This window comes from Apodemus sylvaticus, chromosome 18 (genome assembly GCF_947179515.1).
Source record: "Apodemus sylvaticus chromosome 18, mApoSyl1.1, whole genome shotgun sequence".
Classification (NCBI taxonomy): Eukaryota; Metazoa; Chordata; class Mammalia; order Rodentia; family Muridae; genus Apodemus; species Apodemus sylvaticus.
This window is the reverse complement of record NC_067489.1, coordinates 56,535,195-56,607,283: the sequence shown is the minus strand read 5'-3', so window position 1 is coordinate 56,607,283 and position 72,089 is coordinate 56,535,195.

Sequence of the window (72,089 nt, the reverse complement as noted above, 5' to 3'; positions counted from 1 at the left end):
AGCATAAGTATTCAGAATTGTGAGTTCTTCTTGGTAAATTTTTCCTTTGATGAGTATAAAGTGTCCTTTGTGTCTTTTTTGATGACTTTTGGTTGAAAGTCTGTTTTATTGGATATTCGAATGGCGACTCCAGCTTGTTTCCTGGGACCATTTGCTTGGAAAAATTTTTCCAGCCTTTTACTCTGAGGTAGTGTTTGTCTCTGACACTGAGATGCATTTCCTGTATGCAGCAAAATGTTGGGCCCTGTTTACATGTCCAGTCTGTTAATCTATGTCTTTTTATTATAGAATTGAGTCCATTGATGTTAAGAGATATTAAGGAATAGTGACTGTTGCTTCCTGCTATTTTGATGTTATTTTATGTTTGTGCGTTTATCTTCTTTTGGGTTTTTGAAAGAAGATTAATTTCTTGCTTTTTCTAATATGTAGTTTCCTTTCTTTCATTGGTGTTTTGCATTCATTATTCTTTGAAGGGCTGGATTTGTGGAAAGATATTGTGTGTATATATATATATATATATATATATATATATATAGTCATGGAATACCTTGGTTTCTCCATCTATGGTAATTGAGAGATTTGCTGGGTATAACAGCCTGGGTTGGCATTTGTGCTCCCTTAGTGTCTGTCTGTCATCTACCCAGGCTCTTATGGCTTTCATAGTCTCTGGTAAGAAGTCTGGTGTAATTCTGATAGGTCCAACTTTATATGTTACTTACCATTTTTCTCTTACTGCTTTTAATATTCTGTCTTTGTTTAGTGCATTTGATGTTTTAATTATTATGTGACAAGAGGAATTTCTTTTCTGGTCAAACTATTTGGAGTTCTGTAGGCTTCATGTATGTTCATGGTCATCTCTTTCTTAAGATTAGGGAAGTTTTCTTCTATAATTTTGTTGAAGACATTTATTGGCCTTTTAAGTTAGAAATCTTCACTCTCTTTTATACCGACAATCCTTAGGTTTTATCTTCTCATTTTGTCCTGTATTTCCTGGATATTTTGGGTTAGGAGCTTTTTGCATTTTGCATTTTCTTTGACTGTTGTATCAATGCTTTATATGGTATCTTCTGCATCTCATATTCTCTCTTCTATTTCTTGTATTATGTTGTTGATGACTCCTGACTTCTTTCCTAGGTTTTCAATGCCCAGAGTTGTTTTCCTTTGTGATTTCTTTATTGTTTCTACCTCCATTTTTCAATCCTGGATGGTTTTATTCAATTCCTTCACCTATTTTGCTGTGTTTTCCTGTATCTCTTTAAGGGAGTTATTTATGCCCTTCTTGAAGCCCTCTATTGGCATCATGAGCTGTGATTTTAAATTCAAGTCTTGCTTTCCTGGTGTGTTGGGGTATCCAGGACTTGCTGTTGTGAGAGAACTGGGCTCAGATGGTGCCATGTTGCCTTGATTTCTGTTAGTAATGTTCCTACATTTGCCTTTTGCTATCTAGTTATCTCTGGTGTTAATTGGTCCTGTTGTCTCTGGCTGGTGATTGTCCCACATGTGTGCCTGCAAGCCTGTCTCAGCACCCATGGGTGACCAACTCTCCCCTGTCCCAGAGTGCTGTGGAGCTGCCCAGATCCTGGGTACAGGTGGGGCCCTGGCAGACTGAGTCCTGAGAGAAAATGCTATCTTCTTTTAAATGGATGTTTTCAGCTCCTTTGTCAAATATCAAGTGACCACATTTATGAGGGGTCATTTCTATGTCTTCAATTATTTTCCATTTATCTACCAGCCTGTCACTGTACCAATACCATGCAGTTTTTATCACTATTGCTTTATAGTAGAGCTTGAGGTCAGGGATGGTGATTCCACCAGAAGTTCTTTTATTGTTGAGAATACCTTTTGCTATCCTTGGTTTTTTTGTTATTTTAGATGAATTTTTAAATTGCTCTTTCTAGCTCTATGAAGAATTGAGTTGGAATTAAATGGAAATTCCATTGAATCTGTAGATTGCTTAGGCAAGATGGCCATTAAATAACCCTATTTAAAAATGGGGCACAGAGCTAAACAAAGAATTCTCAACCGAGGAATACTGGATGGTTGAGAAACAACTAAAGAAATATTCAACACCCTTAATCATCTGGGAAATGCAAATCAAAACAAGCCTCAGATTCCACCTCACACTAGTCAGAGTAGCCAAGTTAAAAAACTCAGGACACAGCAAATGCTGGAGAGGATGTGGAGAAAGAGGAATGGTCCTCCATTGCTGGTGGCATTGCAAGTTGGTAAAAGCACCCTGGAAGTCAGTTTGCTGGTTCTTCAGCAAACATGTCATAGCACTACCAGAGAACCCAGCTATACTACTCTTTGGCATATACCAAGAAGATGCTCCAACATGTAATAAGGACACACGCTCCACTATGTTCATAGCAGCCTTATTTATAATAGCAAGAAGCTAGGAAAAAACCCAGATGTCCCTCAACATAGAAATTGATAGAGAAAATGTGGTACATTTACACAATGGAGTACTACTTAGCTATTAAAAACAATGAAATCATGAAATTCTTAGGCAAATGGATAGAGCTAGAAAATATCATCTGGAGTGAGATAACTCAATCACAAAAGAACACATAAGGTATGAACTTGCTGATAAGTGGATATGAGCCCATAAACTTGAAATACCCAGATACAACTAAGAGACCACATGAAGCTCAAGAAGTAGGAAGACCAAAATGTGGACACTTTGATCCTTATTGGAAGGTGGATCAAAATACCCAAGGCTCACAGCCAACCAATCAATTGAGCATAGGGTTCCCAATGGAGGAGCTAGGGAAAAGACCCAAAGAGTTAAAGAGGTCTGCAGCCTTGCAGGAGGAATAATAATATGTACCAAGCAGTACCTGCAGGGACTAAACCACCACCAACCAAAGAGTACACAAGGAGGGACCCTTGACTCCAGTTACATATGTAACAGAAGATGGCTATTTCAGACATCAATAGAGGAAAGAACATTGGTCCTATGAAGGCTTAATTCCCCACAATAGGGGAATGAAAGTCAGGAAATACTGGTGGGGGAGTGATCAGGGGAGCGGGTATGGAATGGGGTTTTCAGAGAGGTAACAAGGAAAGAGGACACTATTTGAAATGTAAAAAAAGCAAATATCTAATAAAAAATGGGAAAATGAGAAAAAAAGATAATGCAGATGCCTGAGAAATATGTGAACTAACAATAAAACTAGTCTTACAAAAATGAAACCTTACCAAAAATGAGAGGAATTAATCTATGTGTGAAGTTTTCTCCTCCATAATTCAAACATTTCCACTAAGTTACATTTCTACTAGGCTTCTACTATGACATTTTAAGGAGAAACATTTACACCATAGCATATCCTATGTACAACCACAATGCAGTTTCTAGATAGCCTGTATAGAGATTCTGCAAGTGAACAGGCTCCATTCCAAGTATACCTGATAGCAAGGCAGACTTTTTCCTTTCAAAAAGTTCATTTTAACTGGAGAAGATACCATATCACTGCAAAGATATATCATGGCCCATCTCAGGGACATAGTCACATGCCAGTTATCACAAATAAAATCATGTGATCTTAACTCCAAACTAAAAGGCATCTGATATATTAAGGAATAATTCAAATGAAAATTACCTGTCATATACCATTTATAGAGGGGTGTCTTAGGCACAAAGAAGCATGGGACTCTCCTTTTTACTTAAAATACTAGACTGAATCGCAGTGAACCTCCACTTCTGCCAATAGCAAACTTCATTGGAAATGTATTTGTAGTCAAGGATATTGAATGTATTTAATACTGCAGAATGAAAGAATGAGTACAAGACATATAGATTTCTGCTTCTATTCACTTCCATTAGTCCTAATTCCTCTCATTGTAGAATTAAAGTCTTACCAAGAATTTACAATGCATGTTCCTCTTCCTGCCAACAGAGTTTTTCTTCTTTTTCTATGAAATTATTTTGTTTTTAGATTGAAAAATATTATATAGTATAAAAATGATGAAAAATATTTCTACTGCTCCCCTACAAAAGTATATATATATGTGTGTGTGTGTGTGTGTGTGTGTGTGTGTGTGTGTGTGTGTGTGTGTACTCAGGTATATTAATACATACGTGACAGGCACATTACTATAGCTGCCCCTTCCATGAACATTGATTCCATTTGTTCATAAATGTAGGCTTAAATAGTTTTTATAACATGGGGGTGCTAAGGGCATTTCAACAGAAATATTAAAAAAATAAATGAAAGACTGTAACAATACCTTGATCCACAATCATTGGCAGTGTGTGTCCAAAACACTTTCTCATATGGTAGCCCAGGAAACCAGAGAGAACTTTTATTCTAGCTTTGGGGAAGACAGATTTCATCAGTGATTCAGAGAACCAAATATATACTCTGTAGCAATCAGACCCAAATGAGGACTTGTTACTAACTATCTTGGAATTTAACTCCCCTACTTGACACGTATGCTTTCAACTTTGGATCAGTCTGAGAGAGTAGATTTATTTTTCAAGAACAAGAGTATATCTAAGATTGAAGGTGTTAAAGAATATAGGTTCCTTTTGGCTCACTCTAAGGTCTTGAAAGTTCATTATTGGAATCTCATGTGCTGCCTTCACACAAGGCAGGAAGTAAAAGGATAAAGGAGTTTATAAAAGAAAATTGCAAACAACCACATTTTTTGAAATATCCAGCCCTGTAAGATTAAAATTGATTTCACTCATAGGAGAAAAATCAATCCATGTAAGAAAATTTTATTTTCAGGATTCAAACTCATCCCACTAGGTCCCAACTTCAATTTGTGTTATGCTAGGGAAAGAAGTTTCTACTTATGACATTTTAGGAGACATGGACACATTAAATAAAGCTCCATTCAGAGTATGTGTGAAACTCTCTATTATTTTGCCTAGTTGGCAAATAAATAGAAATTATATTATCTAAAAAGGAACATGTCAATTGTTTCAGTGATTTTACTATGGATATTGATATAGTGTAGCTTTTCATGAAGAGACATAAAAGTAAACCTGTTCAACTCAGAGGTGTCACCAACAGTAAATCATTCCGTTCAGTTCACATTAATGAGCCATGGGCTTACTGAGAATAGTTGTAAGGACATACCTGAGGCACAACAACTGCATGAATTACTCAAGCTAGCTTGATTAGTAAATGTCCCATGGCAGGACTGTGATTAATGCTACCCAAAGACAATATCACAGGAAGTATTTCATACTCAACCTGAAAGCTCCAATGTTCTGTATCAGCCCTAAGACCAGCTGCACATAGGACAGAAATGTATGTAGTCAAGTAGGTGGTATGGGAAGAAATCCTGATTCTGAGATAAGTCTGAATTTGAGGACTCCTGCAAGTGTTCACAATTGCCCTGGTTTTAAAATACCAGCAGCCATATTACAATACAGCTGCCTTATTTCTATTTCAATGTATCACAGTTACGAAGTGGCCCTGTCTACTTTCAAAGTCCAAGGAAATAACTGGTGTACAATAAAATATTAAAGATACATTCTGAGAGGAAAAACAGATGTCTATAGCAACAAGAACTTGTTACCTGCCAGGCTATGTCCTAGTTATTAGAGAAATCGTTTGCCCACTCTAAGATAGATGGTTATGGACTAGCTCTGACCCTAAAAGCACTCTCAATTAAATGTGTAGATTTTCGTTTAGTTTCAGTATCTAAGCAAGTATCTTTGAAATAAGAAATAGCTTGAGGTAGATGAAATATCTTTTTATCTTCTCTCCTAGGCTTCAAATCCTTGCTTCTAAACATTTATTGCAGAAAAACTGGTACCACAACTGAGTGTAATAATAGCCAAAGAAATTAGGTGGCTACATTTAAACTTTCATTATTCAAGACAGGCCCATTCGTACTTTAGAAATGTGACTTCTTTTTGGCTAAATATAGAAAATTAAACCTAGAATTGTTTTCTAGCTGTTCATGAGTTTTCATCTTTCCCACTTCTCCTTTCAATTTCCGTCAGTCTATGTCTCCTTGCTCCATACTAATTTGGTTCTAATTTTAATGATGACTCACAGGGGACTAATATAAGATGCTATTTTAAGACTGAATTCTACATTCCATTTTACCCTCAAGCTTTCAAGTGGTATTGATAGTTAATAGCTATTTGAAGATGGGTAAGCACACCAGGGAATAATAAAGAAGCTGATTGGATGTAACAATTAAACTTCTTCTTCTAAAGAAGAACCAAATACAAATAATAAAAATGATTTAAAAGAGGAGGAAGTGAAGATGAAGATAAGAACAGACATTAAATGTCTTTTGACTTTAATTCTTGTATGGAAGCCCTTTCCAGGTCTTTTAGATTTCTCTGTGGATCACTCATTTCTTTGTTGAGTACCTCAGTTTTTGTGAGGGTTCATCAGCAGTAGTAAGGGTAGAAGGCTTTAAGAAGAAAAGATACTCTACGTATTCAATACAAAGTCATGACACTTAGAAACTAGATCCTTTAATGAGGAGATAAATGATCTTTTAAATTGACAAATGGCCCCTACCTTGAGACTTTACCCTTTGCTTTCACCAGTAGGTAAAACATCCCATGAAGGCAAGTCAAATTCATTCGTAATTTTCCCTTCCTCAGAGATGAGGGTCATTTGAGGAGTAGCGTCCAAGGAAACTGATGTCAAGTAAAAGGAATGTCAGTGAGACAAAAACAAGTGACTAGAAAGTACACCGAGCTGAATGACAGCCAACTTCCAGAAAGTGTTTCATAGAAACCTGGAAAAATACATTCCATCCTCACTTACCACTTATCCCAAACCAAATTTACAAATAGAATCAAATGAAATTAGATATCTTTAATGCTTCTATGTGAACACCATTATATAAAGGTCATTTAGATTGATCCTGCCCTTTTCCAGAATGGATAGAATACCAGTGTTGTCTGTCACCCGTGTCTTTCAATTTGTTCATTCCATGTGTGTGTTTTCTGTCCTTATTCTTTGAAATGACTTGGTTGCTACACAGCAGTTCTCTGTGGTTATAAATCAATTCCTTAAAGCAATTAATTAAGAAATTTAAGGCAGTTAATCCAGCCGAAGGCTTCCAAACTCATGGATCGCCAGCTGGGTTTATGAAAACCATCTGGCACACAGTGATTTTTCTGTTTTTTCCCATTTTCAATTTCTAAGATAGATTGTTCAATCAAAGTCTTCCCCAAAATGATTCAATGCAGAGAATTTCTTCAAAATCTATGGCAGGTAAGTGTAGACATGTATACAAATTGAGAGTGAATCTTATTATATATTACACTAGGAAAAATACATTATTTAAGGAGTATATTTGAAGAAACATTTTGTTTGTTCTTACTCACTTTTATAACTTTGAAGGGAAAAAAGCACATTTTAATGTAAAAAGTCTCAACATATTCTTAATTAAGAATCCAATATATGTTTCATGAAATATTTCATAACATGTATTTGATATTGAAGTGAAAGTCATATATTGTACATCTTATCTATGTAAGCCACTTAGATGAATATAATCACATAAATATAGGGGCATAGTGAAGTCATAATGCTTGTCCACACATGGGGAGTGATTATATTAAGAAGTGTAATGAATAGTGAGATACTTTTCATTTAACATGCAAACATAATAAATGACAGTCAGTATAAAACAATTCAAAAAAACAAACAAAAAGTCTCTACTCTTGCATACTCAATAGAAAAATTTCAAACTTCCACCCCCTCTTTTCAGATTAGAATAATCTAATTTTAAATAAATAAATTAATAATAATAATAGTAATAATAATAATGTTCTATGTCATGGTTCAAATCTAAATCTGACAACGCAATGGCTCAATCGTCCTCAGGGCTCAATCCTCTAATAATAAAAAGTTGAAGATAAATGTATCCTTCTCCACTTGCGATTGTTTCCCTTCAGCTAGAATGTGCGTTTTCACTGGGGAACCCATTTAGCTTACTTTATATTTCTCATTCATTGCTATTCGTGTGCTACTGAACTAACCACACTTCTACAGTGGTGGAGGGGACACATTCTATACACTGCTTAGCATGTAAATTACCCAAATCTTAAAAAGAAAAAGCAAAACAAAAGCAGTTATATAGTGCATTGCTGGTGATTTAAGTGCTTAAAGAAGCCATTTTATTACAATTACTATTGCTTAAGTAAGGTTAAATAATTTTAAAAAATGATCTCTCAATTATATTATTCTTTTCTAATTGCAAAATATTAACAGGCATACACAAACACACACAAAAAATACACACACACATACACACACATTAAAACATACAGCTGTGTAATGTCTGTCAAGTGCCATTTGAGGATTTTTTGTTTTGTTTTGTTTTCTTGTGACAGTTCAGTGCCACTGTTATCACAACTTTGCAAGTAGAAAAGCCAAATCCCAGAGAGGCTAGAAAACTTGCTCAAGACCACAGACCGAGTGGCAGATATGGAACTTGATTTTCTGGGCATATAATTCTGAAATCTCTTCTGTCAAACAGAATCCTAACACTCTCCTTAGGTTCTCACTATTAGTGCACAAAAATATTCAATGCTCCTTTGTAGTCATTGGTATAACAACTTTCTTAGCCACTCAGCCCTGTTTGTGTGACACTGATACAGTGCTATGCATGTGTGTGCTCTGACGTATGTGGGTGCACATGTCTGTTGGTGCATATGAGCATATGTGCATCTGGAGGGCAGAAGTTGTCACCACATATCTTCCTCAATTGATCTTCACATATTGCCTAAGAGAGTGGTGGTCTGTCACTAAACCTAGAAATCTTTGGTTTGGCAAGTTTGTTTTGAGCCAGTATGTCCCTTGTCATCTTCTTTTCACCTCCTGAGAACTGGCATGACAGGTGGACTCCCTATGCCTTTATTGTGGCCATTAATGGTTAGAAGTCTGGTCCTCATGCTTGTGGGTCAAATACTCTCTCCTCTAAGCCATCTCTCTGGGCTCTGCCACCTTATGTCAGGATATTCAACAGGTGTTTAGGATATATGTCTACTCACAGTGGAAGACAGAGACTAGAGAACTTCACATCTGGCCTCACACATTTGACACATTTTCTTCTGATGAAACCTAAAGAATTGACAAACTTCATAAAAGTGAGAGGAAATATCAGATAGTTATGTCCACATGAATAGTAAAACTGTAGTGGTGTAACAGAATATTCCAAATTGTCTATTTATCTGATTTAATATCAACACTATATAACTAGAGATAGCTACCAGTTTTTTCTCCTAAATAGGTAATATAGATTTTTTGTTACTATTCAAGAAAAGGTTATATATTTTAGTGCTTAATTTTTAACTCTGATTGTATTTTACTGTTCAATAATTAATTAGGAAACAACAATCAGTGCCTCATTTGAGTTCCGTTTATTTCTATGTGAATGTATTGCCTTGTATGATACAGATTTTTATGAAATGAGAGTAATGTTCACAATTGATTATTTCATTATTCAAAGTAAATATTATATACATATCAGCTTTTAACTTTTTAATTTATGTTAGTGAAAGAATTAAGTTTTCTTCCAAAGTTATTCCCTAATGTTGATGTCTTAGCATTTCTCCTCCTTTAATAAGACACTCTAATCAAATCCAACTTGAGGAAAATAGGGTTTACTTCAGCCTATAAGCCCCAATCAGCTAATAATGAAGGGAAGTCAGGACAGAAACTCATGGTAGGAACCAGGATACAGAGTCAAACCAGAAGCCAGGCTTGCTGGTGTGCTCCTCATGGTATCCTCAACCTGCTTTCATAAACACCCTAAACACTTGCCCAAGGAAGGGTAACCCCGCCTCTGGGAAGTTAGTGCCTTCAACATCAATCATCTGTCAAGAAAAAGAAACTAAACAAAACACAAAACAAAACCCTACAGATTTGCCTAAGAGCCAATCTCATGGAGACATTTTCTCAATTACAATTCCTTTTATCAGAGTTTGCTACAAATGTACAAAACCAAACCAGCACAAATGTTATGCATTTGTGTGTGTGTATGTGTTCATGTGTGTGTGTGTGTGTGTGTGTATATGTGTCTGAGTGTGTGTGTCTGTGTGTGTTTGGTAGCAAGCAACATCTTTTTCCCAAAGGCATGATCATTTCCACAAACTTCAAGACAGCTTGTAGAAATAATAAAGTTGTTTCTCCGCCATCCGAAATTCTTCAGGTGAGAATTCTTTGTTTAACTCTGTACCCCATTTTTAATAGGGTTATTTGGTTTTCTGGAGTCTAACTTCTTGAGTTCTTTATATATATTGGATATTAGCCTTCTATCTGGTGTAGGATTGGTGAAGATCTTTTCCCAATTTGTTGGTTGCTGATTTGTCCTCTTGATGGTGTCCTTTGCCTTACAGAAACTTTGCAATTTTATGAGGTCCCATTTGTCAATTCTTGATCTTAGAGCATATGCTATTGGTGTTCTGTTCAGAAACTTTCTCCCTGTACCGATGTCCTCAAGGGTCTTCCCCAGTTTCTTTTCTATTAGCTTCAGAGTATGTGGCTTTATGTGGAGATCCTTGATCCATTTGGATTTGAGCTTAGTACAAGGAGACAAGGATGGATCAATTCGCATTCTTCTGCATGCTGACCTCCAGTTGAACCAGCACCATTTGTTGAAAAGGCTATCTTTTTTCCATTGGATGTTTTTAGTCATTAGGGAAATGCAAATCAAAACAACCCCGAGATTTCACCTTACACCAGTCAGAATGGCTAAGATTAAAAATTCAGGAGACAGCAGGTGTTGGCCAGGATGTGGAGAAAGAGGAACACTCCTCCACTGCTGGTGGGGTTGCAAATTGGTACAACCACTCTGGAAATTAGCCTGGCAGTTCCTCTGAAAACTGGGCACCTCACTTCCAGAAGATCCTGCTATACCACTCCTGGGCATATACCCAAAAGATTCCCCAGCATGTAATAAGGATACATGTTCCACTATGTTCATAGCAGCCCTATTTATAATTGCCAGAAGTTGGAAAGAACACAGGTATCCCTCAACAGAAGAGTGGATGCAAAAAAATGTGGTATATATACACAATGGAGTACTATTCAGCCATTAGAAACAATGAATTCATGAAATTCTTAGGCAAATGGATGGAGCTAGAGAATATCATACTAAGTGAGGTAACCCAGACTCAAAAGATGAATCATGGTATGCACTCACTAATAAGTGGATATTAACCTAGAAAACTGGAATACCCAAAACATAATCCACACATCAAACGAGGTACAAGAAGAACAGAGGAGTGGCCTCTTGTTCTGGAAAGACTCAGTGAAACAGTATAGAACAAAATCAGAACAGGGAAGTGGCAAGGGTTGGGTGGGAAAACAGGGTGAGGGAAGGGGACTGATGGTACTTTCGGGGAGTGTGGGTCCAGAAAAAGGGAAATCATTTGAAATGTAAATAAATATATCAATAAATTAAAAAAAAAAGAAGTAATAAAGTTCTAAAGTTCTAATGCACTTTCTGATGAAGTTGTAGACCTGAGCTTCTATTTGGGTTACAAGGTAAATTGCAAGCACACACACTCATACACATGCATACACACTGACAGTCCTCTGCTGTCAATGCTTGGGTCCCATGAATTCTGACTATGATATGCTTTCCTTTATTTTGGGAGCTTTAAGTGCTTTTTATGTTTGGATGTTAACTTCACAATTTCCTATAATTATTGAATTAACTTATCTGTTTAAATCTTTTCACTTTCACCTCAGTTCTTTTTTCTACCCCATGAATATTTTTAGTTTGCTTTCTTAAATCTTTATCAGACTTATCTACTGGAAGTAAAGTTCAAAGTAACCTAAATCTTTGTACCCAGATCATGCACATTCAATTTTTTCTCTAGAAAAAACTACATCTAATAAGAAGAAAAATTATCACTGGAAAGTAAAAGGTAAGAATGGCCCTAGATGGTGACTCTTACCAAACATGTGAAAGATCTGTATGACAAGAACTTCAAGACTCTGAAGAAGGAAATGGAAGAAGACCTCAAAAAATGGGAAAACCTCCCATGCTCGTGGATCGGTAGAATCAATATTGTTAAAATGGCCATTTTGCCTAAAGCACTATACAGATTCAATGCAATACCCATCAAAATCCCAACTCAATTCTTCACAGAGTTAGAAAGAGCAATTATCAAATTCATCTGGAACAACAAAAAACCCAGGATAGCTAAAACTATTCTCAGCAACAAAAGGAAATCTGGGGGAATCAGTATCCCTGACCTCAAGCAATACTACAGAGCAATAGTGTTAAAAACTGCATGGTATTGGTACAGTGACAGGCAGGAGGATCAATGGAACAGGATTGAAGATCCAGAAATGAACCCACACACCTATGGCCACTTGATCCTCGACAAAGAGGCTGAAAACATCCAATGGAAAAAAGATAGCCTTTTCAACAAATGGTGCTGGTTCAACTGGAGGTCAGCATGCAGAAGAATGCGAATTGATCCATCCTTGTCTCCTTGTACTAAGCTCAAATCCAAATGGATCAAGGACCTCCACATAAAGCCAGACACTCTGAAGCTAATAGAAAAGAAATTGGGGAAAACCCTTGAGGACATCAGTACAGGGAGAAAGTTTCTGAACAGAACACCAATAGTGTATGCTCTAAGAGCAAGAATTGACAAATGGGACCTCATAAAATTACAAAGTTTCTGTAAGGCAAAGGACACCATCAAGAGGACAAATCGGCAACCAACAAATTGGGAAAAGATCTTCACCAATCCTACATCAGATAGAGGGCTAATATCCAATATATATAAAGAACTCAAGAAGTTAGACTCCAGAAAACCAAACAACCCTATTAAAAAATGGGGTACAGAGTTAAACAAAGAATTCTCACCTGAAGAACTTCGGATGGCGGAGAAACATCTTAAAAAATGCTCAACTTCATTAGTCATTAGGGAAATGCAAATCAAAACAACCCTAAGATTTCATCTTACACCAGTCAGAATGGCTAAGATTAAAAATTCAGGAGACAGCAGGTGTTGGAGAGGGTGTGGAGAAAGAGGAACACTCCTCCACTGCTGGTGGGGTTGCAAATTGGTACAACCACTCTGGAAATCAGTCTGGCGGTTCCTCCGAAAACTGGGCACCTTACTTCCAGAAGATCCTGCTATACCACTCCTGGGCATATACCCAGAAGACTCCCCACCATGTAATAAGGATACATGTTCTACTATGTTCATAGCAGCCCTATTTGTAATTGCCAGATGCTGGAAAGAACCCAGGTATCCCTCAACAGAAGAGTGGATGCAAAAAATGTGGTATATCTACACAATGGAGTACTATTCAGCCATTAGAAACAATGAATTCATGAAATTCTTAGGCAAATGGATGGAGCTAGAGAATATCATACTAAGTGAGGTAACCCAGACTCAAAAGGTGAATCATGGTATGCACTCACTAATAAGTGGATATTAACCTAGAAAACTGGAATACCCAAAACATAATCCACACATCAAATGAGGTACAAGAAGAAAGGAGGAGTGGCCCCTGGTTCTGGAAAGTCTCAGTGAAACAGTATTCAGCAAAACCAGAACGGGGAAGTGGGAAGGGATGGGTGGGAGGACAGGGGAAGAGAAGGGGGTTTGCGGGACTTTCGGGGAGTGGGGGGCCTAGAAAAGGGGAAATCATTTGAAATGTAAATAAATTATATCGAATAAAAAAAAATGTTTCTTGAAAAAAAAAAAAAGAATGGCCCTAGATGCCTGGCAATGGTGGTGTACGCCTTTAATCCCAGCACTTGAGAGGCAGAGGCAGGAGCATCTCTTGAATTCGAGGCCAGCCTGCTCTACAGTGTGAGTTCAAGGACAGCCAGGGCTAAACAGAGAAACTCTGTCTCAAAAAACCAAAAACCAAAAACAAACAAACAAACAAACAAACAAACAAACAAACAAAAGCCCTAGACAAGTTACCTAAGCATACAGGTAAGTGAGTTTGAATTGCTAGTTTACACATTTAGGTGTTTACCTGAAGAGAAATCTGATAGGTAAATCCTAGAGTACAGGCTTTTCTGATAGTTATCTTTTAAGCCCACAGCATCCCTATCATTTAATTCAGGAATATGGATATGGCTTACAGAATTAATTTTAATCTAAGTTCATTTTTTATCCTCATGGTTCTATTATTTTATGCATGAAAGTTCTACATTGAATGCACCAGAGAATGACATTGCAACTTAATATTCTTTATTTTACATTTACTTAAGATAATGGTCAAAGCATTTATCTTTAAAACTTCTGAAGAATAGTCTCAAGTGGTCTCAGTATTTTTTCCTCAGGGTAGTCCCATGATTACTTTTGTCTAAAGGCATGGAAATGTAATTTCATAAAAACACATTTTTACAGAACATTCATGCAAAAGACTCATGCAATATGAGTCACTCATTTGTGTGTGGTGACACACACTTATAAGAAAAACATTTAGGTATTGAGCCACAAATATCAGGATTTTATGTAATCTTCAACTGTATAGCAAATTCAAGGCCAGCACACTGTACCTAAGAATTACTTTTAAAATTTGTAATTGACTATGACTGATGAAATGTAATCTTAGTTTATAAAATACTTAATTCATGATAGAAGTGCAATGTTGACTTTGTAATGATTTTCTTGAGGAATTTTAAAATTAATACCAATATTTTCTTATTAATCTTCCATTCATAGCTTTTTTCTTTCTACTCAAAGAAGAGTGTTATTTGTGCATTTATATATGTCACTAAATTCAACATGAAGTAATCCAAATTGTTCTTAAGCCTCAGTTTTGAAAGTCTTGCCATAACACACTCCCATTTCAGTGTTTGACCTTTAAAGAAATAGCACTTTTCTTTGGCATTCGAATTACTTTGAGATGGGTTTCTGTAACGTAATACAATGAATATGTCTCAGCAGAGATATCAAAGGAACCAAAGGATGCATCAAAAATTATTTACAAGCAATTCTAACTCTTATATACACAGTCACAGAGTTTGTAGAAATGCATGTAGTATTTATTAGTAAAATTTTCATTCCAGTGTGAGAGAAATCTTGGCATTAAATCTCGCTGCAAACATCGGTTCTCCAAAGTCATATGGAAGATGCTGGGCACCTCATCCAGAAGGAATCATCAATTTTAACCAAATCAGGATCAACTTGTCATCAGAAGATACGATTAACAAACCAGGGCAAGAAGGATAATCTCTTCTCTATGGAAAAATGCCCACATAGTGAACCTAGCATCTGGCAAACATTAACTCAGTAATATTTTATTGTAAAATAAGAATGTAATGGAATATACAAATTGAAAACTTCGGTGGTGTAAATAATTACTTATCCAAATCATTTCTTTTCCATTTTAAATAATTGTTGTCTTAAGCCAATTTGTTTTTACTGACTGTATAACTATGAGGCAAATAATTTGAAGGTTTCTCAGAAAGATACAGAGCAAGAACTTATGTACATTGGGCTACTTCATTTTCAGATCCTTTAAGTTCTTTAATAGCTACTCTACTGTTGTGTGTCTCTTTGAATATGCTTATGTGAGACTGTAAGCCAGGTAGGTATTTTTATCTCTGATTCATAGAGAACACTGAATGTCATGGTTCAGAATTTACAATTCTACCTGTGATATGTGTATTCATCACTTTTTGATGTTTGACTATGTTACAAAATTAAATTTGAAAAAAATATTGGAAATCTGTTTTCCTTTTACAAAATAGCTTCAGAATAATATTTCACCATGTATGCCTATACATAAGAGCAACTTTGTCTATTAGCACGAGTATGTAACATTATGTGGTTGTGTGCACATGAATGGTAATTATAGGCTCATATAATTGAATACTTGGTCCACAATTGTTGTAAGTATTAGGATGTAGAGGGATTAAAATCCAGCAACATGGCTGGCCTGGCAAGGCATCACATCCAAAGATATTTTAGGTCTATATGATTTGGCCAGAATATAGATATTCCCTGGATTACAGTATGATCTGCCTAAAATACAGACATACCATTACCAAACACACCTTTCATCACTAACAATGAAGGCAAGCAAGCAAGAAAGAAGCAGCCATGTTTGGAAGTAACATTTAATTAAGGGGCAGACAAAGTGATGAATCAGAGAAAGATTTGAAAGAATGAGTCAGAGATAGGATATTCAACTCACAGAAGAACAGCAAATGAAGAAAAGGTTACATGGCAGCATCAAGAGAGAAGATTGGTGGATGGTATATGTATTGCTGTTTTACCAGGACAGTTTACAAAGATGGGTGTCAGCGAGAACAAGCTAGATACAGGTGAAGACAGCATGAGCCAGAAAATGAAAGGAAGAGAAAAGGGAACCAGAAGATAAAACCTATTGTCAAAGTTAGTATGAAGACAAGCAGAGCATTTCAGTCAGAAGCCAAGTGAAGCCAGATTGAATCAGTCAGCTTGGGAGTTTAGATTGTATAGACCCCAGAAGCTTTTAAGTTTGGGCCTAGGGATAGTTTGAACAGAGAAGGAAAGACTCTGGGCTTGGTCGAAGCAGTATATTTTCACAGTTTGGTAATGGCTCTCATCTCATCTTATAATCTGCTGAAATAAAAGCAACATTTACAGTTATGAGGCATGGCCTTAGGGGGAAGGTACAACACAGAGCTTTGAGAGTCTAAAAATCACTTGCCATTTGCAGTGAACTCTCTTTGCCTTCTTGTGCATCAAGATATGAGCTCCCCATTTTATCTTTTTTTTAAATTTTTTTTAGTTTTTATTTTATTTTATTTTATTTTATTTTATTTTATTTTATTTTATTTTACAGCCATCATGACTTTGCTCTGACAACATAGGCTTTAACTCTCTGAAAGAGTAAGCCCAATTAACTACTATCTTAGGTAGGCTTTCATTGTTGTGAAGCAACAACATGATCATGGTAATTCATATAAAGGAGAACATTTCATTGGGATTGATATATAGTTTCAAAGGTTGAGTCTATTATCATAACGACAGGACCATGGCAGCTTCCAGGCAGACATGGTACCAGAGGAGTTGAGAGTTCTCCATCCTGACCCACAGACTACAGAGGTGAAAATGCCCTGCAGGCGGCCAAGAGGAGAATGTCTCTGCGATGGGGGGAGCCTGAGTATAGAAGACCTCAAAGTCCATGTACACACTAATACACTGCCTGTAGCAAAAACACACTCCTCCATCCAATAAGAGGACACCTCCTAAAAGTGCCACTTCCTCTGGTCAAGCACTCAAACACATGAATCTATGAGGGTCAAAACTACTGAAACAACCACAAATACATTTTTATAAGTTGATTCATCAAGGTACTTTATCACAACAAAAGAAAAGTGGCTTACATAGAATATAAGAAAGTACTAGAAGAAATATAGAGTGACTACAATAAAGACGATTCTTAAAGTTCATTTGGCATTAGTGAAGAAGATCATATATATAACAATCTGAAACCATAAGACACTATGGGGATTGTTATTCTTCAATACAAATAAACTCTCGAATTTAATATTTATGGATGTATATGTAATTGTATTCTGTGAATATTTCCCTTTATGACTGCTCATAGTCATTAAGCATATGCTGAAAATATTATATGCACAATTGAAAGGTAGACATTAAGCAAAACCCAACTTGGTCATGGTAGTGCTTATCTAGAATCCCAATAATACTGTTACACAGACAGGCAGAAGCCTGGGATTTGGAAGCCAGATAGTGTTACCCAATCAATATGTTTCTGCACAGTGAAAATCCTGGAGAAAACAAAAGATAAAAATGAGAAATGTCAATCAAGACTGCCCTCTCTATGTAGATCTACATATAACAGGACACATTAAAAGAGATGGAAAAGAGGAGGAAGGAGAGAAAGAGAAGGGAAAACATTTGTGTAATTAAAACTATATTGAAATTTGGCAATAATATAAGAAATAGTGATTGACCAATACTGGAAAAAAAACATTCAAGTTTTTCAATAGAAAGTTAATGCATAAGAAAGATAATGAAAGCAAAGGATAAAATTAAAGTTTCTGGGAAATAAGATGGAACTCAAATTATCACTTCCAGTAGCCCTTTCCTTCAGCTCCTCTGTAAATCTGCTAACTGCAGACTCGAGATTTTAAGCTTTTATTCTCACCAATTACTGAACAGAGATTGAACTGAAGACTGAGGAGAAAGGCCATGCTTATGAATAAAAGATTTTTAAATATATTCTCTTGAATATATTTTTTTTAGACTAAAATTTCAAAACCTCCCCATACTCAGCAAATTCCCAATATACACAAACTTGAGGATTCTGCATGTGGCAAGAATTTAATTTTCCCAAGGGTTCAAATGAAATTAACTGTTCTTAATATGTGAAGTAAAGATATAAAAAGTGTACCTTCTTTTGGAGATATATAAAAAGTGTTTTATACCCTAAATAAAATGTATTTTCTTAAGAAATAGTATATAGCTCCTCCTCTGGGTTCCATACCCAAGAACAGAACCCCAGAAAAGAATCCTGCTCTATTGGAGCCCAACCCTGTGCTAGGAACCCCAGACAAATAGAAGTCAGCATAAGGACAAACACAACAACATCTAGGGCAACATGGCCCTACCACAGCCCAGCTGTCCTAATTCAAAAAACACTGCATATTCAAATGCAGCTAAAGCCCAAGAAACTGACCAAAAATCTAATGTAGTGAAAATGATAGAGGCACTTAGAGAGGAAATGAATAACCCCTTGAAGAAATCCAGGAAAATATAAACAAACAAAGAAACAAACAAAAAGCAGGTGAAAGAAATGAATAAAATTGTTCAACACCCAAAAAATGAAAATAAAATCAATAAGGAAAACACAAACTGAGGGAACCCTGGGGATGGAAAAATTTAGGTAAGCAAACAGGAGCTACAGGTGCAAGCATCACCAACAGAATAAAAGACATGGAAGAAAGAGTTTTAGGCATAAATCATACTTTAGAAGAAATTGATACAATAGTCAAAATGTTAATTGTAAACATTTTCTGACATGAAACATCAAGGGAATTTGAAACATTAGAAGTAAACACAACCAAAAGGATTAGAGAAAATAATCAAACTCAGGGCTAAAATCAATAAAATAGAAACAAAAAGAACATTAAAAGAAATCAATAGAACAAAGAGTTGGTTCTTTGAGAAAGTCAAAACATACATCAATTCTTATGCAAACTAACTAAAAGTCTAAGTAAAATGTTCAAATTAAAAAAAATTAGACAAATTTTTGGATGGGGCATAACAACAAACTTGGAAAAGATCCTAAGAATTATCAGATCATAATTCAAAAACTTGTACTTCAAAAAATTGGAGAATTTAAAATAAATGGACAAATTTCTTTATGGATACCACTTGGCAAAATTAAAACAAAATTAAATAAAAACTTTAAATAGACCTATAAATGCTAAGAAAATAGCAGTCATTAAAAGTCTCCAAACCAAAATAAAATTCAGGCCAGAAAATTTTAGAGCAGAAATCTACCAGATGTTCAAAGAAGAGCCAATGCCAATAATTCTCAAATAATTCATCAAAATAGAAACAGAAGGACCATAGCCAAATTTATTTTGAGGCAACAGTAGCCCTGAAACCCAAACCACAGAAAGACTTAACCTAGAAAGAGAACAGACCAATTTTCGTCATGAACACTGAGGCAAAATACTTAATAACATACTTGGAAACTAAAGTCAAGAACACATCAAGAAGCTCATCCAACATGATCAAGTTGACTCCATTCCAGAAATTATGGCATTGTTTAACATAATAAAAAAAATTGTAAGCGCGGTTCAACATATAAACAAATGAAAAGAAAAAGAATAACTACAGGAACATCTCATTGGATCCTGAAAAAAGCCTTTGACAAAATGCAACACCCCATCTTAAAAATCTTAGAGAGATCACAGATGCAAGGGACATACATAAACATAATGAAGACAATATAGAGCCAACACCAAATTAAAGAACCTAAAAAACAGTTCCATTGAAATCAGGAACGTAGAAAAGCTGTCCACTCTCTCAACTATTCAGTATAGTACTTGAAGTTCTAGTTAGAGCAATAAGACAATTCAAACAGATCCAAAGGATAGAAATTGAAAAGGAAGATAAAGTATCCAAATTAGCAGATGATATGATAGTACATATAATCAAACTCACAGTTCTGCCAGAGAACTCCTCTAGCTGTTAGTCACTTTCAGTGAAGTCTCTGGATGCAAGATCAACTTAAATAAATTTATCAGTGGCCCTCCTATACACAGAAATGGACTGAGAAAGAATTTGGGAAAACAATATGCTTCACAATAGCCACCAATTCGACAAAATAACAGTATAACTCTCAACAAGCAAGAACATCAATTGTTTAAAAAAAGAAATTAGAGAGGATATCCAAAGAAGGAAAGATCTCCTTTGCTCATAGATTGGTAGGATTCATATAATAATAATGCCTATCTTTCCAAAAGCAACACACAGATTCAATGAAATCCCCAATTAAATTCCCAAAACAATTCTTTACAGACTTTGAAAGAACAATATTCAACTTTATATAAGAAAAAAATATCCCTCAGGATAGATAAAACAGTTCTGAATTCTCTAGCATTCCAGAATTCTTTGGGAGATATCGCCATCCCTTATTCCAAGCTCTACTATAAAGCTATAATTATAAAACCACATGTATTTGTTGTGTTCTTAAGAGAGCCAAGGATATGTTTTATAGAGCGAGGTGAGGTGAGGTGGGAAGGGTCCCTTCCCCCTTAGGATGGATATAGTGTAGAATAGAGTTTATGTAGGACATGGCAGGGGGCATGGAGAAGGAAGTAGAGACTGAGAAAGACAGATAAGACACACACTCAGAGGGAGGGAAGAAGAGAGAGAGAGGAGAGAGAGAGAGAGAGAGAGAGAGAGAGAGAGAGAGAGAGAGAGAGAGAGAGAGAAGGAGAGAAAGAGAGAGAAAGAGCAGTCAGGAATATGTGGAGAGAGAGAGGTGGGAGGAAAAGGGGAGAGAGGAAAAAAGGGGTTAGGGAGAGAGAGGGGTCAGAGAGTCAGAGAGGGGCAAACAGTCCCTTTTATATCAACCCAGGCTTACCTGGCTGTTGCCAGGTAATTGATGGGCAGAGCCTAGAAGGAATGCTAACAGTGTTGGCATAAAACCAGACAGGAGGATCAATGAAATTAAACTGAAGACCCAGAAGTAAAATCGCATATGTATGGACAGCTGATTTTTGACAAATTATTCAAAATTATACAATGCAAAAAAAAGAGAAGCATCTTCAGTAAATTGTTCTGGTATAACAGGATGTTGGTATGTTGAATAATGCAAATTAATTCATATATACAACACTGCACATAGCACAAGTTCAGGTTTATCAAATATTCAATGTAGAACCAGAAGCACTGATCCTGAGAGAAGAGAAAACAGGAAATAGCTTTCAACTCATTGGCACATGAGACAACTTCCTGATAAAGATAGCAGTAGCACAGGTGCTAAGATCAATAGCTAATAAATGGGACCCTTTGAAATTGTAAAGATTGTATAAGGCCAACAACCCTCCATCATATCACAAGAAAACATGCTCGATTATGTTCACAACAGACTTTATTAATAACAGCCAGAAACTGAAAACAACCTAGATGTTCCTCATCAGAGAAAACATGGATTAAAACGTAGTATTTTTTTGGGTATTCCAGTTTTCTAGGTTAACACCCACTTATTAGTGAGTACATACCATGATTCATCTTTTGAGTCTGGGTTACCTCACTTAGTATGATGTTCTCCAGCTCCATCCATTTGCCTAAGAATTTCATGAATTCATTGTTTCTAATGGCTGAATAGTACTCCATTGTGTACATATACCACATTTTTTGCATCCACTCTTCTGTTGAGGGATGGGTGGGAAAACAGGGGGAGGGAAGGGGGCTGATGGGACTTTCAGGGAGTGGGGGGTCTAGAAAAGGGGAAATCATTTGAAATGAAAATAAAAATATATCGAATAAAAAAATTAATAAAAATAAACATAGTATATTTACAAAATGGTGTATTCCTCAGCTGTGATAAATAATGACATCATGAAATTTTCAGCCAAATAGTCATAACTAGAAAAAATCATTCTGAGTAATGTAACCCCGACCTAGAAAACAACCATGGCATCTACTTACTTATAACTGGACATTACCTATAAATTACCGGATCAGTACTCTAAAGTACTACAGATCAGAGATCCGGCGATACTAAGCAACAAGGAGGGCTCAAGAGGGGATACATTCATCTCATCTTAAATCTAGCTTGTCTCCCTAAGAACTTTTGTTGACACTGTAGCAGAGGCAGAGCTGAGAAAATGGTCACTAACCAGAACACAGATTGACCAAGACTGCTAATTAGGCCTACTTTTTGTCTCATGGCCCCGTTTGTCTTCTCTTTAACCCTAAAGCTGATATCAGTAGTCTAAAATGAATATAGAGATACCTTGCATTTATCTGATCCTCTTGCCAATGTGTTCCTTGACTTCATCTACTTTCTCTGTGTTTCATCATTTCTCTGACTTTGAATCATACACCAGACACTGTTACTGTGAAAGTGCCACTTTTTATGAAACCAGAATTGTTCCTTATCTTATGGGATTTTTTTTAGGACATAGTTACAGGATAGCCTAATGAATTACTTGCCCTACCTGAAAATAACACTCACCAATATGACACATATCTAATTATTTCAAACCAAACATCACTCTGAAATTTACTCATAATTATTGTTTATTGAACATACTGAGTGTACACAATTTCAAAGAAGATTAATATTCATTTTAAAATCAAACAGAGATTTGATTTCATAAATTAATACAAATCATGGAAAATAACAACTAACATGTAAAGAAGTAAAATCCCTGTTAAAGCACTAAAACCTTTTTGAAAGGTGTTTTAGTTTTATTTATTATAATAGTTCTCTCAAAAGGACTAACATGCATTTACATCTCTGGTTGCTTTAGTAATTATTTGTAATATCATTTTATCTTACATGTTTGCTTCTAATAATTATCATAATAATAATCTCCCCTTTCTGATTAGTTGCCATTTTTATTGATCCTCACATTTATTCATTTTGTCCTTTCTTTCTACAAGGACATGTTCTTACTCAGAAACCAATCATGCATAAAAGTTTCTGTACCATTCTTCAGTTTCCTCTAGGCATCTTACTACTTGCATTTAGTATGGAATTTATGGTATTATAAAGTATTTTTCTCTATATTTCTAAATTATTTCTGAATTGCAGATGTCATGTTTTATTTATAAACCTATTTCAGTGATTATTAATATCTTGTTCATTAAAATTATTTGTCAAAATAATGCTACAGTAGTTATTGAGGTCAGAAGAAAACATAAATAATTCTAGATCAACCAATCATAAAAGTCTGTTAATTAAAAAAATGATTAATTGAAAAGAATACTGATTTTGGAATTTTACCTAACTGCAGCTGTAAAAAGATTTAGTAGAATTGAGTGAGTTTGAAAGTAAGGTCTTACTGTGCATGTACAACCACTAAGCAGCAAAACAAGGGATTTATTTAAGAACACATCTGGTGTTTGCGAGTTAGATATGAATACAAAATAAATAAAAATGATAAATGAGTGGTCAGTAAGAAGGAGGGGAAATGAGGTTGTGCATTATAGCTCATTGGACTTAAAAATTTTATTAAAAGTGATCATGCTTTAAAAACCATCAAACCTTTCTTTAGCTGTATATTGTTACTAAGGGCACAGTAGCTTTCAATACCACTCCATCTTCCAAAATCATTTTGCTGTACACTTCTAATTGTGAGGCATTTTAATCTCTTCTTAGCCGTTATTCATTTTGCCATTAATGCAAAACAAACAAACAGACAAAAAACAAAAAAAAAGCAAAAAAAAAAAAAACCCAATCAGTGTGAAAGTATATAAACCTATGGAACTATAGAACTACCAAATCAATTAATTTATTGGTTGGGGATTCATCTGATATAGAATTATAAGAATCATGACAACAGCATATTACCCATGGTAATTGGTTAATACAATATGGAAGCTTGTTCCAAAGTTTAGGAAACTGAAAATCCCCATGGAACCACCAATACATGTCTCCTTGTTGGAACAATTTTATGGGTTTGCTTTTCAAATTTCCATGTATTTTAACTAATACTAGCCAAACATGAAATGTGATTGCTTTTTAAACTGAAAAGAGACAGTACCAGGAAAACTAAGCCTCATATTCAAAATTAGAGATCAACCATAGACATAAATTGATGACAGATAACACTAAAAATTCTATGAGCAAACACTTCTTATACTATTTGGATTAGAAAAAATATCCTCATAGCATTTAGGAATCACTAAATAGAACAATCAACTATTTTAAACAAAATAAGATGGGAAAAACAGAGGAAGGGAACAAATTAGGCATAAATGACACAATGAGTATTTGACAAGAACCATTGCAAAACATGGTTTATGTTTATTTAGTCATTATATACATATATATATGTGTACATGTGTTTAGAGAAGCAGAAGATAGATAAATGATAGATAGATAGATAGATAGATAGATAGATAGATAGATAGATAGATAGATAGATTAGATAGATAAAATGGAAGATGCCACTTGGAAACAATACTCCATGCAATACACACTAATTTATAAAATTCATTGTGCCATGCATGAGACATTTCATTTCTTTGCTTAAACAGAAGATTCCAGGAAATTCATAAAGCAGCACAGGTGGTGACAACCATTGCCTTTGGTTGCCTCCAAGAACTTGAAGGTTTCTGAAGATAATACATATTTACTATATTTGAGTAATTTGAGTGGAAACTGACCTGATAGCCAAATCACCAACTACTGTGTCTCATGGTATCTGAAGATGTGATGGAAAACAAGAAAAGGCAATAGTTTTTCCCATCTGTAAGGGCTGTGGACCAAACTATGATGAATTCAGTGAGATAGAAATTGTAATACTGTAGTGGAACTAATAACTGTTTGGGTAACTTGCAACTGCCTAAGTGGACTTAAGGCTAGCACAATAGGTGAATCCTGTTCCCTGGTATCATAAACATATGAACAATCTCTGTGTGATGAAGTCATGAACTCTGTAGGAGAATCCACTAATGTCAGTTTTTTAAACCAGTATAATTTCTATATGCATTTTAAATATTTAACCTTATATCCACAGATAAGTATAATTTTCACCTGTCAGTAGAGAACCTTCCTTCTACAGCAGATAGAAACTATTACAGAAATCCTCAATTGGAAAACTTGCAGAAACTAACAATTCTGGGTTCTATAACATCTATTGGTATATCATTAACCAACGCTTATACCTAAGGCTCAAAGAACATTGGAAGAGAGGACAAAAAGAGTATAACATCTATAGATCTAGAGCATTTGCTTTAAAAAAGGAGCTTTTATTTGTAATAAGGAAGCTTTCCCCTTGAAATATCTACTATTTTGTTGTACAAACAAGACCATGACAATGACAAAAATCAATAAACAAGACAACACATATGGAGGTATTCTCATAAGGCCCCATCCTTGGATAAAAAGCTACAGAAAATTAATAATGTTAGAGAAGTATAATCTGTTTTCTCCAGGAACAAGCCATCTGATATGTTATCTAATCTCATGTTCTTGATGCTAAAATAGAGACAGACATGAAAAAATGTGTGTGTGTGTATGTCTGTGTGTGTGTGTGAGTGCGTGCGTGCAGCAGGAACTCTGGAGCCACCTCTATGTAAATACTGGGGTCCATGATGCTGCAAAAGCATTTCTTGCAGGAGGACCTAGTTGAGGACTGCCACAGAAACCAAGAATTGCTGACAGAGACAATGCCAGCCAATTGGGAATGGCTGTTTAGAATAGATACTTTCTTAAGACCAGTGGGGCGTGGGTGGAGGGTATTAAAGGAGCTTACAGCAGCGCTCAGGTGAGCTTGCAGCAGCATTTCTCACCTGCTCCTTGAGTCCATGTCATTGACTCTGCACCACCTCACATCCAACCTCCAAGGGCAGGTAGGGTCAAGCGGCATGTAGTCCACCTAGGCAACATATGTGTACATGTTTGTATCCAACAAAAATCATTAAAGAAGAAAATTTATGAATTTGAGAAGAATCTATGGGTATAGACAGTGCTGGCGGGGGGGGGGAGAGAGAGGGTTAAAATGACATAAATAAAATATTCATGATGAAATTCTCAAAATAAATTTTAAAATTGAATTAAAAAGCATAGGCTCCATTATCCTAACTCAAAAAGAACATAAGTGACTCAGTACTAAGTAGATAAAGATGTGAACAAATACTCTACTAAAGTAGACAAATGGATTGTTAATAAGCTTGTGGAAATATGATCAACATAATTAGTCATAATTAAATACAAATCAAAGTTACAGTTTAATGCCACCATCCATCTATTAGAGTGCTAAATTGAAGAGTATGGTTATAGCCAGCAATGTACACTACCATATATCACTGTGAAGGTAAAACCAGGGTACAATGATTCATAGCAGAAATTCATTAAACAGTTAAAACAATGTGTGTACATAGGCACATACACTGTGCAATGTATATCTAGAAGTCAGAAGACAACATGGAGGCAGTGCTTATCTCCTTCTACCATGTCGATCCTGGGTATTGAACTCAAGTCTTCAGGCTTGGTTTTTTTTTCCTTTATCTCCATGGCCATCTTGCAAACCCCAATAACTTTTTTCTCTAACCCTAACCCTACACAAGGATCTTTATAGCATTCTATTTATAATCACTGTCCATATGCTATTCCTATTGAATTTATTAACTCGTCACAGGGTGCAAAAATGTGGCATAGTCACCTAATTGAAGATTTTCATCAATAATATAGGAAAGCAACTGCTTCAGGAAAAACATATGGACAAACCTCAAGGCCATTTTGTTGAGGAAGCAAAACAGAATGTAGATGTGTATTTCACAAGTTTGTTCGTATGGAAAGTGATATAGTTACAACCACCATGACAAGAGCCATATTGGGGATGTCCAGTGGACCTGGTTATAGGATTATGCTCAAAGGGTCACCAGGAATAGAAACTGACACTTGCACCACTAGGACTTGGGAAGCCGAGAGAAGATGGTCTCAGTTTACAGGTCAGTCAGACTACATGTAAAAATCTGCCACAGAGGCTAGTGAGGTGAGTCAGCAAGGAAAGATACTTGTCGATGCTTATGGAGACATTTATTTGTGGATTGATAAAGAGGAAGTGAAAGATAACAAGAGATCAATTTTATAGCAACAAGCCTTTCTTCAATTGCTATTAATCCCTTTACCTGTGTAGAACCTCAAGAACAAAGGATGTCCCATTTAGCCCTGCTTTCCAGCACCATTATATTGAGGATACCGTCTGCCATGCAGAATTTTCAGAAATCTGAGAACCCATGGCCTTGTCAGATACTAAATGTGTTCATTCCTTTCTCTAGTGCCGAACATCTTACATTGATCTGCTCATATGTGCTGAGTCTAGAATCCACTGACATAAAATACAGATGAATCTATTGTTGCAGAATAATTTATTATACTGTGAACCTTGAGATTGTGTTATTTGCTATAAATAACTGTTTCTGGTTATTGTGTGACTCAGTCCTTAGCCCATACCTTTAATTGCCCTGGCTAGAATACACATACATTCTCAGTACACACATTTAATAAAAAAGAATGAAGGTAAAGTCAGTTTGTAGAAGGAAGCACCCATGTTTAAATGTAATGTCTAATTGAGTGACTAAGTGATGAATTGGAGAAAGATTAAAAATAATAGGATAGGCCCAACTCTCCCAAGAAAACGGAGGAAAGAGAAGCTAGTGACGAGAAAGCAGTGCAGAAAAGGAAGGAAGCAGGTTTATCAGGACAGTTTTACAGACACCGGTTGTAGAGAGAACAAGTTAGACACAGGTGAATCAAACAGCCAGAAGATTAGAATAGATTGAATAGTTAGTTTCAGGCGCAGCTGAAAGATTCAGAAGAGGCTATGAGAAGCCAAACAGAAACTGTCAGCTTGGTGATAAGTTTGATACAGGACAGCCAAGTTTAAGCAGTCATCCAGAACTCAGAAAGAACTAGAAAGGGTGAGCTGAGTCAACAATAAGTTTCATAGGCTAAAAGCATTCTAAGCCTAGATAAGATTGTAGGAAGACTAGAAACTTCTAGGACTAGATCTAGGTTAGCAGACTGAGGCTAAAAACCTCAAATTCAATGATGAAATCAGGCAAATAAAAGGTACTTTTGCAGGTTACTTCTGTAGATATACATGCAGATTCAGCATAAGACATATTCTTTTCTAATTTAAGCTTGTCAGATCTACTCCTAAGTATAATCACAGATTGTCATAAGGCTAGAAACAGCCACTCTACAAGGTAAAACTATCTTCTTCTTTTCTTTCCTGCTTTTTATTTTCTTTTACCATTTCTTTATCTTTTGTTATTTTGTTTTCTTTTTCTTCTTTTCCCTTTTTTTGAGGATTGTTTCATTTGTTTTCACCACATATTCAAGTCAAATTCTCCTAGAATTACTGGGTTAGAGGTGTAATACAAAACTATGCCTTTCTTGGGTTGTCTTTTGTAGCCACACAGCCTGGTTACAAAATGGAAAGGGACAAATTCCCAAACCCTTACAATGCTTTGTTATGTGAATTTCTCAGGCTTATTCTTCTCTGGAGATCTTCTTAATAACAATTCACTAGGCTAGAGTTGGAAGGCAAACACCTTTTGTTGTTACTGTTTTTTGTTAATCTACAGTATCCTAAGAAGTCTCCATCCATTATCACATGTGAGGTTGTCTGTGGTGGCCACACTCTACAATAATACATATCAGTGACTACTTTTAAAATCTAGGTGGAAGTCCATATGGGCAAAATACTCCAGTATTATGCAAAATTGTCAGAAATTTATGCAATATGTTTAAAGTTATGACTATCCGAGCAAAGAGGGTGGATGTTCACCTGAGCCTACTTGAATCATGTTAGCAATGAATAAAGGAAATTACTATACCATGGGAAAATATCAGTACAGCATAAGGCAAGGAATGATACTGCTTGGCTATTATCCTGAAGAAAATATCGCCTCTATACCACAGCGTTTCCTGTACAGGTAGGATGGTTGCACTTAGAAGCTTTCATTAGTTGAGACATAATGCATGAGATCGCTAGAAGCTTGGGTTAGACAAACTTCAGCATGGAGAGAAGAGGCATACATGAAGAATCACCACTAGCTTAGGAACTATTGGTAATTGATAGATGCTAGAAGATAGCCATTTTTCTTTTTTTTTATTCGATATATTTTTTATTTACACTTCAAATCATTTCCCCTTTTCTAGCCCCCCACTCCTTGAAAGTCCCATAAGCCCCCTTCTCTCCCCCTGTCCTCCCACCCACCCCTTCCCACTTCCCCGTTCTGGTTTTGCCCTATACTTCTTCACTGAGTCTTTCCAGAACAAGGGGCCACTCCTCCTTTCTTCTTGTACCTCATTTGATGTATGGATTATGTTTGGGGTATTCCAGTTTTCTAGGTTAATATCCACTTATTAGTGAGTGCATACCATGAGTCACCTTTTGAGTCTGGGTTACCTCACTTAGTATGATGTTTTCTAGCTCCATCCATTTGCCTAAGAATTTCATGAATTCATTGTTTCTAATGGCTGAATAGTACTCCATTGTGTAGATATACCACATTTTTTGCATCCACTCTTCTGTTGAGGGATACCTGGGTTCTTTCCAGCATCTGGCAATTATAAATAGGGCTGCTATGAACATGTATCCTTATTACATGGTGGGGAATCCTCTGGGTATATGCCCAGGAGTGGTATAGCAGGATCTTCTGGAAGTGAGGTGCCCAGTTTTCGGAGGAACCGCCAGACTGATTTCCAGAGTGGTTGTACCAATTTGCAACCCCACCAGCAGTGGAGGAGTGTTCCTCTTTCTCCACATCCTCTCCAACACCTGCTGTCTCCTGAATTTTTAATCTTAGCCATTCTGACTGGTGTAAGGTGAAATCTCAGGGTTGTTTTGATTTGCATTTCCCTAATGACTAATGAAGTTGAGCATTTTTTAAGATGCTTCTCCGCCATCCGAAGTTCTTCAGGTGAGAATTCCCTGTTTAACTCTGTACCCCATTTTTAATTGGGTTGTTTGGTTTTCTGGAGTCTAACTTCTTGAGTTCTTTATATATATATATTGGATATTAGCCCTCTATCTGATGTAGGATTGGTGAAGATCTTTTCCCAATTTGTTGGTTGCCGATTTGTCCTTTTGATGGTGTCCTTTGCTGTACAGAAACTTTGTAATTTTATGAGGTCCCATTTGTCAATTCTTGATCTTAGAGTATACGCTATTGGTGTTCTGTTCAGAAATTTTCTCCCTGTACCAATGTCCTCAAGGGTCTTCCCCAGTTTTTTTTCTATTAGCTTCAGAGTGTCTGGCTTTATGTGGAGGTCCTTGATCCATTTGGATTTGAGCTTAGTACAAGGAGACAAAGATGGATCAATTCCCCTTCTTCTGCATGCTGACCTCCAGTTGAACCAGCACCATTTGTTGAAAAGGCTAGAAGATAGCCATTTTTCTTAAAGTTGTGACACCTTGTTGGTTGATCATTTCTTCAACTACACATCCAAGACTATATAGGCACCCTGAACTGCAGTCAGTGTAGTGAAGGAGGTGATGGATCTGAAAGGAGTCAGCAGAATGGTGACTATGATTACAATAAAGTCTATGAAATTATTAAGTATGTTGTAAGTGTAGGAAAAAAATCTTACTGTGTTGGCAATATAAAGAAAAAATAATACAAATAAAATTAATAGTAAGCAATAACAAAAAGTAAGGATGTAGTTAAAGAAATGGACAAAACCAAAAGCTGACCATTGTATATAAGTTGGTAAAACCATATTCTGTTCATACAGTCAATAAAGTAAGAAAGTTGGGGAAGTAGCACAGTTTGTAAAGTGCTTTTCTATCATGTACAAGGTACAGGGTCCAACTAAATATAATGATTCATGCCTATGTTCCCAGAATTCAGGGGACAGATGAGGCAGGGAGCAGAATATAAATTTTACCCTCAGTTTTATTGTGAGGTTCAGGATATATTATATAAAGCTTAGATGAACAAGACAAAATCTTTTGAAATAGAGTCAAATGGATTTTTAAGGCTAGATCATAACAATTAGATATTTTAATGTAATCCTGAAAGGAGCTTGAAGTTGGTATGAAATGTAAATAGTACCAAAGTATCAAATACAGATTTTTATTTATTTATTTATTTAACCTTAAACTCCAGATTTAATTTTTTTAAATTTGAATACATTTCTTTTCAACAAATAACAAAAAATAATGTAGCCAGTTTCTTTAAAGTTGTCTTTCATTATTTCAAAATATTAAGTAAAAGTACTAAATAATATGTGACTGCTCAAATAGCTTCACAATTTTCAATCTCACTATCAAATTTATGTAATGATTCACTGAAAATAAAAAACAGAGGAAAACTGTGTACATTTGTTCCACTCTAAAATTATGACTAGATTTTTAAGAATGTGCTAAAGATAAAGGGAAAATAAAACAGATATAAACACTGTAGAAGATTTAAATATTTTTGTGAGGAAACCAAACAATTATAGAAACATATTTAGAAAATAGTAGACACTTTTGGCAAAAACATCTGATTAAAGCCCATCATGAAAGAACAAATTGTATTACTAGGGAGAGAACAGAAATTACAATTTTCTTACAATAAATAAGGTGTCAGTAAATACTAATTTCACCCTATCATGTAAAATGCCATTACATTCTCATTTATATGTCAACATAGCAATATTTTAATTGAAATCCTATCAAGGTTTTGATAACAGTTGACAAGCTTTCTTCTATGTACAAACACAATGAAAAGTGTGGAATATTATCCTGATTTTCAAAATTGATTTCAAAGCTGTGATAACCTAAGCTGTTGACCATCAAATAGAACCAGAAAAACAGTTGTTTTCTGAAATTTATTCAAATTTTAAGTATCAAACACATCTGTATGAGAACTAGAATGCCTTAGATTTAACTTTGTATACCATAAGGAACATTGTGTGAGACAATAATTGTGTGTGTTTTATTTATTTTTACTTTTTTATATGGTGGTAAGAATGCTTGGTTTTGTGTGCAAAGGAAATAACTCCTGATAGATTGATCATTTCTATGACAAATATCATGTTTTTATTAATTTATAATATAGCCTGTCTTCCATTTTCTGTACTGGTCAGCCAAGTGAGACCACAGAAGCACACATAAAATAGCCCTAAAAAGGCTATACATTCTCACAGTCCTTGGGGCAAGAGACATGGAGAAGGACTGTAGTTTGGTCAGGAGACAGCAGTCTAGATCACAGCATTTATTTTGGTTTGTTCTTTAAGGCAAGGCAGGGATTGTTAAAGAACTTAGAACCAGTGATTCTGATTCATTTGGCTGGACAGAGAGGCATAACAGATGTGTGTAACTTGGAACCTGGTCCTTGGTCAATAATACTGCTTAGTGCTTGCTGTTGTTCATGAATCAGAGGAAGTAAGTCTCAGGCACAAACAAAAATAATGATCTCATTGAAGAAACTTACTCTTTCTAAATTACCATTGACAGTGTCAGATTCACCCTCACCAACAAGTTCTCTGTTTCTTTTTTTAAATTTTTTAATTTTTTTGATTTTCTATATTCTCTCTTTACATTCTGAATGCTTTCCCCTGTCCCAGTTTCCCCCTCCCCATTGGTCTCATAAGCCTTCTTCCTTCTGCCCATTTCCCAATCACCTCCTCCCATTTCTCTGTCCTGGTACTTCCCTACAATGCTGGATCAAGTCTTTTCTGTTTCTTGTACAAAAGATTTACTGATCACAGATATATACTATTTCACATAAAATGTATAAGGAATAATATCAATATCTCTGATGTAATTAGAAACTATACATTATACAAGCCTATAAATTTTATAAAACCTTATACAAATAATTATGTGTCTCTTTGCTTTAAAAAACTGATCAATAAAATAAGTGTATAAAAATCTTCATAAATTCATAGAATTAATATTGGTTAGAAAATCATCCATTGCCTTATACATGAAATCAGAATTTTCCAAAGCATATATACCTCTTCCTTAGTTGAACCTGCTCAGTATCTGATCTAGGCAAAGAAAAGAAGAACATGGGAAACGTTAAAGTACAGATAAATATTTACTGTGTCGAAAGATAATTTGTATGTATTCCAAAGGTATACCATGAACCTAACAACACTCATGGAAGTAAAATAAACGTGGAGATTATAATGATATACTACTTTTGTGGATATATATATATATATATATCCAAGAAAGCAAAACAAAAATATGTTCACAATTGTAAGGATAAATGAATTTTAGAGTCATAAGAGAAATGGGATGGAAGAATTTTAGTCATTTTAGCTAATTCTGCATGGAAATTTGGTGAACCATATACAACAACAAAAATTCTAAACTGTGCAAAATAAATATTAACAATATATCGTTTAAACACACCATAGACCTAACATTGTAAAATGCAGGGAAAAATGAAAAATTTCATGTTAGTTGGTTTACTTATAGGTATCATAGACTCAATATGAAAAGGACAGTTGATTCAAGCATATCTTATTTTTTTACATCATTCACATATTACCACAAGCAATTTTCTGGATATTGAGAGCATCCAGGACTACAGTGTTTTTTTCATTTACACACCATAATATTTCTCTGGCTATCTCTGATACTTGTGTCTGTTGTGTTAATTCACAATACTTTAACATTTTAACATATTATCTAATTTGCCTATTATGCATGCTATGGATAAACATGAGATGCTTAGGGAAATAGAGAGATAATCTGTATTTTAAAATGTCTATAATATCATAATTGTTTGGCTGTGGAAAGCAGAAACCCAAGAATAAAATGTTAAACAAGCAACACAAGCATATATCACAGATAATACTGTATAGGGAGAATCACATGATGTTTAAATTAAGATTCTTGCCCAGCAGTGGCCCATGCCTTTAATCCCAGCACTTAGAAGGCCTCTGCAGGCAAATTTCTGAGTCTGAGGCCACCCTGGTCCATGGAGTGAGTTCTAGGACAGCCAGTGCTATGCAGAGAAACCCTGTCTCGAAAAACAAAAACAAAAATAAATAAATTAATAAATTAATATTCTTAGTATTTTGATCAATTTAAGCTCACTTGAAGTCAGGTAGCAATGATGTATTGCTGGTTAACATTGAGACAAAGAAGAATAAACTTGTTTGGCTGCATTGTTTGGCATCTTTCTTATCTAAGCATTTCTAGATAGAACAATGCTTTTATTTGTTTTTTTTTTAAAGATTTTTATTTTCTATATTCTTTGTTTACATTCCAAATGATTTCCCCCTTCCCGGATCCCCCCTCCCAATATGTCCCATAAACCTTCTTCTCTCCATCCATTCTCCAATCACCTCCCTCCCTCTTCTCTGTCCTTATATTCCCCTCCAATGCTAGATCAATCCTTTCCAGAACAATGCTTGTCTTGAAAGGCTTTCCCGACGGAAATCGGACTATTTGTAATCTAAATTGATGCATTTACAATGTAAAAATATATTATCAAGTGACTGGTAAAAATGAAAATGGGACTCTGCTGTAGAAAACCAGTTATAATGACGATTTTTTTTTCTAAAATCCGTAGGAGATTTGGAGAATGCCACACTGATAGTTGAATATGGAACTCAAATATGTGATGTTTTCAAATGAAAAGAGCACAACTGTATAGGTAAAAATTCTTTATCAGCAATTCTATGTCAAAATGAAAGTGTTATTTTAGAGCTATAATATTTGGAGCCTGTTCAGTGGCAAAACCCAAAAGGGTCTAATAGATATTTGACCGAGTCTTTAAGAGCAATATTTATAATACTTGATGTGAATTTTATAAATTTTACTACAATAATAGTAATACATTTGCATACTCCCCACATAAAAAAGACATTAAACAATATACTGAGTGTTACACTTTTAAAGCTGGAAGTTCAAATTCTGAGATAACTCATATACAAAATAAAGCATTTAGGGAGTTGTGAGTCCATACACACTTTTCTTAGTAGGTATATTAAGGTTGTTGTGGTTAAATAGGGATCCATGATAATTTTTCTCGATGGTCAATTTGATTAAATTAGAAACTTGTATAGGACATTTCCCAGCATGACTGTGGAGACATCTGAATGTGTTAAATTGGAAGAGGAGACACACACTAGTCTGGGTACACAATTCAGTATACTAGATGCCTGTGTTGAGCATAGAAGAGTGACTACCTGAACCTAGTCTACCTTGGGTCCTCACGTTCTTAGTACTGGACCAATCAAGTTGTAAAGTAACACTTCTGGAACTCTTAAGCGAAAAATCAATATTTCTCTTTTAAATTGTGTATGTATTGGGGGAAGGGGGTTGTGTTACTGCAAAAATTTCTATCACGTAGAGTACATTTTTGGGGGATGGTTTTTGGTTTTGGGGGGTGTAGTTCTGCGTGATCCTGGATGTCTTAGAAATCTCTTTTTACACAACATTGGCTTCTTGACAAAATTCATTGCTGTTTTAGGAATTTATGTTTTATCAGCCCTGTGTATAACTACCTGAACTATTTTCCAATGTAACAATTTGATAAATTTTCTACAGCTTTAATGAATAAAAGCATTAGACCACACAACCGAAAATAAGATTCTAGAAGAAGTTCAGGACCTTCCCTTGTGTAGTGAAAATTCTCTCTTTGCACAGAACAGAATGGCCCATTGTTTAATGGAATCTCCCACTCAGTTGAGTGCTCTCTGAATTTTTTACTTTTCCACCTTGTTCCAATTCACTCTGGGGCCTGTTAGTGTCAGATTTCAGCAGTTGACCCTGATGAGTTTAGAATAGCAAGCATTCTGCATAAAGAAGCTCAACCACACAGGCCAAGTCTGACTACATATGCAGCTACCTGTCAAATTATTTTCTCACAGAAGAATACATCATGCTAGTCAACTATGTCAGCTGCAGAGGGATTCAAGTTTCAAATCTGTAACTACCAAGTCTGGAAAAATAAACCTTGCAAGTGTAAACAAAACTAACTTTAAATTCTCTCTTATTGTGTGCTTTCAAATAAAGCATTTACGTTCAAATTAATTTTGATTTTTTTTTCAGAACAGATACACACATAATACAGTTTTCCTCCTAATCCTTTCGATTAGAAGAACCGAAATCCCTCTGGTGGCTTTTGCCACATCACTATAGGATCTGTGTCAAAACAAAAACAAAAAGAAAACCTCAAAAACAACAAAAAAACACTCAGTCATTTGTTTTCCCAGTAATTGTCCATATTTGTTCTGGCATTGCATCCCAGGAAATACATTGCATGGGTGGTTCCAGGGGCTTCATTTCTTCTGCCTTGTTACAATTGAGAAGCCTTTTCACAGTTTGTATAACCTTGGCAATTTATGCAAGCAATGTCCAATGACATTTATAGGATGTCCCTTAAAACTGAAAAGTCTTAGTTTATAAAGAGGGTATAAAGAGGGCTTAAATGATAGAGTGCTGTTTTCGTCGCATCATACTAAGAGGAATATTTGATATCGACTGATGATTAATCTTGCCTATTTATGTAAAAGAATGGGTGTAATGGTCAATCCCCTCAACTATTTTTCCTTTATTCATTTCCTTTCTTTTTCAACAATGAATTGTTAAATTTACCTTGCTTTAAAAGAAGCAAATAGCATGTGGTTTAAATACAGTGAGGCTTCTAGAAAGCACAGGAATTTTGACTCAACATGGAAAAGTTTTATGTAGGTTATTTGTAAATATTATGGCTTTGCATTTTTAATAGTAAATTTTAGTAATGCGTCTGTGTATGTGGTGTGTGGCTGTGTGCCCGAGGATGCATGTGTGTGTGTGTGTGCATGGGTGTGTGTGTCTGTGTGTCTGTGTGTGCACTAGTGCAAAGAGAGGCAAGAAAAACCATTGGGACTCTGGGATCTGGAGTTATAGGTGGTGGTAAGTTGTGCAATATTGGTGCTGGAAGCTGAACTCAGGTCTTTCTTTACTTATTGATTTTTCTTTATTTCTTAAGGTAATAAAACTTTTTTAATTAAAAAGAGTTTCAATATAAAATAATATAGAGAAAAACAAGTTAAGATGTGAGAAAAGGGACATTCCCAGAGGAAAGAGAAATGAATAATAAACATGATAAATATTCACCCATTTGAGTGATTTTGGAAATGTAAATTAATGCAACTGAATGGTTGTGCTTTTCACCCTTCAGGTTGACAAATATTTTAAAATGTGATGATCTATAAAATTTATTTATTTATGTATTTATATCCTGATCACTGACCCTCTCCTAGTCTCACCTTCATAGAGTCCCTCCTCACATCTCCCCTCCAGTTCTCCTCTGAGAGAGTGCACCCTGCTTATATCTGCCCAACCCAATTTATCAAGATCAGCAGATTGAAGCAATCTTCTCCCACTGAGACCAAACAAAGAAGCAGTGCACTTGGGGAAAATATTCCACAGACAGGCAACAGCTTTAGGGACACCTCCACCCCAGTTATTTGGGGACCCACAGGAGAGACTGAGCTGCATGTCTGCTACATAGATGCTAGGAGCCTTGATCCAGCCCCCAAGCCTTTGTATACTTTTTGGATGGTGACTCAGTCTCTGAGAGCTCCAAAGTGTCCAGGATAATTGAATCTGTTGGTTGTCCTGTGTAATTCCTATCCCCTTTAGGGCCTTTAATTCTTACCCCACATCTTCCATAATAGTCCCTGACCTCTGTACAATGTCTAGCTATAGGTATCTGCATTTGTTTCAGTCAGCTGCTGGGTGGAGCCTCTTGAAGGACAATTATCTCAGGGATGGGTGCTTGCCCATAGGATAGGTCTCATGTTGGGCCAGTAACTGGTTGGCCTTTCCCTCAATCTCTTGTACATCTTTGTTCTTGCATTTGTATTAGACAGGAAAAAATATGGGTAAAAGTTTTGTGGATAGTTTTGAGTCTTTATCCCTTCAATGGGAGTTCTGCTTTGCTATAGTAAGTGGCCTCTTCTGTTCCACATCTCTATCCACTGTTGTACCTCTAAGCTAATGTCACCCATATTACCTTTTGGGAGCCTGCCAAAATTCTAGGTCTCTGACAACTGCCTAGAGATTCCCCACATTCTCCTCCCAATTCAGCTGCAGATTTCCATTCATTCTCCTCTCTCTTTATACATCTGGTCCCAACTCCTTAAAACCCTTCCTTTCTCTTCTCCAACAGAATTTCCTCCATCCCTCTTCCTCTCTCTTCTCCAACAGAATTTCCTCCATCCCTCTTCCTATCTCTTCTCCAACAGAATTTCCCCATCCCTCTGCCTTCTGTGATTATTTTATTCTCTCTTCTAAGCGAGATTCAAGCATCCTTGCTTTGGCTTTGTTGCATCCTTCTTGCTTACGTTCTTTGGGTATGTGGGATGTATTATGGGTTTCTGGTGTTTTATCGCTAGTATCCACTTACCAGTGCATACATACCATACATGTCCTTTTGAGTCTGTGTTACCTCACTCAGGATGATGCTCCAGTTCCTCCCAATTGCCTGAACATTTCATGATGTCCGGGTTTTTAATTGCTGAATAGTATTCCATTGTGTAAATGAACCACATCTTCTGTGCTCATTATTCTATTGAGGACCATCTGGGTTGTTTCCAGTTTTTGGCTATTATGATTAAAGTTGCTGTAAATATAGTGTAGCATGTGTATTCATAGCATGATAGAGCATCTTTTCGGATATAGATGTAGCACAGGTGTAGTATAGATGACTCTTCAGGTAGAAATATTTACATTTTTTTTTAAGAAATCACCACATTGATTTTAAGAGTGGATCTGTTAATTTGTAACAGCCCAGACAATAAGGAGTGTTCCCTTTTCTCTGAAACCTTTTCAGAATGTGCTATCACTTGAGTTTTGAGCTTAGCCATTCTGATGTGCTCAAGATGAATCTCAAAGTGATTTTGATTCGTATTTCCTGATGACTAAGAACTTTGAACATATCTTTACCTGCTTCTCTTCTGTTCATGATTCCTCTGTTGAGAATTCTCTGTTTAGCTCTGTACCCCATTTTTAATTGAGTTAGTTGGTTTGTTGGAGTCTAACTTCTTGGGTTATTTAAATATTTAAGACATTCATATTCTGTAGGATAAAGGGATAATGAATATTTTTTTCCAGTTTCTAGGCTGCCATTTTGTCCTATTGGAAGTATCCTTTTCCTTACAGAAACTTTTCAGTTTCATCAAGTCCCATTTTTCAATTCTTTTTCTTAGAACCTGAGCTATTGGTGTTCTGTTCAGAAAATTGTCTCCTGTATCAATGTGTTCAAGGCTACTTCCCACTTTCTCTTCAATTACATTTAGTGTATCCAGTTTTGTGTTAAGGTCTTTGACCCATTTGTGCAGGATGATAAATATGGATCAACATGCAGACATCCAGTTAGAGCATTACTTTTTTTTTTGAAGTTGCTCTCCTTTTTCCATGATATCGTTTTAGATCCTTTGTCCAAATTCAAGTGTCCATAGGCATGTAGGTTTATTTCTGAATCATCAATAGATTCCATTGATCACCCTATTAATTTAGAACCACTTCTATGAAGTTTTTATCACTACTGCTCTACAGTATAGCTTGAGGTCATGCATGGTGATTCCTCCAGAAGTTCTTTTATTGTATAGGACTGTTCTGGCTACCCTGAGTTTTGTTTTTTCATGTGACTCTAAGATTTTCTCTTTTAAATTCTGTAAAAACGTGTATTGGAACTTTGATAGGAATTGCACTGCATCAGTAGATTGCTTTTGGTAAAATAGCCATTTTCATTATGTTAATCTTACAGATCCATGAGCGTGGGAGGTCTTTCCATCTTCCGTTATCTTCTCTAAATTTTTTCTTCAGGTACTTGGCATTCTGGTCTTTCATTTGCTTGGAACTTAGGTCTTTTAAAAGCAGTGTGTGAATTTAACTTCTGAATCATCTCTCTAGTCATTGTATATATATTTTTTTATATTTTTTATTCTATATATTTTTTTATTTACATTTCAAATGATTTCCCCTTTCCTGGCTCCCCACTCCCTGAAAGTCCCATAAGCCCTCTTCCCTCCCCCTATTCCCCCATCCTCTCCTTCCCACTTCCCTGTTCTGGCATTGCCTTATATTGCTGCACTGAGCCTTTCCAGAGCCAGGGGCCACTCCTCCATTCTTCTTGGACATCATTTGATATGTGGATTATGACTTGCATAATCCAAGTTTCTATAGTAATTATATATATATATATATATATATATATATATATATATATATATATATATATATATATATATGATATTTTATCAATGTACTCATGCTTACATTGATAAAATATCATTATATATATATATATATATATATATATATATATATATATATATATAATTATGCTTTTTATTTCCACCAATATTACATTCTCTTTCTTGAAATTGCTTAAAATTTTCAGTTCTGGCTATTATAAATTGTTTTTGGTTGGCTTCTGTGCCTTTGGCTGTCTCTATATTTCTGCTTATCTGTTTGGCTCTACCTCTCTGTGTGTCTTTCTGTCTCTCTGTGTGTCTGTCTCTGCATCTCTTTCCATTTCTGTATTCTAGTTACATACTCATAGTGTTTCACCCACACAGCAAGCTGTTTTTCTGAGGAACTCTGGTTTTGTTTTGTTATTTGTCTGCTTGTTTTTTTGTTTTTTGTTTTTGTTTTTGTTTTTGCTAATTGTACTTAAAAACTAAAATGTTGACACACAGAACACTATTGATCCCAAGGTTCCATTATTTCTTGTTCTTTTAAAGTGGTGAGAACTAAGCAAAGAACATTCTAATTCACATATATTAACACATCTATAATTACATCTGTCACTGTTTTCTAAGGGTATCTGTAACATCCTCCTATATGTGTTAATTGAACAAGAGCTCACACTGATATCTCCAGCTCTAATTTAGGATTATAAAGTTCATTTTTCCTTCTTGTGAATCTGTTGACAGTGAGGATCCTGACTCTAAACAGCCACCATTCAGTCCCTAGATTGCCCATGCCAATACTCATAAAGTCAATTCAGAATTCTTTTCACATCTTACTTCTTTTAATCTTTGAGATTTATATTTTGTTGAGATCAAATCCATCCCCATTTCTTCTCCTTCAATCCTCCTTCCTGCTCCTTTTACCATTGTTCAATCTCATGTGTTCTTTTATTTATTTATTTTTAAATTTGTAAAAGTCTTTAATTCAAAATAAAAGAATTCATCTATTAATCCATTATGCATCACATGCCTTTTTTTATTCTTTAATCCTGTTTAAAGTCCAGTCTTCATCTCCCTTGTGGTCTCCCCGCCCCACTGTTCCCTATCCCATACCTCCTTCCCCCATATCCAAGAGGATGTCCCCATAACCCACCCATCCCCATTCTACCAGGCTTCTCCACTCCCTGGGGGACTCAAGTTTCTTGAAGATTAGGTGCATCTTATCTCACTTAGACCAGACCCAGCAGCCCTCTGTTGTATATGTGTTGGGGACCTCATATCAGCTGATGTATGCTGACTGGTTGGTTGCTCAGTGTCTGAGAGACTTTGTGGGTCCAGATCAGTGGAGACTGCTGGTCTTCCTATGGCGCCAATCTCCTCCTCAGCTTCTTCCAGCTTTTCCCCAATTCAACACAGGGGTTCCTGGATTCTGTCCATTGGTTGGGTGCTAGTATCTGCCTCTCCCTCTGCCTCTTTCAGCTGATTGTTCGACCTCTTGGAGGGCAGCCATGCTAGCTAGGCTCCGGTCTTCAAGTATACCACAGCATCAGTAACAGTGTTCTTTTATTTTTTAACCTATGTAAACCATGGAATACTGCCGGCAAATGTATTAGTATAGGATCATCCCCAGAAACATTAATTGCTAATAGCTTATCAGAGAGGGTTGGTTCTTTATGCCTACCTACTCTCTATATTCTGAATTTTGTTTTGTATGGATTGATGTTTTGTATATGTTGAGAAGCTATTATGAGTTTCCTTGTGCGACTGCTTCATTGTTTCCAGAAAATGCAGTTTTGTTATAGTAGTCTACTTCCTCTGTCACTTTTCTTCACCACGTCTTTGATTATTAAGATAAATAGGTAAGATTTTCTGGAGGTTTGAGCAATGTGCTAATAAGTTCATATATTAACTGATTTAGAATCCAGGTGTCCTTCAATGGAGGAATGGATACAAAAAATGTGGTATATTTACACAATGGAGTACTATTCAGCCATTAGAAACAATGAATTCATGAAATTCTTAGACAAATGGATGGAGCTGGAGAACATCATACTAAGTGAGGTAACACAGTCTCAAAAGATCAATCATGGGGTGCACCCAGAAGCAGTCTGGGAGCTCACAGCACAGCTCCTTCCTGTGGCACAGAGCTTAGATTTCAGTCCTGAGGCCTCTGGCAGTAGCCCTCAGACCTCTCTGCTTCCGGATCCAGATCAGCATGAGCAGCAACATCACATCTCCAGGTCCTGAGGGAGGCAAGTGGGGATTCCGGGCAGCCAGCTGGGAGAAGTCTGTGTGCTCCAGTGAATCCAGCGGTCCCCAGCAGGAGCCTTCACGTGTCTGCATCGGGGTCTGAACAGCCTGGACAACAACACCCTGTCTCCAGGCAGTGCAGGAGGTAAGCTGTACACCAGAGGCCACCTGGGAAGGGGCAGCTTGCACTGGTGAGTCCAGCATTGACAACACCAGCTAACACCAGTGAGAACTAGATGGCAAAAGGCAGATGCAGGAACGTCACTAACAGAAATCAAGGCAATATGGCAACATCTGAAACCAATTCTCCTTTTCCAGCATGTCCTGGATACCCAATCACACCAGTAAAACAAGATTTGGATTTAAAATCCCTAGTCATGATACTGGTACAGGAACACATGAAGGACATACTTAAAGAAATTCAGGAGAAAATGAATCAAAAGTTAGAAGCCCTTGCAAGGGAAACACAAAAATCATTGAAAGAAATCCAGGAGAATACAAAAGCCAATAATGAGGAAACACAAAAAACACTTAAAGAAATACAGGAGAACTTTGGTCAACAGGCTGAGGTCATGAAAGAGGAAACACAAAAATCTCTTAAAGAATTACAGGAAAGCACAAACAAGCAACTGAAGGAGCTAAGCAAAACAATCCAGGATCTAAAATCAGAAGTAGAAACAAGTAAGAAAACTCAAAGGGAGACAACTTTGGAGATAGAAAGCCTTGGGAAGAAATCAGTGGACATAGATGCAAATATCAACAACAGAATACAAGAGATAGAAGAAAGAATCTCAGATGCTGAAGATACCATAGAAACCATGGACTCAACAGTTAAAGAAAATGCAAAAAGCAAAAAGCTTGTAACCCAAAATATCCAGGTATCCAGGACACAATGAGAAGACCAAACCTAAGGATTATAGGCATAGATGAGAGTGAAGATTTACAACTTAAAGGGCCAGCAAATATCTTTAATAAAATTATGGAAGAAAACTTCCCTAACCTAAAGAGAGAGATGCCCATGAATATACAAGAAGCCTCCAGAACTCCAAACAGACTGGACCAGAACAGAAATACTTCCCGTCACATAATAATCAAAACACCAAATGTACTAAACAAAGAAAGAATATTAAAGGCAGTAAGAGAAAAAGGCCAAGTAACATATAAAGGAAGACCTATCAGAATCACAGCAGACTTTTCACCTGAGACTATGAAGGCTAGAAGATCCTGGGCTGATCTCATGCAGACTCTAAGAGAACACAAATGCCAGCCAAAACTACTATATCCAGCAAAACTCTCAATCACCGTAGATGGAGAAACTAAGATATTCCATGACAAAACCAAGTTTACCCAATATCTATCCACAAACCCAGCCCTACAAAGGATAATAGGAGGAAAACACCAATACAAGGAGGGAAACTTCACCCTGGAAAAAGCAAGATAGTAACCTTTCATCAAACCCAAAGAAGTTAACCAATCAAATTTAAAAAATAACGTCAAAAATGACAGGAAGTAACAATCACTATTCCTTAATATCTCTTAACATCAATGGACTCAATGCCCCAATAAAAAGACATAGACTAACTGATTGGATACGTAAACAGGACCCTACATTTTGCTGCTTACAGGAAACACACCTAAGGGTCAAAGACAAACACTACCTTAGAGTAAAAGGCTGGAAGACAATTTTACAAGCAAATGGTCTCAGGAAACAAGCTGGAGTAGCCATTTTAATATCAGATAAAATTGACTTTCAACTCAAAGTCATCAAAAGAGACTCTGAGGGACACTTCTTGCTGGTCAAAGGAAAAATACAACAAGAAGAACTCTCAATCCTGAACATCTATGCTCCAAATGCAAGGGCACCCTCTTTCGTAAAAGAAACTTTATTAAAGCTCAAAGCACACAATGCACCTAACACAAAAATTGTGGGTGACTTCAAAACTGCACTTTCCTCAATGGACTGATCAGGAAAACAGAAACTAAACAGGGACATAATGAAACTAATTGATGCTTTGAAACAATTAGATTTAACAGATATATATAGAACCTTCTATCCTAAAGAAAAAGAATATACCTTTTTCTCAGCACCTCATGGTATCTTCTCCAAAATCGACCATATAATTGGTCACAAGACATACCTCAACAAATATAAGAAGATCGAACTAATCCCATGCCTCCTATCAGATCACCATGGAGTAAAAGTGGTCTTCAATAGCAACAAAAACAACAAAAAATCCACATACACGTGGAAACTGAACAATGTTCTACTCAATGATACCTTGGTCAAGGAAGAAATAAAGAAAGAAATTAAAGACTTTTTAGAACACAATGAAAATGAAGACACAACATACCCAAATCTATGGGACACAATGAAAGCAGTGCTAAGAGGAAAACTCATAGTCCTGAGTGCCTCCAAAAAGAAAATGGAGAGAGCATACATTACCAGCTTAATGACACACCTGAAAGCCCTGGAACAAAAAGAAGCTCTTTCACCCAGGAGTAGTAGAAGGCAGGAAATCATCAAACTCAGGGCTAAAATCAATCAAGTAGAATCAAAGAGAACCATACAAAAAATCAACAAAACCAGGAGCTGGTTCTTTGAGAAAATCAACAAGATAGATAAACCCTTAGCCAGACTGACCAAAGGGCACAGAGAAAGTATCCAAATTAACAAACTTAGAAATGAAAAGGGAGATATAACAACGGAAACTGAGGAAATCCAAAAACTCATCAGATCCTACTACAAGAGACTGTACTCAACACAACTGGAGAATCTGGAGGAAATGGACAATTTCCTTGACAGATACCAAATACCAAAATTAAATCAGGGCCAAATAGATCATCTAAACATTCCCATAATGCCTAAAGAAATTGAAGGATTCATAGAATGTCTTCCAACCAAAAAAAGCACAGGACCAGATGGTTTCAGTGCAGAATTCTATCAGACCTTCAAAGAAGAGTTAACACCAATACTCTTCAAATTATTCCACAAAATAGAAACAGAAGGAACACTACCCAATTCCTTCTATGAAGCCACAATTACGCTGATACCCAAACCACACAAAAATCCAACAAAGAAAGAGAACTTCAGACCAATTTCCCTTATGAACATCGATGCAAAAATACTCAATAAAATTCTTGCCAACCAAATCCAAGAACACATCAAAACGATCATCCACCATGATCAATTAGGCTTTATCCCGGGAATGCAGGGTTGGTTCAATATACAGAAATTCGTCAATGCAATCCACTACATAAACAAACTCAAAGAAAAAAAAAACACATGCTCATTTCATTGGATGCTGAAAAAGCATTTGACAAAATTCAGCATCATTTCATGCTTAAAGTCTTGGAAAGAACAGGAATTCAAGGCCCATACCTAAACATAGTAAAAGCAATATACAGCAAACCGGTAGCCAGCATCAAACTAAATGGAGAGAAACTTGAAGCAATCCCACTAAAATCAGAGACTAGTCAGGGCTGCCCCCTTTCTCCTTATCTTTTCAATATTGTACTTGAGGTACTAGCTCAGGCAATTCGACAACATAAGGAGGTCAAAGGGATACAAATTGGAAAGGAAGAAGTCAAACTATCATTATTGGCAGATGACATGATAGTCTACGTAAGTGACCCAAAAAACTCCACTAGAGAACTCCTACAGCTGATAAACAACTTCAGCAAAGTGGCAGGTTATAAAATCAACTCAAGCAAATCAGTGGCCTTCCTATACCCAAAGGATAAGCAGGCTGAGAAAGAAATTAGGGAAATTACCCCTTTCACAATAGCCACAAACAGTATAAAGTATCTTGGGGTGACTCTTACCAAACATGTGAAAGATCTGTATGACAAGAACTTCAAGACTCTGAAGAAGGAAATGGAAGAAGACATCAAAAAATGGGAAAACCTCCCATGCTCATGGATCGGTAGAATCAATATAGTTAAAATGGCCATTTTGCCAAAAGCAATATACAGATTCAATGCAATACCCATCAAAATAGCAACTCAATTCTTCACAGAGTTAGAAAGAGCAATTATCAAATTCATCTGGAACAACAAAAAACCCAGGATAGCTAAAAGTATTCTCAGCAACAAAAGAAATTATGGGGGAATCAGTATCCCTGACCTCAAGCAATACTACAGAGCAATAGTGTTAAAAACTGCATGGTATTGGTACAGTAACAGGCAGGAGGATCAATGGAACAGGATTGAAGATCCAGAAATGAACCCACAGACCTATGGCCACTTGATCCTCGACAAAGAGCCTGAAAGCATCCAATGGAAAAAAGATAGCCTTTTCTACAAATGGTGCTGATTCAACTGGAGGTCAGCATGCAGAAGAATGCGAATTGATCCATCCTTGTCTCCTTGTACTAAGCTCAAATTCAAATGGATCAAGGACCTCCACATAAAGCCAGACACTCTGAAGTTAATAGAAAAGAAACTGGGGAAGACCCTTGAGGACATCGGTACAGGGAGAAAGTTTCTGAACAGAACACCAATAGCGTATGCTCTAAGAGCAAGAATTGACAAATGGGACCTCATAAAATTACAGAGTTTCTGTAAGGCAAAGGACACCATCAAGAGGACAAATCAACAACCAACAAATTGGGAAAAGATCTTCACCAATCCTACATCAGATAGAGGGCTAATATCCAATATATGTAAAGAACTCAAGAAGTTAGACTCCAGAAAACCAAACAACCCTATTAAAAAATGGGGTACAGAGTTAAGCAAAGAATTCTCACCTGAAGAACTTTGGATGGCGAAGAAGCATCTTAAAAAATGCTCAAATTCATTAGTCATTAGGGAAATGCAAATCAAAACAACCCTGAGATTTCACCTTACACCAGTCAGAATGGCTAAGATTAAAAATTCAGGAGACAGCAGGTGTTGGAGAGGGTGTGGAGGAAGAGGAACACTCCTCCACTGCTGGTGGGGTTGCAAATTGGTACAACCACTCTGGAAAGCAGTCTGGCGGTTCCTCCGAAAACTGGGCACCTCACTTCCAGAAGATCCTGCTATACTTCTCCTGGGCATATACCCAGAGGATTCCCCACCATGTAATAAGGATACATGCTCTACTATGTTCATAGCAGCCCTATTTATAATTGCCAGATGCTGGACAGAACCCAGGTATCCCTCAACAGAAGAGTGGATGCAAAAAATGTTGTATATATACACAATGGAGTACTATTCAGCCATTAGAAACAATGAATTCATGAAATTCTTAGGCAAATGGATGGAGCTAGAGAACATCATACTAAGTGAGGTAACCCAGACTCAAAAGGTGAATCATGGTATGCACTCACTAATAAGTGAATATTAACCTAGAAACCTGGAATAGCCAAAACATAATCTACACATCAAATGAGGTACAAGAAGAAAGGAAGAGTGGCCCCTTGTTCTGGAAAGACTCCATGAAGCAGTATTCAGCAAAACTAGTACAGGGAAGTGGGAAGGGGTCGGTGGGAGGACAGGGGGAAAGAAGGGGGCTTAAGGGACTTTCTGGGAGTGGGGGGGGCTAGGAAAGGGGAAATCACTTGAAATGTAAATAAAAAATATATCGAATAAAAAAATAAGTTAAAAAAAAGATCAATCATGGTATGCACTCACTCCTAAGTGGATATTAACCTCGAAAGTTTGAATATCCAAGACATAATCCACATATTAAATGATGTCCAAAAAGAATGGAGGAGTGGCCCCTGGTTCTGAAAAGAGTCAATGCAACTGTATAGGGGTATTCCAGAACAGGGAAGTGGGAAGGGGTAGATGGAGGAACAGGGGGAGGGAAGAGGGCTTATGGGACTTGCGGGGAGTGGGGATCCAGAAAAGGGGAAATCATTTGAAATGTAAATAAAAAATATATCAATAAAGAAAAAGAAGAATTTGCTTTAAAAACATGTCAATATAGCAAAATAGTAGTGGGAGATTCTCCCTTAGAATCACAGGAGTTTTGCCCTTATAATGGTACTAAAAATGGGTTTTTTCTTGTGGGGTAGGACATAAATATATTCAGAAAGTTTGATTTGTTTTTACCACATATAAAACACACACACACACACACACAAACACACACACACAAATAACTAAAAGTCTTTTTCCTCATATAGTTGATACTGTATGTATGAATTGTATACCTCTTCTGGACATGCAGAGTTGATTGTTTACTAGGTCATGTATTCCATCCTGTTGAGTATGCTTTAAATACAATTAGATACCTATCAGTAACTGCAGTATGCTAACCTTAAGGGTAAAAGATCATAATGTCAGGTTTTGTGGTTCATATATTGCATCCTTCACTCACAGTGAGATAGCTTTTGGAGACTGGCCTTTAAGAGGTTTTCTGACACTCTAAGGGGGAGACATGATGAGGCTACTTATGGGGAGACATGACTGTGGTACATGATTGTCAGGGTGCCTGCTTGGGATACCATGGGAGAACATTATTGTGATAGTCAGTGTGGAGAATTATTGTGGTAATCACAGATTGTGATACTCAATGGGGAGACATGATTGACTGTAATTCCAATGAGGACATGAATATTACAGTCAAGGGGCTTATGATTTTACTCACAGGAGGATCGATCATCCTTTAAGAAGATACCACGCAAATATTCCTTAGAGTTAGACCTGAAAGAACTTAGGCTCACTTGTGCATCCATGGTAAGAACAGCTGCCTGCGGTGTCCCTCTGCCTCACTACTTGGGTGTGTGAACACCTCCTGGGCAGGTGAAACAGGAGACACTTGTCTCTTCAGTCTGTCTTGCTAACTCCACTGAGCAGATGAAATGCTGAATGATAGACTACATTTACCCTATACTACCATCAGGTGCTAGGCATGTGAAAACACAGATACACTGCTCAAGGGGTGGGAGTATGCAACCCAACGGGGAGCCTCAGCCTGAGTGAGAAACCACATAGACTGAGGTTGAAGCTGAGGTTCCCTGACTCCCGGGTATCCAGTCGCTGTTGGAAACTGTGCAGAGGAGTCAGAATGGTTGGATTCTGGGGCTGAAAACTAGCCTGGGGCTTGGGGAATGGGGCACTTCAGATTAGCTCATCAGTGATTGCCCTTAGCCTAGTGGAGACTTTCCAGGAACACAGAGCGGTCTTCTGTGGGAGACTTAGAGGTGTGGCTCTGTAGATGAAAACTTTCTTCATCTTTTTCATGGTAGTTCTAGATGAGAGAGACAGTCCTTAGTTCCAAACAGTTTATTGATTGTTTATCATGGAAAATGGGTACATACCACCTCGCCAGGGTGGACCAGAGATTAAATATCTTTTTCAGGACCGAATGTCCAGGAAGGGAATTTTATTGGCTAAAATCTCAGGGCCTATCTAGATACATGAAGCACTCAATTCATATGTGAGAAGTGTGGTCACATGTTCCAGGCTAGGAGTTTAGTAGGGAACAGGGAGACACCTACCATATTCATGTGGATGCCTGGGTGCCACAGTAGCTGAACTCACTCAACCTTTCCAAGTTTCCTGGAATGGTTCACTGCCCCACAGCTGCCCACTTGCCAAGAGAAGAGGCTTTATGACCTTCCAGGACTTTGGCCGTAAACACCCCTGTCTCCAGAACTCTGAAAAGTAAGTTTCTGGTTTTCCTTCAGAATTTAAAATGTATTTAAAATATAATTAAATAATTTCTACTCCTGTCTCTTCTCTTCAAATCTCCCATATCCTTCCCTTCAACATCTCATGTCCCTCCTTCATTACCTCTCAAACCCATGAAGTTATTTCTTTGATTGTTATTGTCATATGAGTGTGTATGTGTGTGTGCTCATATATATACATACATATATATATATGACCATAACCATACTAATACAAATTGTTGAGTATATTTACTGTTGCTGTTATGTATATAAATCCAGGACTGACCTCTTTCTAGTGAACAAACTATGTGGGATCTCATTTCTGGGAAAGACTAATCTCTCTCTTAGTTCCAATAGTTCTTGATTATGTGTGGGCCCCCAGGAGATATGACCCATCCACAAATGCATGTCTACTAGTCTTGTGTTTGCTTAGCTTTTGTTCAGGAAGCCATACCGTTGAGTCATTGTGGATATAGCTATTCTGTACCAGTTTCCACTATCTGTTGTGGATTTCTGTTATAGTCTCCATCTGTTGCAAAGAGAAGCTTCTTTGAAGAGGGGTGAACATTATACTTTACCTGTGAATATAAGGACAAGCTTTAGAATGCATTTAGAAATTATGCTGGTTCAGCATAGTGACAGTAATAGGTTCTTCTCTCAGATTCATAACTGTAATATTCCTTTTTGGTTGGCTATACGGTTGTAAGTACTGGGCATGGTTTTCATCCTGTTAGAGGCCTTACATCAATTATACAGCTTTCTTGTTCTTGAATCATCAATGAATGGGTGTCACTATTGAACCTTTATGTTTATCTAGCCATGCTGGTCATTGTTGTGGTTTATAAACATCACAACTAGCTTTGGCATGAGTGGCTTCCCTCTCTCAGGAGCTTGCCTAACACCTTCTGGATATATAAAGTTAAACTTCAGAATGGTGGCATCCAGATAAAACCCAGGTCAAATCGCTGGAGGTCCAGTGCCCTAAGTGTACTGTGCCTTCAACAATAGAGGATTATTTTCAGTCTCTGAGAGGTAAACCAGGGATGCGTTGATAGTGAATATTATATGGGAACCAGCTGACCACGAACTAGAAAGGAATTTTGTCATAAAGGAGATTTGTCAGTCTATTGTACTGTTTTATGTTTTTGTTTTGTTTTTGTTTTTGTTGTTGATAAATGTACTATGGTTTTTGAAAGGAGAATTGTCAGTCCAAGTAGCATTATTTCATTTAAGGTGTGTGTGTGTGTATGTGTGTGTATGTGTGTGTTTGTGTGAGATGTATATGTGTGCATACATAAGTTACTATGCATTATAAGTAATTTTACATAAATAAGTAATTTGATTCTTTAAGGCTTTTTCAAATATTTTAGTGCTATTTCTCATTCCTCCTTCTTCATTTAAAACTCCCTTTATATTTTTTTATTCTCCCCTTCTGTTACTTATAACCCACTACTGTTTTAAACTGTGCCATGTTTAAAATTTTGCTATGTTGGTAGCCTGACCTAAGACAGCAGTTACTAGAAATTCTAAGTCTGAAGGATATACAGAACAATGCTTCTTTCCTGCTCCTGAGAAATGCATAGAATCCCATTTTCATATTTGCAGAGTGACAAACATGCAAAGTAATATGCACAGGCAAGTTACTGCCTCTTACAGTTACAACTATTTTATTATAAATGCTCTTTGCTTCAGCTTTAAAATTCTCCAGAGGGCTTTGAGCTGCTGAGCTACAGCCCAGTGACTTGCAAGGTCCTATAATCTTTTTATGATTTAAACAACAGGGAAGCACAATAATTTTAAATTGAAATGTTTGAACATATATTTCCTTTAAGCTAAATAAAATTACCACTCACCAGGAATTGAATTAGCTAAAGATGCTTACACTCTTGGGGATAATTGTTACTCAGTAATATTTTAAACAGTACTTAAAATGTCTTTATATTACTAATAAAAGTCAGTCAGCCTGAATTAAAAGCCTACATAAGCCACTAACTACATATGAGTAACTTACTTTTAGTAAATATTTTACTAGTTTTTTTTTAAGTTTCATTGCCTTCATTTCTTCATCTATAAATGTAGATCATAATTGTACCAAGGTCTTAAGGGTTGAGTGAGAATCAGATGGGGACATCATATAATCAGCATTATAAATAGGGTAAGGTTGATTAATATATAAAATAAGAAATATATATTTATCAGCTGCTTTGACATAATATGAACACTGAAACCCGCAAAATTTCTCATTAATTTTTATCTTAATTTCTTTAATAAATCCTCATCCTTTCTCATGCTGGAACTACATGGAAGAAAATATTTTCTTCTTAAAATACTAAATATATATTCCTAAAACATTTAAACTCCTGGAACTTCAGCATAAGAGCTGCTTAATTTAAAATCATCATCTCCTAGGTTCCAGTATCAGAGGTACATTTCAGGCAACAGAGAAAAGGAGTCAATTCTTCAAGAAAAGCTATCATTTTTCAGGCTGCAATCCTGATAAGTAGGATATCAATTTCAATCTCTAGATAAGTACTTCCTCTCAAAGAAAATGGGGTAATATTGTTTTCTATGGAGTCTTATATAAAGTGAATGTTCATGCACCTTAAGAAATTACTTAGTAACTTTATGTGATGTTATTGAGAGGTCATATGTGGGAAGGGAACAGGTCCTGATAATAATAGATTCCTTACAAGTAAGATTAGAGACTATAGAAAAAAAGATCCTTTCCTTCTATGTGATACAGAAAACTGAAATAGTCTTATTCTGTGCTATTGGTCATGCTGTGAAACACACTGTTATAGTTTAACACAATCAAGGTATCCTGTTACAAACTAAATGAATTAAGGTAGAGGGTTTTACATTTTACCTATAAACAGTAATGCTTACCACAGTTTTAGTATTCTCCTTTATCATTATTAATAAAGCTTGTCATCTCAACTAAGCATGGTATCAGAAGTCATAAATCCTAATGCAGAAGTCAAAAGCATGTGGATTTCCTTGAGTTTGAGACCAGTTTCATTTACACAGTGAGTTCCAAAACAATCAGAATTACATAGACAGTCCTTGTGTCAAACAAAGCATATGAAAGCAAAATAAAAATAAAGATGATTTTCTAGAAAAAATCAAACAGCAGTAGTTATCAATATAAATATATGAGCATATGATTATATTGACGTTTTAAATGTTGCTAGTATATGAATCTTAAATGTGGTAAAGATATGACGACCAAGCTTTGTGACATATGCTACTGAAATTAGTTAAACGAATAAGGTAGGTCCAACTGGAAAGAAGTTATGTCAGATTGTGAATAGCATGCCTTGAAAAAGACATGGAAATGCTGCCCATTATTTCTTCTTGGTTTCCTGACAGTATCAGTAGCACTATTTTGTACTCATTGCCATGGTGACAGGTCCCAAAAGCCATGAAGCCAGGTAGCCATGGTCAGAAAGCTTGAGCAAAATTAATCTTCACCCATTTGTAAAAGCAACAAAATTATTAATAGCATGAAAGAGAAGAAGAGAAAAAGTTAAGGCTCCAGCCAGGGAAGCGTGTAGGCAAATAGCAGACCATCACCTCTCCTGCTAGTACACGTCCAATCCCAAGTCACATTCTCAGCTCTGCAACAACAGCAACAGCAGCAACAATAAAACTGCTGCAGCCCCTCCCTCAAGTCTATGTCCACACTGGAGCTCACAGAAAAGTCCACCATTCTCCCACTACTTACTCAATCTTCCAAGTCCATCAGACCCTCCCTGAGAACCCACAGACTACAATTAGCAGGGAAGGAGGTGGACAACCTGCAGGTCTTCATCTCCTCTCAGCATCAGCACTATAGCTGAGTGCCCTCTCCCAACTTCCTCTCTGGTGGATGGCTCAGACATTCCCTTCCTAAGCCCCATTTATTATTTTGTCCCACCCCTCCACTGCTGAAGTAAGTCTGGGAACCCTCAGGACATTCCTGCCAAGGAACCAGGTAGGTTAATTTCAGATTTTCACCTCTTCCAGTGTTCTTCCAAATGAATTCCCTAGTTTTGCCTTCAAATCTTTAGTCGAAAACTCTCTCCCGCCTACCTAGGAAGGCGGGAGAGAGTTTCACTCTCTGTCCTATCACTATTTTTAGCAGATTACAAGGATCTTCTCCACAAAACTTTCTTCTCCAAACTCCTTGCTTTTCCAAGCCTTCCAGTGTAATAATTACTCCTGGGAACTCACAGGCCACTTGGAGTAAGTAGGTTAATTGCAGATCTTCACTACTTCTTCCATTTCTGCAAGTCGTATCCCCAAGCTTCATACCAAGCTTTGTAGCAGACATTCTGTGATGGATTTTTCTTCTTCTTTCTACACATCCCCAGGGAATTAAGCGAGCAGATACTGGTGAAACACCTACTTTCTATCTCTTACAATGCTTATCCACTGCCCAGGGCACATCATCCCATGACTCAGGTCTCAATACACAGAAACACATCTTACCTGGAAACCTGAGTGTCCACAACTATCATGATCCCAGAAAATGTTCATACAGTCAAAGCACAGCCACCACATCCTCCTAAGAATGAGAGATAAAACAGAAACAAAGGAATAAAATACCCACCAAACAACAGACAAAAAGCAGATATCAACATTCCTGGAATTACAATCTTCCCAAGCCCAGACAATTAGACACCAACATAAAAAAACAAAAACAAAAACAAATAATTACAGTCAGAACAACATGTCTCCATAGGAGCCTAGTAAAACTAACGCTATAGGCCCTGAATACTCCAACATAATAGAAACACAATCAAAAGGCCATAAAATAACACTTATGAATATGATAGAAGTTCTTAAAGGGGAAACAAAATCTTTTTTTTTTAAGATTTATTTATTTATTATATATAAGTACACTGTAGCTGTCTTCAGACACTCCAGAAGAGGAGGTAGGATCTTGATACGGATGGTTGTGAGCCACCATGTGGTTGCTGGGATTTGAACTCAGGACCTTCGGAAGAGTAGTCGGTGCTCTTAACCTCTGAGCCATGTCTCCAGCCCCGGAAACAAAATCTTTTAAGGAAATCAATGTAAAACAAAATAAAAGAAGAGTGGAAGAGGATGGATAAAACTATTAAAGACCATAAAGTAGAAACAGAATCAATAAAGAAAACCCAAACTTAGGAGTATCTTGAAATATAAAACAATGGAAATTGAACAGGAACTCCCTAGGCAACCTTAGTCATAAAATATAAGAAATGGAAAAGAATATTTCAGGCATCATTGAGGATAGGATGAAATAAAGAAATAGATACATCATTTAAGAAAATGTTAAATATAAAAAATTCATGGCACAACACATCCAAGAAGTCAGAGACACTATGGAAAGATAAAATATATGAATAAAAAATAGATACTCTCTAGGATTGAATGAAAATGAAATCACAGCATACAAAATCTTATAGGACAGAATGAAGGCAGTTTTAAAGAAAAGTTCATAGCATAAACTAAATGACTACATATGATTTTGGAGAGATCTCATGCTAGCAACTTAACAGCAAATATAAAATCCCTGGGGGGAAGGAGTAAATAACACTCAAAAAAGTATATGGTAAGGAATAATCAAATGCAAAACTGAAATAAAAAAATTGAAACAAACAAAAATACAAAGGATCAATAAGACAAAGACTTGATTATTTGCAAAAATCAATAAGATTGACAAACCAGTTTTTCCATTTAAGAAAATACAGAAAAATATCTAATTTAACAAAATTAGAAACAAAAATGGTTGACATTAATAGCAGATGCTCAAGAAATTAAGATTATCTTAAGGACATACCTTAAAACTTACAAGCCATCAAGTTGGAAATTCTAAAATAAATGGAATTTCTTCTCAACACATATCAATTACCAATGTTAAATCAAGATCATATAAGCTATTTTGATTGCCTCTAGTAAAGCATAATTAGTCATTAAAATGGTCCAAGCAAAAAAGTTCAGGGATAGTTGAACTGAGCACGGCATTCTATGAGACATTCAAAGAAGTCTTAACACCCATACTACTCAAATTATTCCACATGATAAAAACATAAGGAACATTGCCCAATTTATTTTACTAGGTCTTAGTTACCTTGATACACAAACTAAATAAAGACTCAGCAAAGAAAGAAAATTATAAAATATTTTTTCTTATAAACATAGATGCAAAGCTAGTTAATAAAATACATACAGGTCAAATCCAAGAATATACCAAATAGATCATTTACCATGACTAAGTAGGGTTCATTCCTAAGACAGAGGAATAGATCAACATATGCAAATAAATAAAATATAATCTATCATATAAACAAGCTGAAAGACAAAAATCACACCATCTTGTTATAAGATGCAGAAAAAGGCCCTTAAGAGAAGCCAATACCCCCTCATTATAAAAATTCTGTCAGATATAGGACTGGCAAAAATCTTTTCCCAATCTGTTGGTTGCTGTTTTGTCCTATTGACAGTGTCCTTTGCCTTATAGAGGCTTTGCAATGTTATGAGGTCCCATTTGTCAATTCTTGATCTTAGAGTATAAGCTATTGGTGTTCTGTTCAAGAAAATTTCCCCTGTGCCCATGTGTTACAGGCTCTTCCCCTCTTTCTCTTCTATTAGATTCAGAGCATCTGGTTTTATGTGGAGGTTCTTGATCCACTAGGACTTGAGCTTTGTACAGGGAGATCAGAACAGATCAATTTGCATTCTTCTACAGGTTGACTGCCAGTTGACCCAGCATTTGTTGCTAGAGAAAGGACCCAAGGAGCTGAAGGAGCTTGCAGCCCCATAGGAGGAACAATAATTTGTACCAACCAGTATCCCCAGGGCTCCCAGGGACTAAACCACCAACCAAAGAGTACACATGGAAGGACCCATGGATCCAGATACATAAGTAGCAGAGAATGGCTTTTTCAGACATCAGTGAGAGGAGAGGCCCTTGGTCCTGTGAAGGCTTGATGCCCCAGCGTAGGGGAATGCCATGTAAGGAAAGTGGGGGGAGGGGTTGATAAGCAGGAGGAGGGAGGATGGGATAGGGGGTTTTCAGAGGGGTAATGAGGAAAGGGGATAACATTTGAAATGCAAATAAAGTAAATATTTAATAAATAAAAATAAAAATTCTGAGGAGATTAGGGATATAAAGGTTATACCTCAATATAGTAAAGGCAGCTGATAGCAGGCCCATGATCAACAACAACTTAAATGCAGAGAAACTCAAAGCAATTCCATGAAAATCAGGGACAAGACAAAGTTGTCCATTCTCTTCCTACCTACTTAATATAGTACTAGAAGCTGGAATTCTCTTTCTCCCTTCTCAATTGGGGCAATAAAGAAGGTGGGAACAAATTTCTGGGCAAAGGATAAAGATGGGGTACAGAGCTAAACAAAGAATTTTCACCTGAGGAATATTGAATGGTGGAGAAGCACCTAAAGAAATGTTCAGCATTCTTAGTCATGAGGGAAATGTAAATTAAAACAACCTTGAGATTTTACCTCATACCAGCAGAATGGCTGAGATCAAAAACTCAGGAGAAAACAGGTGCTTGTGAGGATGTGGAGAAAGAGGAACACTCCTCCACTGCTGGTGTGGTTGCAAGCTGGTATAACCACTCACTCTGGAAATCAGTCTGGCAGTTCCTCAGAAAACTGGGCATGATACTATTGGAGGACCCTGCTATACCACTCCTGGCCATATACCCAGAGGATTCCCCAGCATGTAATAAGGATACATGCTCTACTATGTTCATTGCAGCGCTATTTATAATAGCCAGAAACTAGAAAGAACCCAGATGTCCCTCAATGGAGGAATGGATACAGAAATTATGGTATATATACACAATAGAGTACTATTCAGCCATTGAAAACAATGAATTCATGAAATTCTTAAACAAATGGATGGAACTGGAGAATATCACCCTGAGTGAGGTAACCCAATCACAAAAGAACACTCAAGGTATGCACTCACTGATAAGTGGATATTAGCCTAGAAGGTTGGAATACCCAAGACACAATTCACATATCAAATTAAGCCCAAGAAGAAGGAAGGAAAGGCTCCTGGTCTTAGAAAGGCTCAGTGCAGCAGTGTAGGGGAATACCAGGACAGGGAAGCAGGAAGGGGTGGATTGGGGAACAGGGGGAGGGAAGATGGCTAATGGGACTTTTGGGGAAAGGGGATCCAGGAAAGAGGAAATCGTTTGAAAAGTAAATAAAGAATATATCAAATAAAATATCTAGAAAAATGAAAAATATATTCTAAAACTGAACCTTGAATACCTAACACTATCCTATTTTTTGTATGAGGGCAATTAAAATAAAATGTTGTATAAAGTTTATTTTCAGATTATTTTATGTTTTTAACCAGCAGAGTTTCCTAGTTGCTTACTAGGAAATTTTTATGCTTAGTACAGCAATTCTTTTCCAAAACCTTTTATTTGGTCCATCTTAACACAAGGCTTGGGTCATGCTTTGTTAATACTAATGCATTGCATACTGGCTAACTTGTTTTTTTTTTAATTAAGCACCTTTCATTCTTGTTTACATTCTAGATTGCTACATATAGCCAGTTGATTTTACATTGTTTCCAAATATCCTGGTATCTAAACAGAATGCACATTTGTAATATGAAACACTGGCTTTGAAAAAGACACTGCACAGAAATTCTACAAAGATAAGTTTGAAGCCTACAGTTTATCTTTAATACATTAAAACAAAACTTAGAAATACCCTGGGTTGTGTCCTAGAGAGCACACACAATAGAAGCTGATCAACAGATGGTAATCTCTTTCCTCAACAGATAAATGCATGCCTGGAAAGTAGATAAGACTTTAGTCATTGTAACTATACTTTTCCTGTGCTTTTTGCTCCTGTTAGCTGGTGATGCTGGGGATTATAGTGTTATTTTCTAAGAGGATGTGTGTGTTGGGAAGTGCCATTACAGGAAGCTGTGCTGCTTTGTCTCAGCCGTTCCTAGGGTGGATTCCATTATCTGTGATTCTATTGCCTTTTGGATAACACCTTGCTGTTCTTTGGACAGAATCTGTATCTAATTGTTCACTCACTGTGCTCCTTTGTGGGTTGTAGTGTGCCCCTGACTATACTTCTTTCCCTCCAGATGGGGGTTTCAGGGCTCTTGAAAGATTTCTTAAACCCACCTTCTGTTATATTCTTCTTCACTCTCCGTTTGGAGAAGCACTTACACTCCATCCTGGTGTTATTTTCTGTTGGTTCTCTTCATGAGGCTTGTACCTCAGCTAATGTGCAGTGGTAGATTTTGAAGCTTTGGGGTTGAATGTTTTTATTTATATTTAAAAGTATGTCTCAGAGAAAAGTTGAACTCAAAGGAAGTTTTTCCACTTGTGAGTAGTTTTAGGTAATATAAAAATAGACGTAAAGGACCAAGATTATAGTGTTTATGTATTTCTTATAAAACAAAATGAAGTGTGGAATGAAGTTTTTACAATATAATTCTTTTTTCCTGAAATGTTTATATTGAATGATTAAAAGTAGATATTTACTGTATATGCGTCTATTAGGAAGTAATTGTACACAAATCAATGTGATTTTATTGAACATCAGATAATTGTTATAGTCAAAACAGTTTGTGAATAAAAGAAATGAAACTGATAAAAGAAGAAAACTCTGCTTTAATTGTTTAGAGTTTGTTAAGATGTGGATGTTCATGAATAAAGTTTTATAAATACCCAAAAGGCAATGATGTGTTCCATTTATTTATATTCAAGCAGAAGATTAATATTTTAGAATCCACAGTATCTTCAAACTGAATTTGTGACATTTCACAAAGTAAGAAAAAATAAAACTTATTAAGAATAAATATAAATAATTAAATTAAATTATTAAATAAATTAAACACAATAGCAACACAAAGCACACTAGTAAGAAAGGAACTGTGATGGGCAATACCTTGGTTAACTGCTTCTTCTCTTTCTAGTGGGGAGAAATTTTACAATGTGGACTGGATATCACAGTCACCTCAACCACTGCTTGGAAGCCCTTTGAAAGAAAGCAATTCATGAAGTACCCCAACATTGAATAATTGACTATCAGAACATAGTGTTCTTGCTTTTTCTCATTCCTACATATTTAAAAAAAAGAAAGCCTTTGTCTTTTTTTATCTACAAATAGTCTGCAGCTTGATATTTCTCATACTTACTTCATTTTTCTTTCTTCTATCCACGTAGGCTCAATGAGTTGACATTTTTAAGCTTGAAATATCTTTCAAATTAATTAATATTCTTTAAAATACATCATCAACTATATGCTTATCTCATCATAAGTACAGTTTATGCTAACATTTGTGATTCAATAATCTGAAAATGGTTATATTCTTCAAACATAGTTGATAAGATTATATATAGGCTAAGTATTTAGAGTATAATATACACACCTAGTTAAGTAATAGGAATTTGCATCTTTCTATATCTTTCTAAAAGTAAATATCACAAACCACATATTAATTATAATGTAAAAATTAACTGTCTTTATCTCAAATTCGCCATTTTTTTCCTGTAATGTGATAATATCACTGCAATTATCCCACTGCATTCTATTTAAATAATGTGTTCAAATTAATCATGCAAAATTAACAAGTATAAGAGAAGGTGCCAATTATATTTATTTAATAGGTGTTTGAATTCATAACCAGGTAAGTCTACCATGTAACTCTAAGTTGTTCAAATTGGGTACTACTCCAATTTCTTTGTTGGGATGCTTTGCATGTGCCTGCTTCTGATTGGCATCTATAAAGCTTAAATATGTAGAGACCTTTGTGAAATGTAACTATTGGATTTCCTAATACCCTCTACTTCTCCCTCTCTTGTTACAAATATAGATTCACATGAAATTTGAATAACTTCTTAACTGTAAAGCTAATTTACAGTGGAAAATGTATACACAAATACACTTCAATTGATAGAAATTCATATCATGTTTTATCTGATTTTCAGATTCTTTAGTTTGGGATATGTGCTTTGTGTTTTATATTTTATAAGGTAAAAAATCATAAAATCTGATATAAATAGCCTGTCTCTATATGCTGACTGAATATATTATATGCTATTCTTCAGTTTTATTGATATGGAGGAACTACCATCTAATTCTTGACAACAGGCTTCATTTCCATTTTATTTCTATGTCATACTCCTCTAGGTTTCAACAAGCCCATCTCAAACTTCATGCTTTCATTTTCAAGTATTTCTGGAAGTTTCCTCATCAGGAAAAATACTGTTTTACAATTTCATAATTAAATTTGAACTTTAATTATATTTATGTAAATAAAAGAAAACAAATTGTTAATAAAAGTTCTCATTGATTGATTGTCATCGAATATTAATCCTCCTGACAACACTCTTCTGCTTGAGATTTTAGTCCTTCTAATGGACAGCAGCTTTTAAAGGTTTATGTTTCTTTTATTCTTTCTTTCAATTGTTAGCAAACACATTTGACTTGTGAAAACATTAATAAAGTTGAATATTATGTTTACTAATTTGTATTTAACATGTGGATTGTCCTTCATATCATCTATCATATTTATATGAGTACATACAGTTTGGGAATATTCAGGTAATGCTAATACCTAAACTTATACAAAAGGCTTTCCTCAGACTCAGACTCAGACTCTCAGTGACAATGAAAATAGCCTACACTGTCTGTCTAGTTTCTAGATCTCTCCTCACCAAAAGCAATGTATGATGTGTATGTGTGTGTGTGTGAATGTATATGTGTATTTTAAATTATATGTCAAATAATGTTTTCATATAGCTTTTCAAAATGTTTCATGCTACTTCTTCCTTTTCTCCACTCTCCATTTTTCTCCCTGTCCTCTCCCCAAACAATGAACCTTCCAGTTCTCTCTTTCCTCCTTTAAAGGACATGTCTCCTTCCATTCTTCTCTCCAGAGCTCCACTCTGTCCTTCTTCCCTTCACCATAGTCACTATAACTTTTCTTGATTCTGTGATTGTTCCAGGTACTATATTGAAATTTAAGAATTAGGAGCTAGTAATTACAAACAAGAGAAAATGTGCATTTATGTATGAACTTAAAGATAGAAAAGATCTGCTCATGGAGTGCTCAGGCCCAATTTATTTTTCTATAGCATGACCCATGTAGATAAAGCTCAGGGACTTTGGTAAAAGAGAGGACAGAATGAATGCAAGAATCAGTGGATCAGCACATCTTCTGTGAGACACTGCCTTCAATACACAACAGGGAAGCTGAAACTATAAAATCACAAAACTCTATTTACCTGCACAGCAGTAAAATATCACAAAGCCCTATCCCAAGATGATGAGCTAAAATAAATCAATGGTTTCTGAAATTAAGAATCATTCTTCTCAAGAGATATACCCCTGATAAGTTAGGTCCAAAACACACACACACACACACACACACACACACACACAAACACACACACACAAGCACAAACACACAGAGACCAAATATACATACAAGAGCAGCATTAATTTGACTCAGACCTTCTATCTATCTATCTATCTATCTATCTATCTTACTATCTCTGCAAGTCTCTGATAATAATCAAAGAATATGATGTCAAGGACCATGGGCAACAACATGAAATGCCTTGGGGGGAAGTACTCCAGAATGACTTTCTCAAAAAATAGAAACAAAAAAATTTAAAGAGAGAAAAAAACACAACAAAACTGAACAACAAACAAGCTATGTTTGTTTCCCAAAATCAACCACATGAAAAGTCTCTTTAGTTCCTGAAAAGCAATACTACAGAGCAATAGTGTTAAAAACTGCATGGTATTGGTACAGTGACAGGCAGGCAGATCAATGGAACAGGATTGAAGATCCAGAAATGAACCCACATACCTATGGCCACTTGATCCTCGACAAAGGGGCTGAAAACATCCAATGGAAAAAAGATAGCCTTTTCAACAAATGGTGCTGGTTCAACTGGAGGTCAGCATGCTGAAGAATGCAAATTGATCCAGCCTTGTCTCCTTGTACTAAGCTCAACTCCAAATGGATCAAGGACCTCCACATAAAGCCAGACACTCTGAAGCTAATAGAAAAGAAGGGGAAGACCCTTGAGGACATTGGTACAGGGGGAAAGTTCCTGAACAGAACACCAATAGCTTATGCTCTAAGATCAAGAATTGACAAATAGGACCTCATAAAATTACAAAGCTTCTGTAAGGCAAAGGACACCATCAAAAGGGCAAATCAGCAACCAACAAATTGGGAAAAGATCTTCACCAACCCTACATCAGATAGAGAACTAATATCCAATATATATAAAGAACTCAAGAAGTTAGACTCCAGTAAACCAAAGAACCCTATTAAAAAATGGAGTACAGAGATAAACAAAGAATTTTCACCTGAAGAACTTCGGATGGCAGAGAAGCATCTTAAAAAATGCTCAAATTCATTAGTCATTAGGGAAATGCAAATCAAAACAACCCTGAGATTTCACCTCTGACACCAGTCAGAATGGCTAAGATTAAAAATTCAGAAGACAGCAGATGTTGGCGAGGATGTGGAAAAAGGAACACTCCTACACTGCTGGTGGGGTTGCAAATTGGTACAACCACTCTGGAAATCAGTCTGGCGGTTCCTCCGAAAGCTGGGCATCTCACATCCAGAAGATCCTGCTATAACACTCCTGAGCATATACCAGAAGATTCCCCAGCATGTAATAAGGATACATGTTCCACTATGTTCATAGCAGCCCTATTTATAATTGCCAGAAGCTGGAAAGAACCCAGATATCCCTCAACAGAAGAGTGGATGCAAAAAATGTGGTATATATACACAATGGACTACTATTCAGCCATTAGAAAAAATGAATTCATGAAATTGTTAGGCAAATGGATGGAGCTGGAGAAATCATACTAAGTGAGGTAACCCAGTCTCAAAAGATGAATCATGGTATGCAGTCACTAATAAGTGGGTGTTAACCTAGAAAACTGGAATACCCCAAACATAATCCATACATCAAATGAGGTACAAGAAGAACGGAGGAGTTGCCCCTTGTTCTGGAAAGACTCAGTGAATCAGTATAGGGCAAAATCAGAACAGGGAAGTGGGAAGGGTTGGGTGGGAAAACAGGAGGAGGAAAGGGGGCTGATGGGACTTTCGGGGAGTGGGGGGTCTAGAAAAGGGGAAATCATATGAAATGTAAATAAAAAATATATCGAATAAAAAAAGTTAAAATATATATATATCGAATTAAAAAAAAGGAAATACAGATTCTGTTCAGGAACTTTCCCCCTGTACCAATGTCCTCAAGGGTCTTCCCCAGTTTCTTTTCTATTAGCTTCAGAGTGTCTGGCTTTATGTGGAGGTCCTTGATCCATTTGGAGTTGAGCTTAGTGCAAGGAGACAAGACTGGATCAATTCGCATTCTTCTGCATGCTGACCTCCAGTTGAACCAGCACCATTTGTTGAAAAGGCTATCTTTTTTCCATTGGATGCTTTCAGCCCCTTTGTGGAGGATCAAGTGGCCATAGGTGTGTGGGTTCATTTCTGGACCTTCAATCCTGTTCCATTGATCTGCCTGCCTGTCACTGTACCAATACCATGCGGTTTTTAACACTATTGCTCTGTAGTATTGCTTGAGGTCAGGGATACTGATTCCCCCAGAATGTCTTTTGTTGTTGAGAATAGTTTTAGCTATCCTGAAAAAAAAAAAGAAATACAGATTTTAAAAATACAGTAATTTCAAGATTAAATGTAATTTGTTTAAAGCTTTTGTAGGATAACATATTTTAAAATGTTATGAAGTTGTATTAATTCACAGGAATAGTTCTCTGGAACATACATTATTTTGAAATTAGTAGGCTCTCCTTTCCTATATGTTGAAATAAATGTTACAATGTGCCTGCTTTGGTCAGAAGTCAGCTTTGTGATGCTTCCCTGTCTCAGCTGCCTCTCTATTCAAATGTGATTGCAGTGTCTTTTAAGGTACACCACGAGTAGAATGAGGTCAGATAGTTAGAATGCATATGATCAGCACTCTGTGAACTTTGATATAAATTATAATAAATGCTTATTTTGCCTATTTTAACAGGTGCTTATTGATGGAATAACAAGAGAGACGAAACTGTTGGATTCAGTTGATAATTTAAGGGAATGATTTCTGACCCCTTAGCTTAACATATTTTATTTGTATTATCTAAGCAAAATGTTTGTGACAAAATGTTTCTTATATACATCTGAAATTTAAATACTTATCTTCACATTTTATATCAAGTCTATCCCATAATATATATTTTTTTTACAAAATTAGAGAATAAGTACAGAACTTTGCTCACAGTTCACCAGCATTCTACCACTAAACAATAGTTAAAACCTCAAGACCTGTTTTAAAATTACAATGACCTCAAACCTCAAGACCTGTTTTAAAATTACAATGACCAATTTCAGAAATGACCAATTTCACTATTCTAATTCTTCAGAAAAGTAAAATGCATATATCCAAGGGATTCCCCAGCATATAATAAGGATACATACTCCACTATGTTCATAGCAGCCCTATTTATGATAGCTAGAAGCTAGAAAGAACCCAGATGTCCCTCAGTGGAGGAATGGATACAGAAAATGTGGTATATATACACAATGGAGTACTATTCAGCCATTAGAAACAATGAATTCATGAAATTCTTAAGACAAATGGATGGAACTGGAGAACGTCATCCTAAGTAAGGTAACCCAGTCTCAAAAGAACACTCATGGTATGCACTCACTGATAAATGGATATTAGCCTAGAAGCTTAGAATACCCAAGACATAATGCACATATCAAATGACCAAGAAGAAGGAAGGAATGGCCCCCCGGTCCTGGAAAGCTCAGTGCAGCAGTGTAGGGGAATACCAGAACAGGGAAGTGGGAAGGAGTGTTTTGGGGAACAGGGGGAGGGAAAAGGGCTTATGGGACTTTCAGGGAGGGAGGATCCAGGTAAAGGAAAATCACTTGAAATGTAAATAAAGAATATATCGAATAAAAAAAAAAAGAAAAGTAAACTGGAAAAATACAAAGAAATTACTGTTAATGTTTTTCTGAAATTATCTTTTTGTGGATGTTATATCTAAAGTATTTCCCCAGTTTACAAAATACAGCACAGATTGACCTGGCAATGAATTCAATTGTAGGAACATATTAAAATGTACAATAAACATTAACAATTCCTATGTAATAAATCTATATAATGACATGTTTTATTAGTTCAATTGCTTCCTTGCTCACTTTATCAATGTTTCCCAAATTTATGCTTTGCTTTGTCAGAAGATTTTGGAGCATAATAAAGTTGATAACATTATAGTAATTTTTAAAAGTTTTGATAAAAATAACAAGAACCCAAAGCGCTCGATCTCCAGGAAGTGAGGGAGACCTGGTGTGCACCCAGAGGCAGTCTGGGAGCACACAGCTTGCTCCAGTGGCACAGAGCTTAGGTTCCAGTCCTGAGGCCTCTGGGGGGGAGCCCTCAGATCGCTCCACTTCCAGATCCAGATCAGCCTGGGCGGCAACTCCACATCTCCAGGTCAAAAAAGAGGGGCTTCCAGGAGGCCGGCTGGGAGAAGTCAGTGTGCTCTGGTGAATCCAGCAGGCCCCTGCAGAAGACTTCAGGTGTCTGCTTCAGGATCTGAACAGCCTGGGCCACAGCGCTCAGTCTCCAGGAAGTGCGGGAGACCTGGTGTGCACCCAGAGGCAGTCTGGGAGCACACAGCTTGCTCTGTGGCATGGAGCTTGGGTTCCAGTCCTGAGGCCTCTCCCCGGAGCCCTCAGATCACTCTGCTTCCAGATCCAGATCAACCTGGGCAGCAATGCCACATCTCCAGGTCCTGCAAGAGGAAAGAGGGGCTTCCTGGGAGGCCATCAGGGAGAAGCCAGTGTGCTCTGGTGAATCCAGCGGGCCCTGGCAGGAGCCTTCAGGTGTCTGATTCCGGATCTGAACAGCCTGGGCCACAGCACCCTGTCTCCAGGCAGTGCAGGAGGTCAGCTGTGCACCAGAAGCCACCTGGGAAGAGGCAGCTTGCACTGATGAGTCCAGCATTGACAAGACCAACTAACACCAGTGAGAACAAGATGGCAAAAGGCAAACGCAGGAACTTCACTAACAGAAATCAAGGCAATATGGCAACATCTGAACCCAATTCTCCTTTAACAGTATGTCCTGGATACCACATCACACCAGTAAAACAAGATTTGGATTTAAAATCACTGGTCATGATGCTGGTACAGGAACACATGAAGGACATACTTAAAGAAAATCAAGAGAAAATGGATCAAAAGTTAGAAGCTCTTCCAAGGGAAACAAAAAAATCATTGAAAGAAATTCAGGAGAATACAAAAGCCAATAAGGAGGAAACGCAAAAAACACTTAAAGAAATACAGGAGAACTTTGGTCAACAGGCTGAGGTCATGAAAGAGGAAACACAAAAATTTCTTAAAGAATTACAGGAAAGCACAAACAAGCAAGTGAAGGAGCTAAGCAAAACCATCCGGGATCTAAAATCAGAAGTAGAAACAACTACGAAAACTCAAAGTGAGACAACTTTGGAGATAGAAAGCCTTGGGAAGAAATCAGGGGACATAGATGCAAATAACAACAACAGAATACAAGAGATAGAAGAAAGAATCTCAGACGCTGAAGATACCATAGAAACCATGGACTCAACAGTTAAAGAAAATGCAAAATGCAAAAAGCTTGTAACCCAAAATATCCAGGAAATCTAGGACACAATTAGAAGACCAAACCTAAGGATTATAGGCATAGATGAGAGTGAAGATTTATAACTTGAAGGGCCAGCAAATATCTTCAATAAAATTATGGAAGAAAACTTCCCTAACCTAAAGAGAGAGATGCCCATGAATATACAAGAAGCCTACAGAACTCCAAACAGACTGGACCAGAACAGAAATACTTCCCGGCACATAATAATCAAAACACCAAATGTACTAAACAAAGAAAGAATATTAAAGGCAGTAAGAGAAAAAGGCCAAGGAACATATAAAGGAAGACTTATCAGAATCACAGCAGACTTTTCTCCTGAGACTATGAAGGATAGAAGATCCTGGGCAGAACTCATGCAGACTCTAAAAGAACACAAATGCCAGCCTAAACTACTATACCCAACAAAACTCTCAATCACCATAGATGGAGAAACTAAGATATTCCATGTCAAAACCAAGTTTACCCAATATCTATCCACAAACCCAGCCCTAAAAAGGATAATAGGAGGAAAACACCAATACAAGGAGGGAAACTTCACCCTGGAAAAAGCAAGATAGTAATCTTCTCTCATCAAACCCAAAATAAGTTAACCAATCAAATTTAAAAAATAACATCAAAAATGACAGGAATTAACAATCACTATTCCTTTATATATCTTAACATCAATGGACTCAATGCCCCAATAAAAATACATAGACTAACTGACTGGATACGTAAACAGGACCCTACATTTTGCTGCATACAGGAAACACACCTCAGGGTCAAAGACAAACACTACCTCTGAGTAAAAGGCTGGAAGACAGTTTTACAAGCAAATGGTCTCAGGAAACAAGCTGGAGTAGCCATTTTAATATCAGATAAAATTGACTTTCAACCCAAAGTCATCAAAAGAGACTCTGGGGGACACTTCTTGCTGGTCAAAGGAAAAATACAACAAAAAGAACTCTCAATCCTGAACATCTATGCTCCAAATGCAAGGACACCCTCATTCATAAAAGAAACTATATTAAAGCTCAAAGCACACATTGCACTAACACAATAATTGTGGGTGGCTTCAACACTGCACTTTCCTCAATGGACCGATCAGGAAAACAGAAACTAAACAGGAACACAATGAAACTAATTGAAGCTTTGGACCAATTAGATTTAACAGATATATATTGAACATTCTATCCTAAAGCAAAAGAATATACCTTTTTCTCAGCACCTCATGGTTCCTTCTCCAAAATCGACCATATAATTGGTCACAAGACAGACCTCAACAAATATAAGAAGATCAAACTAATCCCATGCCTCCTATCAGTTCACTATGGTGTAAAAGTGGTCTTCAATAGCAACAAAAACAACAGAAAACCCACCTACATGTGGAAACTGAACAATATTCTACTCAATGATACCTTGGTCAAGGAAGAAATAAAGAAAGAAATTAATGACTTTTTAGAACACAATGAAATGAAGACACAACATACCCAAATCTATGGGACACAATGAAAGCAGTGCTAAGAGGAAAACTCATAGCCCTGAGTGCCTCCAAAAAGAAAATGGAGAGAGCATACATTACCAGCTTAATGACACACCTGAAAGCCCTGGAACAAAAAGAAGCTATTTCACCCAGGAGGAGTAGAAGGCAGGAAATCATCAAACACAGGGCCGAAATCAATCAAGTAGAAACAAAAAGAACCATACAAAGAATCAGCAAAACCAGGAGATGGTTCTTCAAGAAAATCAACAAGATAGATAAACCCTTAGTCAGACTAACCAAAGGACAAAGAGACAGTATCCAGATTAACAAACTTAGAAATGAAAAGGGAGCTATAACAAAAGAAACTGAGGAAATTAAAAAAATCATTAGATCCTACTACAAAAGCCTATACTCAACATAACTGGAGAATCTGGAGGAAATGGACAGTTTCCTAGACAGATATCTGACACCAAAACTAAATCAGGATCAAATAGATCAACCAAACAGTCCCAGAACACCTGAAGAAATAAAAAGGGTCATAGAAAGTCTCCCAACCAAAAAAAGCACAGGACCAGATGGCTTCAGTGCAGAGTTCTATCAGATCTTCATAGAAGACCTAACACCAATACTCTTAAAACTATTCCACAAAATAGAAACAGAAGTAACTCTACCCAACTCATTCTATGAAGCCACAATTATGCTGATACCAAAACCACACAAAGATCCAACAAAGAAAGAGAACTTCAGGCCAATTTCTCTTATGAATATTGATGCAAAAATACTTAATAAAATTCTTGCCAACTGAATCCAAGAACACGTCAAAACGATCATCCACCATGATCAAGTAGGCTTCATCCCAGGGAGGCAGGGATGGTTCAATATAAGGAAATCCATCAATGCTATCCACTACATAAACAATCTCAAAGAAAAAAACATATGATCATCTCATTAGATGCAAAAAAAGTATTTGACAATATCCAGCATCTTTTCATGCTAAAAGTATTGGAAAGAACAGGAATTCAAGGCCCATACCTAAACATCATTAAAGCAATATACAGCAAACCAGTAGCCAACATCAAACTAAATGGAGAGAAACTTGAAGCAATACCACTAAAATCAGGGACTAGACAAGGCTGTCCTCTCCATATCTTTTCAATATAGTACTTGAAGTTCTAGCTAGAGCAATTAGACAACATAAGGAGGTCAAGGGGATACAAATTGGAAAGGAAGAAGTCAAATTATCACTATTTGCAGATGACATGATTGTCTATTTTAGTGACCTGAAAACCTCCACCAGAGAACTCCTACGGCTGTTAAACAACTTCAGCAGAGTGGCTGGTTATAAAATCAGCCTTCCTATACTCAAAGGATAAGCAGGCTGAGAAAGAAGTTAGAGAAATGACACCCTTCAAAATAGCTACAAACAATATAAAGTATCTTGGTGTGACTCTAACCAAACAAGTGAAAGATCTATATGACAAGAACTTCAGGTCTCTGAAGAAGGAAATTGAAGAAGACCTCAGAAAATGGAAAAATCTGCCACACTCGTGGATCGGCAGGATTAATATAGTTAAAATGGCCATCTTGCCAAAAGCGATCTACAGATTCAATGCAATCCCCATAAAATCCCAACTCAGTTCTTCACAGAGTTAGAAAAAGCAACTCTCAAATTCATCTGGAATAACAAGAAACCCAGGATAGCTAAAACTATTCTCAAGAACAAAAAAACATTTCTGGGGGAAATCAGTATCCCTGACTTCAAGCAATACTACAGAGCAATAGTATTAAAAACTGCATGGTATTGGCACAGTGACAGACAAGTGGACCAATGGAATAGAATTGAAGATCCAGAAATGAATCCACACACCTATGGTCACTTGATCTTTGACAAAGGAGCCAAAAACATCCAGTGGAAAAAAGATAGCCTTTTCAACAAATGGCGCTGGTACAATTGGAGGTCAGCATGCAGAAGAATGAGAATTGATCCATTCTTATCTCCATGTACTAAACTTCACTCCAAGGGGATCAAGGGCCTCCACGTAAAACCAGACACACTGAAACTAATAGAAATGAAACTGGGGAAGACCCTTGAGGACATGGGCACAAGGGAAAAGTTCCTGAACAGATCACCAATAGCTTATGCTTTAAGATCAAGAATTGACAAATGGGACCTCATAAAATTACAAAGTTTCTGTAAGGCAAAGGACACTGTTAAAAGGACAAAACAGCAACCATCAAATTGGGAAAGGATATTCACCAACCCCACATCTGATAGATGGCTAATATCCAATATATACAAAGAACTCAAGAAGTTAGACCCCAGGGAACCAAATAACCCTATTAAAAATGGGGTACAGGTCTACACAAAGAATTTTCCCCTGAAGAAATTCAGATGGCCGAGAGGCACCTTAAGAAGTGCTCAGCGTCATTAGTCATTAGGGAAATGCAGATGAAAACAACCCTGAGATTTCACCTTACACCAGGCAGAATGGCTAAGGTCAAAAATTCAGGAGACAGCATGTGTTGACGAGGATGTGGAGAAAGAGGAACACTCATCCACTGCTGGTGGGGGTGTAAGATGGTACAACCACTGTGGAAATCAGTCTGGCGTTTCCTCCGAAAACTGGACATGAGACTTCCAGAGGACCCTGCTATACCTCTCCTAGGCATATACCCAAAGGATTCCCCACCATGCAATAAAGACAGATGCTCCATTATGTTTATAGCAGCCTTATTTACAATAGCCAGAAACTGGAAAGAACCCAGATGCCCCTCAAATGAG